Source organism: Phyllobates terribilis, unplaced genomic scaffold (assembly GCF_046119375.1).
Source record: "Phyllobates terribilis strain yellow unplaced genomic scaffold, ASM4611937v1 Scaffold_5__5_contigs__length_657084704, whole genome shotgun sequence".
Taxonomy (NCBI): domain Eukaryota; kingdom Metazoa; phylum Chordata; class Amphibia; order Anura; family Dendrobatidae; genus Phyllobates; species Phyllobates terribilis.
Window position 1 is genome coordinate 575024767 of NW_027362765.1, and position 72089 is coordinate 575096855.

A 72089-nucleotide genomic window follows, 5' to 3' on the forward strand; every position below is an offset into this window, starting at 1 on the left:
TCACACTATATAAATCCATGCTGTTTGCATGGATTTATATAGTGTGACCTAGTTGTCAAGCACTTTCAAAGTGATGCTAAAATCGCTTTGAAAGCGCTTGTCAATCCGCATGCGGAAACACATGTGAATCCGCATGTATTACGCAGGAAAAACGCATGTACAATCCGCATGTACAATCCGCATGCGTTTTTTCTGCCAGGGAGATGCAGAAATGCTGCAGAAATTTTCTGCTTCATTTCTGCATCGTGGGCACATAGCCTGAGAATACAAGGAGAGAACAACGGAAAGGACACCATTGTAGGCGTTTACTACAGGCCACCTGGGCAAGCTGAAAATATGGATGAACTCTTTATACATCAGATGGCCAAGTTATCAAAAAATATGGCGAAGTGATTTCAACAATCCAGACATTTGTTGGGAATTTCTCTCAGGCAAAAGTAACAGGTCCAGCTAATTCTTATCCTCTCTTGCTGACAACTTTATCTTACAAAAAGGGAGAAGAGAGAACAAGGGGATCTGCTATCTTGGATCTAAGGCTATGTGCCCACGATGCAGAAATGAAGCAGAAAATTTCTGCAGCATTTCTGCATCTCTCTGGCAGAAAAAAACGCATGCAGATTGTGCATGTATTTTTTCTGCCAAATACATGCGGATTTGAAGCGTTATTCACATGCGTTTCCGCATGTGGATTGACAAGCGCTTTCCAGGGGATTTTAGCATCACTTGGAAAGTGCTTGACAACTAGGTCACACTATATAAATCCATGCAAACAGCATGGATTTATATAGTGTGACCGTAAAAGAATGTTTAAAAATAAAAAAATAAACCTATACTTACCTTACGATGGCCCGGCGTGTGTTGCTGCGCTCGTTCCTGGCTGTCAGCTGATCGCGGGACACTGCACTGAAGGGCCTGCGGTCACATGACTGTGACGTCACCGCAGGTCCTTCAGTCCTGCCCGCAAGCACAGGGAAGGAGACCGGGGGCCGTCGGAAGGTGAATATAATCTTTATTTTTTATTTTATTCTTTTTTTTACAGGTACAATGGTACCCAGGTCTGGATGAGAGTCTCCTCTCCTCCAGACTTGGGTACCATCCGCACACTGAAACGCATATAATCCGTGAGTACAAATGTACTGACACGGATTATGTGCGTCTCAATGTAAGTCAATGGCGGCGATTACGCCGCGCTTCCGCAAAATTAATGGACATGCTGCGGATTTTTGAGCGCAGCATAAACGCTGCGGAAAAATCCGCAGCATGGGCATTGACAGTGCGGCTTGTCATTGAGGACCATGGGGGGCGGATTACCATGCGTTTTTGAAGCGTTTACGCTGCGGAAATTCCGCAGCATAAATGCTTGAAAAACGCATCGTGGGCACACAACCTAATACTTATAAACAGGGAGGAATGGTTGAGGACCCTAGGAGGCAGCGATCTTGCATTGAATTTTGGATAACTAGGTTGGATTTCAGAAAGGCAGATTTTAAGGGACTCAGAAAGAGGATAGGAGAGATCCAATGGCTGGATGTCCTTAAGGACAGAAATGTTCAGGAAGGATGGGAAATTTTGAAAAATGAGATTCACAAAGCACTATCTTTAATAATCCCTAAAAGAGGGAAGAATAGGAAGCATTTAAGGAAACCAAGGTGGCTGAATACAGAACTTAAACACGTGCTAAAAAGGAAGAAAGAAATACAGTATGTATCAAATGGAAAGAGGGCGGCATATCTAAAGAAGAATATAATGCTGTCTGCCAAACCTGACGGGCACGCATCAGATTAGCTAAAGCTGATAATGAATTAAGGCTTGCAAGAGATGTAAAAATCATTAAGAAAGGTTTTTTTGGGTTATGTCAAAAGTATAAGAAAAGTCAAAGATGCTATAGGATTTTTACAGGATGAAAATGGTGAAGTGGTAAAAAATGATGCTGATAAGACCGAACTTTTAAATTCCTATTTTGCATCTGTTTTCTCTCAGAAAGTAATTGTAACATCAACTGATCTTCACTGTACTGTTGAAGGAACAGAAGAATCCACACTATCTATAAACAGAGACATAGTGAGGGAATATAAATGAATTCAAGTCTCCAGGTCCAGATGAATTACATGCTAGGGTGCTGAAGGAGATAGCAGAGGAAATTATTGAACCACTATCGATAATCTTTGAAAATTCTTGGAGAACAGAAGTCCCAGAAGACTGGAGAAGAGCATATGTTGTCCGTATCTTCAAAAAGGGGAAGAAGGTGGACCCAGGGAACTATAGGCCTTGAGCCTTGCTTATATACCAGGAAAGATCTTTGAACAAATTATTAAACAACATGTATTCAAGTACCTTTATGAGAATGAAGTGATTACCCAGAGCCGGCATGGGTTTGTAACTAATAAGTCATGTCAGACTAACTTAATTTCCTTCTATGACAGAATCACTGACTGGGTGGATCAGAGAAATGCAGTAGATATATGGTATATCTTGACTTCAGCAAAGAATTTGACAAAGTATCTCATACCATCCTTATTGAAAAAATGGCCAACTATGGAATGGACAAGGCAACTGTTAGGTGGATTCATAACTGGCTTATTGATTGGACCCAAAGAGTGGTCATAAATGGTTGCACATCCAGTTGGAAGAATGTCTCAAGTGGGGTACCACAAGGCTCTGTCCTAGGCCCTGTGTTCAGGGCCGGCATCAGCACCCGGCGCACCTGGGCAAGTGCCGGGGCCCTGAGCAGGCGGGGGGGCCCACTCACCGCCGGGCACCCCACCGCGTTATGGGACCCTTGAGTGGAGGAGTCAGGTGTCAGCGCCCGCTTTCCCCCACTTGCTCAGGGCCCTGGCAGCCGGCGAAACAATACTTACCTTTCCCCGTGCCTCCGCAGCAGCTCCGGTCTCTTCCGCATCCTCTGACTGTGATGTCTCAGGTCAGAGGGCGCGGTGACGTCTGTACACCGCGCTCTCTCCTGAGCTGTCACAGCGCATAGCGGGAAGACGCTGGCGACACTGGAGTCCAGAGCTGAGCAGCGGCAGCAGGTGAGAAGTGAGGTGAGTATTTCATTTTTTTTTTAATGTATGGAGGCATGGGACATTATATGGGGGGGGAGTGACATCCTGCATGGGGCATTATAAGGGAGGGGGGTGTGTGACATTCTGCATGGGGCATTATATGGGGGTTGTGACATCCTGCATGGGGCATTATAAGGGAGGGGGGTGACATCCTGCATGGGGCCTTATAAGGGAGGGGGAGTGTGACATTCTGCATGGGGCATTATAAGGGAGGGGGGTGTGACATCCTGCATGGGGCCTTATAAGAGGGGGGGTGTGACATCCTGCATGGGGCCTTATAAGGGTGTGGGAGTGACATCCTGCATGGGGCATTATATGGGGGGTAAGTGACATCCTGCATGGGGCATTATGTGGGGGGAAGTGACATCCTGCATGGGGCATTATAAGGGGGGTGACATCCTGCATGGGGCATTATAAGGAGGGGTGACATCCTGCATGGGGCATTATAAGGGGGGGTGACATCCTGCATGGGGCATTATATGGGGGGAACAGCCTGCATGGGGCATTATAAGGGGGGAACAGCCTGCTTGGGGCATTATGTGGGTGGAACAACCTGCATGAGGCATTATGTAGGGGGAACAGCCTGCATGGAGCATTATGTGGGGTACAGCCTGCATGGAGCGTTATATGGGGGCCAGTATTCTGTATGGAGCATTATATTGGGGCCAGTACCCTGTATGGAGCATTTTATGGGGGCCAGTATTCTGTATGGAGCGATTTGCCGGTTTCTGAGCTATTGTGGAATTTACAATAGATATCGGTCATGTAATGTAAGAAGTGAAATCTTTGCATTGTACTATATATACAGTACAGACCAAAAGTTTGGACACATCTTCTCATTTCCTGGGGGGTCCTCATGTGAGCCAGTTTCTTTGTAGCGCTTGGTTTTTGCAACTGCACTTGGGGACACTTTCAAAGTTTGCCCAATTTTTTCGGACTGATAGACCTTCATTTCTTAAAGTAATGATGGCCACTCGTTTTTCTTTACTTAGCTGCTTTTTTCTTGCCATAATACAAATTCTAACAGTCTATTCAGTAAGACTATCAGCTGTGTATCCACCAGACTTCTGCACAACACAACTGATGGTCCCAACCCCATTTATAAGGCAAGAAATCCCACTTATTAAACCTGACAGGGCACACCTGTGAAGTGAAAACCATTTCCGGTGACTACCTCTTGAAGCTCATCAAGAGAATGCCAAGAGTGTGCAAAGCAGTCATCAAAGCAAAAGGTGGCTACTTTGAAGAACCTAGAATATAAGACATATTTTCAGTTGTTTCACACTTTTTTGTTAAGTATATAATTCCACATGTGTTAATTCATAGTTTTGATGCCTTCAGTGTGAATGTACAATTTTCATAGTCATGAAATTCAGAAAAATCTTTAGATAGATCATGTGATAGTTCACGTGAAATTAATTTGGCACAATATTAATATATTAATTATAATAATTTTTTTTAGGCTGTGTGCCCACTATGCGTTTTTTAATCGTTTCCGCAGCGGCAATTCTGCTGCAGAAACGCTTAAAAAACGCTTGGTAGAAGGTCTGCCATGTTCCCCAATGATAATCCGCATGTGCTGTGCACATGCTGCGGAAATTTCCGCTGCGGAGTATTATTGCGAAAAAATCCGCAGCACTACCAATTATTTTGCGGAAGCGCGGCGTTTTTGCCGCCATTGACTTGCATTGGAACGCATGTAATTCGCATCACTGGATCTGTACATGCGTATTCAATGCGTTTCAATGTGCGGATGGTACCCGGGTTTGGAGAAGAGGAGACTCTCCTCCGGACCCGGGTACCATAGAAACTGTAAAAAAAAGAATAAAATAAAAAATAAATATTATGCTTACCTTCTGATGGCCCCCGGTGTCTTTATCCGATGCGTCCTGGCTTGCAGGCAGCTCGCGGTAGACTAAAGGACCTGTGGTGACGTCATTTAGTCATGTGACGGGTCACACGACCGCTGATGTCGGCAGGCCATCAGAAGGTAAGTATATATTTATTTTTTATTTTTTACCATTCTTTTACGGTCACACTATATAGATCCATGTTGGTTGCATGGATTTATATAGTGTGACCAAGTTGTCAAGTACTTATCCAAGTGATGCTAAAATCGCTTGGAAAGCGCTTGACAACCCGCATGCGGAAATGCATGTGAAGAATGCTTCCCATCCGCTTGTCCCTAGCAGGAAAAACGCATGTACAATCCGCATGTATAATCCGCATGCGTTTTTTCTGCCAGGGAGAGCAGAAACGCTCAAAAAATGTCCGGAGCATTTCTGCATCGTGGGCACATAGCCTTACATTAATTGTATGACTTAATATTGAGCACATGTAGCCATCTGTGCACAGCAGGAGGCCGCACGTAGCCATCTGTGCACAGCAGGAGGCCGCACATAGCCATCTATACACAGCAGGAGGCTGCACGTAGCCATCTATACACAGCAGGAGGCCACACGTAGCCATCTATACACAGCAGGAGGCCGCACGTAGCCATCTATACACAGCAGGAGGCCTGCAAGTAGCCATCTATACACAGCAGGAGGCCGCACATAGCCATCTATACACAGGAGGCCGCACGTAGCCATCTATACACAGAGGTAGGCCACACGTACCCATCTATACACAGCGGGAGGCCGCACGTAGCCATCTATACACAGCGGGAGGCCTCAAGTAGCCATCTATACACAGTGGGAGGCCGCACGTAGCCATCTATACACAGCAGGAGGCCGCACGTAGCTATCTATACACAGCAGGAGGCCGCACATAGCCATCTATACCCAGCAGGAGGCCACACGTAGCCATCTGTGCACAGCAGGAGGCCGCACATAGCCATCTATACACAGGAGGCTGCACGTAGCCATCTATACACAGCAGGGGGCCGCACGGCGCCATCTATGCACAGCAGGAGGCCGCACGTAGCCATCTATACACAGCAGGAGGCCGCACGTAGCCATCAATACAGAGCAGGAGGCCGCACGTAGCCATCTATACACAGCAGGAGGCCACACGTAGCCATCTATACACAGCAGGAGGCCGCACGTAGCCATCTATACACAGCAGGAGGCCACACGTAGCCATCTTTACACAGCAGGAGGCCGCACGTAGCCATCTATACACAGCAGGAGGCCGCACGTAGCCATCTATACACAGAGGTAGGCCGCACGTACCCATCTATACACAGCGGGAGGCCGCACGTAGCCATCTATACACAGCGGGAGGCCGCACGTATCCATCTATACACAGCGGGAGGCCGCACGTAGCCATCTATACACAGCAGAAAGCCGCACATAGCCATCTATACACAGCAGAAGGCCGCACGTACCCATCTATACACAGCGGGAGGCCGCACATAGCCATCTATACACAGCGGGAGGCCACACGTAGCCATCTGTACACAGCAGGAGACCACACGTAGCCATCTATACACAACAGGAGGCCGCACGTAGCCTTCTATACACAGCAGGAGGCCGCACATAGCCATCTATACACAGCAGGAGGCCGCACGTAGCCATCTATACACAGCAGGAGGCCGCACGTAGCCATCTATACCCAGCAGGAGGCCACACGGTGGCATCTGTACACAGCAGGAGGCCGCACGTAGCCATCTATACACAGCAGGAGGCCGCACGTAGCCATCTATACACAGCAGGAGGCCGCACGGCGCCATCTATACACAGCAGGAGTCCGCACGGCGCCATCTATACACAGCAGGAGTCCGCACGGCGCCATCTATACACAGCAGGAGGCCGCACGTAGCCATCTATACACAGCAGGACGCCGCACGGCGCCATCTATACACAGCAGGAGGCCACACGGCGCCATCTATACACAGCAGGAGGTCGCACGGTGCCATCTATACACAGAAGGAGGCCGCATGTAGCCATCTATACACAGCAGGGGGCCACACGGCGCCATGTACACACAGCATGAGGCCGCACGTAGCCATCTATACACAGCGGGAGGCCACACGTAGCCATCTGTACACAGCAGGAGGCCACACGTAGCCATCTATACACAACAGGAGGCCACACGTAGCCTTCTATACACAGCAGGAGGCCGCACGTAGCCATCTATACACAGCAGGAGGCCGCACGTAGCCATCTATACACAGCAGGAGGCCGCACGTAGCCATCTATACCCAGCAGGAGGCCACACGGTGGCATCTATACACAGCAGGAGGCCGCACGTAGCCATCTATACACAGCAGGAGGCCGCACGTAGCCATCTATACACAGCAGGAGGCCGCACGGCGCCATCTATACACAGCAGGAGTCCGCACGGCGCCATCTATACACAGCAGGAGTCCGCACGGCGCCATCTATACACAGCAGGAGGCCGCACGTAGCCATCTATACACAGCAGGACGCCGCACGGCGCTATCTATACACAGCAGGAGGCCACACGGCGCCATCTATACACAGCAGGAGATCGCATGGTGCCATCTATACACAGAAGGAGGCCGCATGTAGCCATCTATACACAGCAGGGGGCCACACGGCGCCATGTACACACAGCATGAGGCCGCACGTAGCCATCTATACACAGCAGGGGGCCGCACGGCGCCATCTATACACAGCAGGAGGCCGCACGGCGCCATCTATACACAGCAGGAGGCCGCACGGTGCCATATATACACAGCAGGAGGCCACACGGTGGCATCTATACACAGCAGGAGGCCGCACGTAGCCATCTATACACAGCAGGAGGCCGCACGTAGCCATCTATACACAGCAGGAGGCCGCACGTAGCCATCTATACACAGCAGGAGTCCACACGGCGCCATCTATACACAGCAGGAGTCCGCACGGCGCCATCTATACACAGCAGGAGGCCGCACGTAGCCATCTATACACAGCAGGACGCCGCACGGCGCCATCTATACACAGCAGGGGGCCACACGGCGCCATGTACACACAGCATGAGGCCGCACGTAGCCATCTATACACAGCAGGGGGCCGCACGGCGCCATCTATACACAGCAGGAGGCCGCACGGTGCCATCTATACACAGCAGGAGGCCGCACGGCGCCATATATACACAGCAGGAGGCCGCACGGTGCCATATATACACAGCAGGAGGCCGCACGTAGCCATCTAAACACAGCAGGAGGCCGCACGGCGCCATCTATACACAGCAGGAGGCCGCACGTAGTCTTCTGTATACAGCGGGAGGCCGCACATAGCCATCTATACACAGCAGGAGGCTGCACGTAGCCATCTATACACAGCAGGAGGCCACACGTTGCCATCTATACACAGCAGGAGGCCACACGTAGCCAACTATACACAGCAGGAGGCCGCACGGCGCCATCTACATACAGCAGGAGGCCGCACGTAGTCTTCTATACACAGCAGGAGGCCGCACGGCGCCATCTATACACAGCAGGAGGCCGCATGGCACCATCTATACACAGCAGGAGGCCGCACGGCGCCATCTATACACAGCAGGAGGCCGCACGTAGTCATCTATGCACAGCAGGAGGCCACACATAGCCATCTATACACAGCAGGAGGCCACACGTAGCCATCTATACACAGCAGGAGGCCGCACGTAGTCATCTATACACAGCAGGAGGCCGCATGTTGCCATCTATATACAGCCAGAGGCCGCACGGCGCCATCTATACGCAGCCGGAGGCCGCACGTAGCCATCTATACACAGCGGGAGGCCGCACGTAGCCATCTATACACAGCGGGAGGCCGCACGCAGTCACGCACACACACAAACATATACAGACATATACATACATGCATAAACACATTTGAAACACAAAAATACATATAAACAGACATCACACATTGATATCTGCCTGCACACACACACACACTCAATCACTCACACACACACTCTCTCTCATACACACACAGACACTCACGCTCACACACTCATACACTCACCATCCCCCGGCTCGGCTCCAGTCCTCCTGCTCCTCTCCGGTGGTAAGTAGCAGTGCAGGGTGCGCACTGCGTGACGTCAGACTAGCAGACACGGCCGCGCCTAGCAGTGATGCGGCCGGGCCAGCACACAGGGAAGTTAACAGGTGCAGTGCGGGCCCGGCCAAAGAAGAAATATCGGCTGTGCGACGCTGCTGGGGGAGCGGTCCGGGGGCCTCCCCCCCGCAACTGTCTGCCGGTATGTGCAGCAGCGCCGCACATATTATAATGAGGGCAATCTGGCCATGGACCCCCGGAGCCCTGGGGCCCCGGGCAGTAGCCCAGATTACCCTCATTATAATCTGCCTATGGGATAAGCTACAGCACTTGTGAAAAAAACTTTCGGTATAATAATAGATCCTAGACTTTACATGAGTCAACAGTGTGATGCAGCAGCAAAAAAGGCAAACACAGTTCTGGGTTACATTAACAGAAGCATACAGTCTAGATCACATGAAGTAATTATCCCCCTTTACTCCTCTTTGGTCAGACCTCATCTGGAATGCTGTGTTCTATTCTGGGCACCACATTTTAAAAAACAGATGAAGAGACTGGAGCAAGTTCAGAGAAGAGCAACCAAAATGGTGACCAGTCTGCAAACAATGTCCTATGAGGAACAGTTAGAGGATTTGGGAATGTTCAGCTTGCAAATGAGAAGATGGAGAAGAGACTTAATAGCTGTCTACAAAAATATCTTAAGGGCTGTCAGCTTTAGTCTCATTTGCACAAAGAAAGACTAGAAGCAATGGGATGAAACTGAATGGGAGAAGATACAGATAAGGTTGTACGAAATTCTTCCAGAAGATCTTGGCTGTAAGATCTTTGACTGGCACTGCCACAGCAAATTTTGTATAGTGGTCGGTGATAGTCAGGGCGTAGGAGACTCCAGTTGCACTAGGCTGTAGTTTCACATGATCCAATTCAACCAACTCCAATGGCCTATGAGCGACTATTGGGTGCAGAAGTGCTTTCCGGTCGGAGCTTTCTCCACGTCTCAAGGTACAAGTGGTGCATTCACAGCACCATTTTTCTATGTCATTTCTCATCCCGATCCAATAGAATCTCTCGGATGTTGGCCTCAGTCTGTATTGGTCATTATAGGCTTCCAAAACAATATTGGCATCTTGCCTTGGTACGACGATCTGGATTACTCGCTCATGAGTAGTTGGCAATAGCCATTTCCACTGTCTTGAGTCTTTTCAACTCAGTGTTCCTAGTTGGCCTGGTCTCTATGGAGTGCGTTCTTTGTAGTGAGGATGTCCCTTAGAGTATTCAGCACTCTACTCTCTTCCTGAATTTGGATCTAATGGACTCTGTCAGTTTGCACCTTTTGCTCTTGCTGGTCAGATAAAGGCTGAAGATTTCACCTCAACACACAGGATCCTTGCTTTACAGACAATGAAAATCTGGCATTTCTTCTTCTTCCCAATCATCACCTTCAGGCTATATACAAGTGAGAAGCCAGGACAGCGTGTCAGCATTAGTGTTAGATTTCCATGCTCTGTATTTGATAGTGAATTGGTAATTTGCCAGTCGTGATGCCCATCTCTGTTCTAGGGCTCCCAGTCAGGCTGTGTTCAAGTGCGTCAACAGGTTGCTGTCCGTGAAGGCTATGAAAGGAGTAGCCGCTAAGTAGTCTCTGAACTTCTCTGTCACTGCCTATACCAATGCAAGGAACTCAAGCTTGAAGGAACTGTAGTTCTCTGGATTTCGCTCTGTTGGTCTGAGGGAACGACTCGCATTGGTGTGAAGACCTGGGGTCTTCCATGGACATAATACTACTCAGACAACACAGGGTGAGGGTAAAACAGTGTGGCAATACTTCATTGAACTTTATTGAACCACCAAACATACCATAAACATATAGAACAATCCCAGAAAATACCCAAGATGGTGCAAAATTACACAGTCTCACCCTTCCGCTGGAACTTTGGGATTTCCAGGGCCAACTACCTCAACTAGCGGCACCCAGCCTCTTGAAGACATCTGACAGATGCTCAAGGTGTTCCTCATATGTTCTGGAAAACATGATCACATCATCCAGATAAATCATAACCGTTTCAAATATTCCATTAGCCTTTGGAAAGTTCCTGGGGCATTGCACAGTCCAAATGGCATAAAATTGAATTCAAACAGGCCCATAGGTGTTGTGAAGGCTGTTTTCTCTCGGTCTTCTGGGGCTACAGATACTTGCCAAAACCCGCTGGTCAAGTCCAATGTTGAGAAGAATGCAGCTGACTTTACGGCTGCGAAGGATTCCTCAATATGTGAGATGGGGTAGGCATCTTTGCGGGTGACACCATTCAGTTGTCTATAGTCCGCACAGAAGTGGATGTTCCTGTTTCTTCCTCAAAAGGACAAGTGGTGCCGCAAACGGACTGTGGCTGCCTCTGATAACATATTTGATTTTCATATCCTGGATTACCTTTTTCACTGGCTGGTACAATGATGGAGTGATGGGCCAGTGTCTTTGCCTGATAGATGGGTGTGAAACAGTGGGGATGGTGTGTTGGATGACTTCAGCTTTCCCAAAGTCCATGGGATTCTTACTGGAGGCCTTGTGGTTTCTTTCATGACCTTCAGAACTCCTCTCCTCCACTCGTCTGGGGTGTTCTGATCTCCCACAAGAATCTCTTTCCATCAAGGATTTTCAGGGGTTTTCACAGGACTAACCTCTGTCTGGGCACCTTGTTGACAGTCCAGCGCCATTTGACTCAGGACATCCTGGAAGGACACACTCTTGACAGCTTGGCAACAGCCCGGTACTTTCCCAACTTCACCTGTTGATCACTAAGATTCAGAAAACGAATAGAGACTATCCCTCTGGTTACCGTAGCTAGACTCTGTGCGACCAGGACGGACATTTCACCATTCAGCAGTATCGGTTCCACCAGGACATCATAGTTTTGAACTCGCAGTCCTATTCGTGCTTTGCACCAGACCACCATCTCAGTACCTCTGGGTAAGAAGATAGGACATCTAACATCTACTCACCACCCGGGCCATACTGATGGTTCTATATGGGCCAGCAAACTTTTGGTGCCCGTGCAGAAGGCAGATGGTCCTCTGGATCACTTCTTTCTCTGGATGGAGTCAGAGTCAATTCATGTTGAAGAGAATCCAGTATCTCTTGCAGGCCGTTTTGCAAAACGTTCATACCCAGGATAACAGGGGGGAATCCATCATCCTGGATGTCAACAACAATTAGGCCTTGTTTTGGGAGCTCTGCTTGGCCGATTTTTACTGTAGGTTCCCAATAACCTTGCTGGCGAACAGCTTGTCCATTGCTGGCAATAACATTTATGGAGGCTTCTGGAAGGTGCAGTAACTGGTCAGGATTCCAGTAGCATTCATAGTAGGAGGTTTGAATGGTGGTGACTTGTGAGCCTGTATCGAATAAAGCTGAGAAAGGAATTCCATCAATTTCAATGGTGATTACTGGACACCTGCCAATGTATTGAGGGGTCCATTTTGGATTGGTTGGACCTAGGCATTCTTCTCCCAAAGGTTGATCCTCTACCTCGGAGCATTCCAGTTTAACTATTGGCACTCCCATTGGTTGTGGGCTCTTCTCCGGCACTTCCTACACATAGGCTTTCCTTGAGTGTCAAACTGATCTGTGGGCTGTCTTCCTGGGTTGTCATAGCCACTGTTTCTGGAGCCATAACGCCATCTGTCTCTGTGAAACAATGAGTCTTCAGGGTGCCGGTACTACTGCTTTAAATCCTTTAGCTCCTCACACACCGCTGTCAGTCTCTTGGTGACTTCCACAACTTGCTCACGCAGGTCACCTGCAGCATCATGGGCTTGAATTTGAGTACAGTTGGTAACAGTCTCTTTGAGGCCAGTAGGTGGCGCTATTTCAGGTCTCAGGAGAACACTCATTTGGTTCTTAGGCTGGTTACATGGGCTGCTGCAAGCGGGAATTGGCTAGAACCTGCTTCTATTCCCAAGAATCTAATGGCCATCTCCATGAAGTCTAAGAATGAGCTGTCTGCGTTAAGTAGGGGCAGTATTCTCAGTTGAGTTTTGATAGACTCTGTTCTGGCCCCCTCCACAAACTCGTTCTTTAGGGCGATATCTGCATTCATTGCTTCATGAGGGTCCACATGAAGTATAGCATGCAGTGCTTCTTGCAAGCTAAGAGCAAAATCTCTGAGTGACTCATCAAGCTGGTGTTTTCTGCCAATGAACCACATTTTTATTCTGGGACTGTTCTGGTATCAAAGGTGGCACTCAGTCTCTCAGAGATTTCTTCAACAGTTCTTCACTCAGTTTGGGGCCAGGACTTCACCACCCTTAGAGCTGCTCCACTCAATTGCCCAATTAATATGTCCACCTTCTGCTCTGTAGGCACTGGATAAGGTCTAAACACAGCTGCATCTTTTCTCTGAAGAAGTCTCTTAGTTCATGGGATCCCCTTTATAGGTGTTCATAAATAATATGACACTGTGTGGGTCACTCTGGAAGCTCCACTACTGCTGCACTCTCAATTCTCAGACATGTTTTACAGTCTATTATAATCAGATGCTTATAATGTTTGTTAACCCTCTTCCAGGGGTGCTGTCCCTTTAATTGTGGATAGGATCGGTTTCTCTTCTGCTGCAGGAATCACTGATGCTGTACTGCAATCCCGTAGCTTTGGATAATGGGGATACTTGCTTTGCACAGTTCTGTTTTGCGAGGGCCTGTATCGGAGGCAGGGCTTCCTCTTCTTTGATGTGCTGTGCTGCAATTGGCTGAGGCACGATGAAGAAGTCGGAACTTCTTTCTGGCGCTGTGCTTGTCCTCCCTGCGGCCATTAACACATTTACAGTTCAATAATCAAGCTCTGCAGTCACAATGGGCTGGGAACCTTTAATTTAGCAGGATCCTGTTCGTGGATGCCAGATAATTGTTATGCTGTAATGCACTACTATTTCATAGGTCATGCACCATGTGGTGTGTGGATGTTACCACTTCGCTATGGCAGGGACAAAAAGAAAAGAAAATAAAGTTTGTGACGCCAGGGTGTACTTAATTAACCTCTGTTTCCTGGTAGTGTGATGTAATGTCGTGCACTCCAAATAGTCTAGAAAACAGGGAGGCCAGCGAGGCTGTTGATAAACTTTACTTGTTGCAAGAATACACAGGTACAGTTCTGCTCATCGTTATTGGCACCCATGAAGTTTAAGTACATAATGAGGAATATCTTCTGAGAAAAATGAATCAAGTGAAACAGTTTTTTTGTATAGAGACTCGTATTAAATACAAAAGAGCAAATGATAAACAATAATTTAAAACCAAAAACAATGGGAGGGAAAAATAGAAAAACCTAAAGCTTGGTTTGTTACTGGTATTGGCACCCTTTATATTAATTTAGTATGGAAACACATTTTGACTCGCCTGTGGTAAATCACAAAAAAGATTCTCCTGTGATTAATTGTCAGTGCCCATGTGACATGAATTAGCCAATGAATGATGACTTCACTGTTTTAAAAAGCCACATAGTAGACCCTGTTCCTCTGTCACAATGATGAAGACAAATGAGCTGTCTGAGGACATCAGAACTGCTATTATTAGCAAACACCAGACTTCCAAAGGGTATAAGGCCATCTCCAAAGACCATGGTATCCCAGTTTCAATACTGCGCAATGTTATTAAGAAATCTGCAAGCATGGGACCATCAAGAACCTCCCTGGACGTGGGGGAAAGAAGAAAACTGTCAAGAGATGTCTTCAAAAGTTGGTGTGAATGGGTTAAAAAACAACACATCAAACATCCAAAGACCTGAAGGCTAACTGGGAACAGTCTTGGGTCATGGTTTCAACAGTTTCAACAAGTACCATACGCCGCACACTAAACCAAGCAGAGCTTTATGGGCAAAGGCCAAGGAAGGAACCATTGCTGAAGAAAAGACATAAAAAGGAATGACTGATCTTTGCCAAAGAGAACCTTGACAAACCACAATCCTTCTGGGAAAATGGCAATGCAAAGCAACAGTTTGTTTACAGATGGCACAATAAAAGCTTATAAGGAAAAGAACACCTTATCAACAGTTAAGCATGGTGGAGGAGCCATAATGCTGTGGGTTTGCTTTGCTGTGTCTGGTACTGGAGGCCTTGTATCACAGGAATCATGAAATCAGAGAATTATGAAGAGATTTTAGAGCGAAAAATCATACCCAGTGTAAGGAAACTTGGTTTGAGTCAAATATCATGGGTCCTCCAGCAAGACATTGACCCAAAGCACACATCCAAAAGCACACAGGAATGGTTGAAAAAGAAAAATGGACTATTTTAAATGACCAGCAATGAGGCCTGACCTCAATCCTACTGAAAATCTTTGGGGTGAGCTGAAATCTGCCATTGGGAAAAAGAACCCTGCAAACATTCAAGAGCTTGATCAAATTGCATAGGAAGAGTGGGAGAAAATTCCAGCTGAGAAGTGCAAGAAGCTTATAGTTGGCTACAAGAAATGTTTGGAGGCTGTCAGCAATGCCAAAGGTTGTGTAACCAAGTATTAATAAGGGGTGACTTTATTGCTGCACATGATGTTTATTCTGTTTCTTTTTTGAAATTGCAAAATGGAAGTTGAAAAACAATGTTTTATTGTTGTATTACTTTGGGCCGCTAATTAAAAAATCCTGAGGATATAACTTTGGTACATTTCCATTTTTTTGTGAAGATATTGTACAGTCTATGAAAAAAATGAAGGGGTGCCAATAATGGGGAGCAGCACTGTACATCCAGACAAATGATGATTTAACAGAGATTCAATTCCAGTGCAGCAATCACAGTTACTTCCCAGTATAGTAATGCAGATATATAAATGGTGCAGTGATTCCTGAGTTTCAACTTCTGCTTATATGCACAGTGTTTATCACACAGCTGGCTGCAGCTGAGGCTGTGGTTCCTCATATAGAGGAGCTCTGTATGTTTTTCTTACCTTCAGCTTCCCTAGACAACACACTCGTGCACACAATATGTCTTCTTCTCTTCTTGTGCTAAGCCCAGGACCTGGCCAGGTGGTCTAACCATGTTACCTTATGGCCATATATGGAAAGTAGGGCTGCTTTGTTAACGCTTTACAACCTCCTAATTTCAGAACACAATAAGTACATCACTTTATACATTGTAAGGTTTTACTCACTCAGCTGCTTTTGAAGTATGCACAGGAGTCAGTTTCTTTAAAATGTCCAAGGCAGGTTTATTCAGACTTCATAAACCGCACTTTCAAAGTAAACCAAAACACAGCCTTGTCTGGCACAAAGTAACAAAACAGAAAATAAACAGTCCATACAGTGCTGCGGGTTCGCCCGCTCACAGTCAGTGTCCTTTAGCACAGACACGCTGGAGATTTCCACACCTCCAGCCACAGACACTGAATAATATACTCAGTCTCCATTTTATTTACAAGAGGTACGCCCTGGGGTGGGGATATGTGAGCAGCCATTCCCTCCCATCTCTTATGACTGCTCGTAGAACTGGCATTGATACGTCCTATTAACCCTCTCAGCACTATGTGTGCTGGAGCATGCTTTTCCCGGGTTTACATCACCAAAGCTACCAACCTCAATGATACGTATCTCCCCTCAAAGCCTGTCCGTCGGTCATCTTACAACATATATAAACCACTTCTATGTACTGAATTCTCATGTACATTATCTGCAAGGGAAAATATGAGCATTAAGCAAACATAATGAGGTAGGTGCCAGCTCTGCTGCATCTTAAAGGCACATACACAACAACTTTGGGGCTACCTGGGAAACTCATCAAACATCTAGAAACACACCAAAAAATTTATATTTCTTAGTTTGGCTTTGCTAAGCCCTGCCACGTTTGTGACCCAGTTCGTGGGACAGTCACAGTCAAATTGGGACTGTTAGCAAGTAAGTATGTGTGTTGGGTGAAGAGGAGTTGTACCTCTTCCCTATTTACTAATTTACTATGATGGCTCAAGGTGTAACATGTATAACAACAGGTGATATTGCATTTCATACAGTAATGATATTTGTGCTAACTACTGAATATAACGAATTAAAGATTGTAATGTATCACTAAGGGGGTCGATTATTTACCAATTCTTTTTAGGTTTTCTCCAGTTTTCTAGTCAGTTTGCAAATAATTAAACTGCAGTTGGATACTTTGCCCCATGATGTGGGAATAAGACCAGCATGGGTCATTTCAAGCTTTTGTCTTCTTTCTGTAGCATCTTGGGAGATGAGAACATGTTTATAAGACTGTATAAAAATAAATACCACATGAAAGTGAACACAAGTGGGACCACAGTCATTGCAGACATCCCGGTCAGGGGGATTTCCTGGGAGAGAAAATCTGCTTTTAATCACTGCGTGATGTTGATTAGCCTAAGAATCATGTGAATAAAGTTACCTGTGAGTAATTATAATCAGACACTGAAAGAACTTCAAACGCTTCACTAATAAGAGCCCCCTAAAGGGTCCTTCTTGAAGCTCCAATTGCAATAAAGCCAACTTGAGTATTTGTTTTTTCACTCTGCGCTGATTATTTATTATTTCAATTCACTTCCAAACAGATGAAGAACATAATGAGAAAATTTAGGTTAGTTTTTAGCAAGATTGAAAGTTACTTATATTGTGCTCAGAGAAGCCTAGAGCTTATTATAATTTTCCTTATTTAACCCAAATAAATGTACAGTATCTTGAAAAAAATATTCATACTCTGTGAACTTTTTCACATTTTTTCACGTTACACCCACAAACCTAAATGTGTTTTATTAGGATTTTTATGTGATATACCAACACAAAATAGCAAGTATTTGTGAAGTGTAAAAGAAATGATACATAGTTTTCTAATCATTTTAAAAATATAAATCTGAAAATTGTGAAATGCATTTGTATTCAACCCCCTGCAGTCTGATAACCCTAAATAAAATCCTGAGTGACCAGTTGCCCCCAAAAGTCACATAATTAGTAAATTGATTCCACCTGTGTGTAACTTATTCTCAGTATAACTACAGCTGTTCTGTGAAGGCCTCAGAGGTTTGTTTGAGAACATTAGGGATCAAACAGTATCCGGAAAACCATTGAAAACACCAGATAGGTCAGGGGTGAAGTTATCAAAAAGGGGAAAGCTGTTAGGTTCTTTAAAAAAATAGCCCAACTCTAAATATCTCACAGAGCACTGTTCAATCCATCATCCAAAAATGGAAGGAGTATGGCACAACTGTAAACCTACTAAGACATGGCTATCCACCTAAACTGACATCCCAAGCAAGGAGAGCACTAATTAGAGAATCAGCCAAGAGGCCTGTGGTCACTCTGGAGGAGCTACTGTCACACAAGGTGTGCGTGTGGGAAAGATTAAGTGCAACACGAAGGGAAAAGGGGGAGGAAGCCCAAGCACTAGGGAAAGGGGAGTGGAGTCCCTATATTGTGAGCACTGGTCAGACCCCATAACAAACTAAAGACAACTCGGTAGACAAACAAAGGGGATTAACTTAGTTTGAGCAGACACCAGAGGAGTAACGCCAACTGTCCTCCAAGGGCACCAGAGAAGAAGCCAGCCAACAGCTAGTGCTCCAAGCATGCACAAAGGAACAAAGAAGTATCACCGGCAATTGCCTGGAGCAAACTGAGGGTTTTTAACTCCCATGCAAGGGTATGTCAATCAGCAGCAGGAGGGAGGTCGCCGCTGGGTCTTAAAGGAAGAAGGATTAAGAAGGTGTCTGCAATGCCAAGCGCAGTGACCTTCTACAGCCAGAACCAGAGCGACTGACTATTACACCTGACACACTCGTGACAGCTGCAGAGTCCACAGCTCAGGTTGGAGATTTTTTCTACAGTACAACTATTAGTCGTATACTCCACAAATCTGGTCTTTATGGAAGAGTGGCAAGAAGAAAGCCATTTTTGAAGACAAGCCCCAAAAAGTCCCATTTGCAGTTTGCAAAAAGCCATGTAGGGGACACAGCTAGCATGTGGAAAAAGGTGCTCTACTCAGATAAGACCAAAGTAGAACTTTTTAGGCTAAATGTAAAATGCTATGTGTGGCAGAAAACTAACACTGCCCATCACCATGAAAACACCGTACCCACCGTCAAACATGGTGGTGGCAGGATGATGCTGTGGGGATGCTTTTCTTCGTCAGGGACAGGGAAGCTGATCAGAATTGATTGGAAGATAGATGGAGTTAAATTCAGGGCAATTTTGGAGGAAAACCTGATGCAGGCTGCAAAAGACTTGAGACTGGTGTGTTGTTTCACCTTCCCACAGGACAATGACGCAAAACATACTGTCAGAGACACCATGGAATGGTTTAGATCAAAGCATATTCGTGTGTGAATGGTCCACTCAAAGTCCAGACCTAAATCTCATTGAGAATTTGTGGTAAGATGTTCCCAGATGCTTTCCTTCAGATTTTTATTTTTATATGATTAAATCAGCCATCATCTGCCTAACAGCCACGGGTGGAGCTGTGCTGCACCCGTGGCTGTTAACCTGTTAAATGCCGCTGTCAATCTCTGATAGCAGCATTTAACAAGCGCCGGCAGAGGGGCGCGTCATTCCATGCACCCATCGGCGCGCCCCTGACGTGATCGTGGGGAGCCGATAGGTTGCCATGACAGCTGGGGATCTGCTGAAGACTTCATTGCTTGTTATTACGATTCTCCTGTGAAAGCCAGAGTTTAGCTGGCGTTCATAGGAGATTGTGATTTTCGCTATATATAACAGTGCTGATGCACTGCTGTGTATAGTACAAGCGATCAGACGATCACAAGTTCAGGTACCCTAAGAGGACTTTTAAATACAATAAAAATGGAAAAAAATATTTTTAACAATACGAAAAAGTTTTAAAAAATACAGAAGTTCAAATCATCCCCCTTCTGCCCCATTAAAAATAAAACAATGAAAAAAAATACACATATTTGGTATCACTGCATTCGTAAGTCTGATCTATCAAAATATAAAATAATTAATCCAATAGGTAAGCAACATAATGACAAATTAAATCAAAATGCCAGAAATATGGTTTTTTGGATGCCACAACACGGCAATAAAATGCAATAAGAGTCTATCAAAACACTGTATCTACCCCCCACCTCCTCAACATGGTATCAGTAGAAAACGCCAGCTCAAAAAATTGTAAAAAAAAATAATTTTTGGTTGTTTTGCTAATTGCTAAATTTCTTTTCACCACTTAAATACAAAAAAAACTATACATGTTTGCCATCTGCATAAACATACGGACCTGGAGACTCATATAGCCAGGTCAGTTTTACTGTATAGTGAACATGATAAATAAAAAAAAAAACAATAACTTGTGGAATTTTTTGCAATTTCAACGCACTTGGAATTTTTTTCCTGGTTTCCAGTGCATCACATGATAAAATGAAAGATGTCATTCAAAAGTACAACTTGTCCAGAAAAAAATAAGCCCTCATATGGCTATGTGGACAGAAAAAATAAAACAGCTAAGGCTCTTGGAAGAAGGGGAGGAAAAAATGAAAACCAAAAAATTAAAATTCGCCCAATCATGAAGAGGCTAAAAATGCCTGAAATGCAATGTACAATATATAGCACTCAAAGGGTTAATAGCAAAATCGCAATGTGATTGTCATGCAAGGTGTGGAAAGACTAAGTGCAAAACAAATGGAAGAGGGGAAGGGAGCCCAGACACTAGGGAAAGGGAGAGTGGAGACCTCCTAGGCTGATCTGATATCACCCTGTCTCCCCTACCATCCCTATTTTGGTTCGTCACCAATCGCTGCAGAGAAACCTAAACTCTGTATTTCCCTAGAGCTTGGCCCTGGATAGGGAAGGTGGGGATGAGCACTAGTCAGTCCCCACTAACAACTAAAGACAACAAGGGAGACAAACAAGGGGGAAGTAACTTAGCTTGAGCCGACTTCAGAGAGATTACATGTCCTTTCAGCACCAGAGAGGAAGTAAACAGAGTGCAATAGCTCCAAGCCTTCACAAGGGAACATATGAATTTCACTGGCACCTCCCTGTAGCAAACAGAAAGTATTTAAACACCCAGGTCTGGATGTCAATTAGCAGGAGGGAGGTAGCTGCTGGGTCCTAGAGTGAGACAGATCTAAGAAGGTGTCTGTAATGCCAAACGAAGAGATCTTCTGCAACCAATTGCTGGGCGACTGTCTGTGACATCTGACACACCCGTGACAGTGGACTTATAATGGCTTACACAATATTCATTTGTGCCAATGTAATCCATTTTTAAATCTGCCCCATTTTGGCCATATTACACATCGAAGAATTAACCATCAGGCTCTATTTAGCTACATTTTTAGTTTCACAAATGTGACATGCAGAAGTAGTGCTGTTGCGTGCGTGTAACACAAAACTGGTATGGCAGAAGCAGGCAACAAACAGCTCTTCACTGCCATTGTCCACTACTAAGACAACCCCTTCTCAATCAGCGTGTTTACCCCCCTAAAATAACAACACTTATACTCGTCTCTGGTGCCGGGGTCCATTCCAGCAGTGTCGGTACTCGCTATCTTGGGGATTGCATGAGATTGTTATCTCCATGGCTTTCTTGGCCAAATAGTGAAGTAAAGGGAAGTGAGTAACTGGATTTATCTCTAATGTCTTGACTTGTATGGTCTGCAGAGAGCCTGTAAAGAACTGGTATCTACCATTATACGTATAGACACTATATAGTGATATTATTGGTGTCACATCCGCACTTTTCAGCATGTGATGAGTGTGCGCCTGCAAGGGATAATTTTTCTCCTCTCACTCAATCCAACACTCAATCTCTGTTACATGCTATAAAGTGAGAATAAATCACACCCCCCAACACTACATAACATGGATAGACAACACGCTGCCACCACTCATCAAACACATGGGGTGATGAGTCCCCAAAATATATGTTACTGTCAGGCAATCAAAAAAGGCCCCACATTCTCTGAAAGGATATGGAGCATACAAGGACCAGACTTGTTAAAGTTTTTAAGCTTTAACCCCTTTACCCGCCAAGCTTGCTTGCAGTTTCATGCCCTGGCCAAAATGTACAGTTCTGACCACTGTCATTTTATGACGAAAGAAACTTGGAACGCTTCAACGGATTCCCCTGATTCTAAGAATATTTTTTCGTGACATATTGTACTTCATGATAGTGGTAAAATTTGTTCGATATGACTTGCATTTATTTATTAAAAAAATGGAAATTTGGTGAAAATTTTGAAAATTTTGCAATTTTTTAAACTTTTAATTTTTATGCCCTTAAATCAGAGAGATAAGTCACACAAAATAGTTAATAAATAACATTTACCACATGTCTAATTTACATCAGTTCAATTTTTGAAACATAATTTTTTTTGTTAAGAAGGGTTAAGGGTTAATAGTTGACCAGCGATTTCTTATTTTTCCAAAAATATTTACAAAACCAATTTTTTTTAGGGACCACATCCCGTTTGAAGCGACTTTGAGGAGTCTATATGACAGAAAATACCCAAAAGGGACACCATTCTAAAACCTGCTCAAGGTGCTAAAAACCACATTCCATGACTTTATTAATCCTTCTTGTGCTCCACAAGAATTAATGGAATATGGAAGGAAAAAATAAACATTTAACTTTTTTTCACAAAAATGTTAATTTAGACCCAATTTTTTTTACTTTCTCAAGGGTAACAGGAGAAAATGAACCACAAAATTTGTTGTGCAATTTTTCCTGAGCACTCAGATACTCCATATGTGGAGGAAAAGCACTGTTTGGGTGCATGGCAGGGCACAGAAGGGAATGAGCGCCATTTGACTGTTTGAATGTAAAATTTGCTGGCATAATTAGAGGGTGTCATGTCACGTTTGGAGAGCCCCTGATGTGCCTAAACAGTGGAAACCCCCCACACGTGACACCATTATGGAAACTAGACCCCTCTGTGAACTTATATAGATGTGTGGTGAGCACCTTGAAACCCTAGGTGCTTCACAGAAGTTTATAATGTTGGTCCGTGAAAATAAAAAAAAAATCACATTTTTTCCACAAAAATGATTTTTAGCCCCAAATTTTACATTTTCATAAGGGTAAGAGGAGAAAATGGACCCCAAAATGTGTTGTGCAATTTCTCCTGAGTACGCAGATACCCCATATGTGAGGGCAAACTACTGTTTGGGCGCATGGCAGGCCTCAGAAAGGAAAGAGTGATGTTTTGGACCACAGACTTTGATGGAATAGTCTGCGGGTGTCATGTTGCATTTGGAGAGCCCCTGATGGGCCTAAACAATGGAAACCTCCCAAACATGACCCCATTTTGAAAACTAGACCCCTCAATGAATTTATCTATATGTGTGGTGAGCACCTTGAACCCACGGGTGCTATACAGAATTTTATAACGTTGATATGTGAAAATGAAAAAAAATGATTTTTCCCACAAAAAATGTTATTTTAGCCCCAATTTTTTTATTTTCGCAAGGGTAACAGGAGTAACAGGAGAAAATGGAACCCAAAATTTGTTGTAAAATATCTCCTGAGTACGCTGACACCCCATATGTGGTCAAAAATGACTTTTGAGGCACACTGCAAACCTCAGAAGAGAAGAAGCACCATATTGGAGTTCAGATTTTGGTGGACTGGTTTGAGGGTGCCATGTCACATTGGCTGAGTCTCTGAGGTGCAAAAACAGCAGAATTCCCTATAATAGACCACATTTTACAAACTACACCTCTCAATGAATTGGTCTAGGATGCAGTGATCATATTGACCCAATAGGTGGGTCACACAATGTTATACCATTGGGCAGTGAAGAAAAACATAATTACATTTTTAGCACCAAAATTTTCTTTTAGCCCCAGATTTTACATTTTCACATGGGGAAATGGGTAAAAATGGCACCAAAATTTGTCCCACAATTTCTGCTGAATGTAGAAATACCCAATATGTGGCTGTACAGTACTGCTTAGCCACATGGTGTGACTCGGGAGGGACGGAGCACTATTTGCATCCTGGAGCACATATTTTCCTAGAATAGTATGCGGACTACATATACAGAGCCCCTAAGTGCTAGAAGAGCAGAATCCCCCCCTCAAGTGACCCCATTTTGGAAATTATACCCCTTTGGGAATTTATCTACACGTGTAGTGATGATTTTGACTCCATGGGTGTTTTCCAGAGACAAGTAGCAGTAGATATTGCTGATTGAAAATGGCAAACTGCCATCGTAGTGACCAGAACGTTGTAGTGACCAGAACGTTGTGTCCAGCTCGTACTTCTGGAGACATGCACCTGTAAATTAGGCGAGCTCTCATCGCAACAGAAATGCCCAAAATGTGAACGCTAACTGCAGTTTAGGCACACTGTGGTGTTCAGAGCCATAGCGCTTTTCCAGAGCCTTTGTACTACCAGTAACGTGGAAGCCCCTATATTTTCATTGCAAAAAGAAGAGAAGAAAAAGCGCGCTGTGTGAAGGACCGAGTAGACCAGTTAAAATGAGGATGGCCAAAGGGCCACTCACCTAATGGAGTTGTGCACCCCTGCACAACCATGGTGACTGCCTGGAAGTTGGGAGATGGTGTTTCTCACTGCACGATGTGGACCGGTGTGCCCCCCACGTGCTGCAGACCGCTGTCTGTGACTGCTGCTTCTGGGTTCCTGGGCACGGCCACGTGACTCGAGACTGGGTGCGCGTCACCGCAGGTCCTTTGGAGTTAGGGTGGGCGGCTAACGGTGCCTGCAGGTCTTCAGTTAGATGGGGAGTTATAGGGAAAATTAACAGGTGATCAACCGCTGCTCCTGCCGCTAACCCTCTAGGAGGGACTGAAAATAGAAAAATATGAAAGGACAGAAGAGGTCTGTGGAGCACTGGATTGATCACTGGAAGACAGAAATGGAGCTAAAAACCATTTATAGAGCCCTCTCCACAACGCGTTTCGATAGCCAACAACATTTAGCTATCGAGACGCATTGTGGAGAGGGCTCAATAAATGGTTTTTAGCTCCATTTCTGTCTTCCAGTGATCAATCCAGCTCTCCACAGACCGCTTCTGTCCTTTTATATTTTCCTATATTTTCATTGACGGATGACGGAACTGAGTGGGGATTGCATTTTTTGTGGATTGATTTGAAGTTTTTGTTAGGAACATTTTACATAACGTTTGGGATCACATTTATCCTGCGCTCTACGCTGAGCACTAATATAGGGGTTTCCATCTAATTCTCCAAATAACGTGATTCAGATTAAACCCCCGAGGGATTCATTCGCTATAATGAGGCAGTAGAGTTACTCTGGACTCCATCTGGCCTCTGTTCAGCGTTGTCTTTTTTTTCATAGGTGGACAAAACTGTGGCTGACAGCACTTTTAAGCTCGCCTAAAAATACGGACACTGCTGGATCACAGGTCAGATGGCATCCACAGTGTCTCCATCTGCCTCGTTATAGGGAATCTTCCACCGGGGGTTCCATCTGAATCAAGTATTTCAGAGATTTACTCGAGAACCCCAGTGTAAGCGCTCAGCACAGAGTGCAGGATAAATGTGAGCCGAGCCTTACTGCGGTCTTTGGGAGGCAGAATGAAAAAATAAACAGCAAGTTAAGAATTGGTTTTATTTATTTTTTACGCCGTTCTTCATGCGGTATAAGTGATTAGACGACTTTATTCTCTGGGTTGGTCCGATTACAGCGATACCAGATTTATATCGGGTTTTTATGTTTGACTACTGTCACACACTAAAAGACGCTTTTCTTTTGCAAAAAAATAATTTGTGCATAGCCATATTTTGACAGCTATAATTTTTTCAGATTTCAACCGACAGAGTCATGTGAGGGTTTGTTTTTTGCAGAAGAGGTGATGTTTTTATTGGTACCGTTTTTGGGCACATGACATTTTTTGATCGCTTTCTATTCTGATTTTTGCGAGGCAGAATGAACAAAAAACAGCAATTCAGGATTTTTTTTTCTTTTTTTCATATGGCTTGCTGTGTAAAATTGATAAAGCAGCTTTATTCTTTGTGTCAGTACGATTATAGCGATTGCACATTGATATATTTTTTATGTTTTGCCGCTTTTATACAATAAAAGCTATATTATAGAAAAAATTATTATTTTTGCATCACTGAGAGCTATAACTTTTTTTTCCACTGATTGAGCAGTATGACGGCTTGTTTTATGTGGGACAAGATGAAGTTTTCAGTGGTACCATTTTTACTTACATTTGTCTTTTTGATAAAGAATTGTTTTTTCCTCTTTTTTTTTTAACTTTTTTTACGGTGTTCATTAAAGGGGTTAACTTGTGGGACAGTTTTATAGTTTGGGTTGTTCTGGACACGGCAATACCAAATATGTTTTTTTTTTTTTTTCATAAAAATATTTATTTATGGGTACAATATATATATATATATATATATATATATATATATATATATATATATATATATATATATATATATATATATATTACTATTTTGTAAAAAAATTTTACAATTTTTTTTCACTCTTTTTTACTTTGTCCCGCTATGTGACTTTCAGTTTTTGCAGGCTGATCTCTTGTAAAGCATAGCAATGCAAACTGTGAGCGCTGCACTGACAGACAAACTTGCTACACTATGCTCTGACCAGCGTGGGGTGTCATAATTGTCACCTCTGTACTCATAGGAAGAATACCCCTTTGTTCGGAGATCTTGCAATACCGGTAAATCCAGTTTGTTCATTTGGAGTAGGAGCAGTTTGCTGTTGACTGACTCAACTCCATACAAATACATTTCCCTTACAATTGACTGACAGTCAGGCTATGTGCCCACGTTGCATTTATGAAGCAGAAAATTTCTGCTGCATAAATGCAAGTCCTCTCCCGGAAAAACGCATGCGGAATTCCGCACGCGTTTATCGCGCATTTTTCGCGCGTTTATCACGCGTTTTCCACATGCGGAATTGCCTTGCGTTTTTTATGCATTGGACAAAGGCAATTCCGCTTGCGGAAACGCAAAATTAAATGACATGCTGCGGATTTTTGAACGCGGCATAAACGCTGCGGAAAAATCCGCAGCATGTGCATAGAACTTGCGGAATCCCATTGGGGACCATGGGGTGCGGATATACATGCGTTTTTCAAGCGTTTACGCTGCGGAAATTCCGCAGCATATACGCTTGAAAAATGCTACGTGGGCACACAGCCTAACTCAGTCTCTGCATGTGTCACAGCTGTCTAACAGTCCTGAAACTTGCAGCTGCGGCGACAATGAAAGAAATCCAGAGCACGCCGAAATACTAGGCGAGCTCACGAGCGTGCTCGCCGGAAAGGGTTAATGAAACATACTCGATCATCACTAGTTAATATCTGTTGACTTCTTAAGAGCTTCTCTGTGATGTGGGAGTGGGCTTCATGCATTCTGATCATAATGTCACATAACTAACTTTGAGTTCAGCTTTGTAAATTTTTGCTTTACTGCAACAGATCAATGTATGAGTTTAGGATGTGCGGTCCATGTCTTTTTTTTCTACTGTCATAGCATATGGCAGATTAAAGAGCAGCACAACCATCAGGCTGTATACTAATTCACCATAAAATTTTGTAGGGTCCACCGAACTTGCAGAGTTGAACACGGCTGATAAGTTAAAGCCACACTCCAGTCAATCCATAGCTCCTGTGGAGAATTGCTTACACTATATACTGTATATTCATAATATTTATAAAAAGATAGAAGCATTTAAAAAAGGAACATATTGTTTATAATTATTGTAGAAATGTACAAAGTTTGTAAGTTATTTCTCTTTTCAATGTGCCCCCCAAGCCAAGATCTGTACGACTGCTCTTCATGGGCATGTACAATATATATTTAAATTCCCAAAAGTCCTATAGACCAGGAGTAGGGCCAGACTAAATTATCAACTTTAAAGCTAGTCTTCTAAATTTGGTCAGATATTTAAATAACTCGGCTAATGTGATGACTGGAGCTGCTTCTCTTTGGTGAGACTGTCATGTTAGGTGGTATTGATGATGTTGCAACTCACAACTGCTTTTCCAGGTTTGCATTGGACTCTTTAAAATGATAATTTTTAAAATGAATCGCTTGCAGCAGTAAGTTGTTCCAAACATAGATGGATATTACACTGCTTGTCTCCTCACAATTGGAAATTCATCACTGCTCAACAAACATTTATAGAACTCAAGCAGTGGGAGGTTTATAGTATATATATCACATAGGATACTGCTGAGACTGCTGTATACATCACATAGGAGACACCAATACTGCTATGTATATCACATTGGATACACTGAGAATGCTGTATACATCACATAGGATACACTGAGACTGCTGTATACATCACATAGGAGACACCAATACTGCTATGTACATCACATAGGATACACTGAAACTGCTGTATACATCACATAGGATACACTGAGACTGCTGTATAAATCACATAGGATACACTGAAAGTGCTGTATACATCACATAAAATCCACCGAGACTGCTGTATACATCAGATAGGATAAACTGAGACTGCTATCTACATCGCATAAGAGGCACTGCAACTGCTGCAGTCATCACAGGAAAGAGCGAGACAGGAGTGCAGAGCACATTAACTCCAGCCAGAAAGAATGTCCTGGCCAGAGTGAGGATGTAATCTAGCGTTGCATGTGCTGCGGCTGCATTCAGTAGGGAATGCTGCATGCACTCTTTACAGAAAAATTAAAGGGCCGGTGGACAGAAAAAAAATGCGTCTGGCAGCCCAAGCATCATGACCCACCATGAATCTGCCCGAGCACTGGAGCAAATGATGCCTGGAGTCAACGCACCCCTGATTTAGACTATAAGACTATTAATATTTCCAGAAATATTTCTTTGCAGTGATGTCAATGGAATATTTCTTTGCAGTGATGTCAATGGTACCATGTCTATCTTGGATTATCTGAAAGAGAAAAATATATGAAAGTATGAGTCCACACACAGTCACCGTTATATACAGTATGAGCTCCTAACAGTCCCCTTATATGAGGTATGATGCCACACACAGTCCCCTGCATACAGTATTATCCAACACACAGCACCCCTATATAAAGTATGAGCCCCTACACAGTCCCCCTATACAGTATGATCTCACACACAGCCCCTTCTATATACAGTATGAGCCCACACATAGCACCCTATATACTGTATGAGCCCACACACAGTTTCCCTATGTACAGTATAAGCCCACACCTAACACCCCTATATACTGTATGAGACCACACACAGCACCCCCTATATACAGTATGAGCCAGTAGCTAGCCTCCCAATATACAGTATCATCAACCACATTACCCCTATATACAGTATTGGGACCCACATAGCTCCCCAATATACCGACACACATCCACAGATATATTAAAAAAACATACCTCGCTCCTGTTCCCCCGGCACTCTGCACCGGTATTTGCTGTGTACATTCACGCTTCGCAAAGCAGACACCAATGTAGTAACATCATCGTGTCTGCTGTCTCTGTCACACACGTTGAATGAAGGAAAAAGGAGCTGGCGGATCCCTCCTCCACTATTATATTCTCCGTTATTTGCATTCTGAAGATGCAGATAGCAGTGAAATTGGGATGCTAGGTGTGGAAGACCGAGTGTTTGAAATGCTTAGGGTGTCTCAGTCAGGACTGGAAAAGTCATAGGGCTGGATGTGGCCCACGGTCCGCACTTTTGCCAGGTCTGGGATAGCACATAGTTTAGGCCAGCAGCGCTATCATGCTGCTGGTCCATCATCTGGAGTGCACCAGTCCCCAGCCAGATGGAAACTGGATGCTGGTGTGCTCCTGAAGACATGTCGAGGTCAACCCTTTAAAAATAAACCTCATACAAGTAAGACTGAATACTGAACAGAAGAGGGAGACGAGCTACAGCATTAGCCTAGAAAGTTTCAGCCAATCAGAAAGCTTGGTTTGTAAAGCAATCTGGGGTCCATCTCTTTTCCCTTTCTGTGACAACGGTGGGTATGGACCAACTGCTTCACGGGCCGGGCTTTCCCTGGAGGAGCGTAACTAAGTGACTACCTGATTTTCACTAGAGCCTCTGATGGTGAGGATAGGCTTGGGCCGCAGGTAGTCACCAAGTGCCATTTCACGGCAGTCCCCTGACCTGTAGCAGCTGACCCATGGGTCAAAGCAGGAATGCAAAGTACTGGAGGGCGAAGACAGAAAAGTAGTCAGATGGTTCGAGGTCAGGGCAAGCAGTATGTGTTCACAGTACAAAGCCGGGGTCATGAGTGGAGAGATCAGACAGAACGGGTAAACAAGCTGGGTTGGTAACAGGAGTGACAAGACAAAATAGCTCTTAAACTGATTGCTGGAGACAGACAGGAACCAGGAACCTAAGTTCAGGCAGGGAATAGGAGGAGGAGCTGCATAATATATCTCCTGATAAGATATAGAAGCAGGGCACAGCAGGGTTAAATTCTTGCAGGATCTGGCCACACCTCTCTATAGCCAGGTGGAGACAGCAGGGAGATGCAGCAGAGCTGGGAGAACAGCATGGGGCAACTCAGTGTGGTGGCCTGACTAAATGAGGGGCAGAGAAAAGAGAGGCGAACGCAGTGAGTAGCATGGTGCAGAGAATGTGTGCGAGTTACCGCCGTGACAGTACCCCCTACCCATCTTACACCCCTCCATTTATTGGCCAGACTGACAGAGAATACTTTCCAAAATAATAGGGGTGCAGATGTTCTCCGCAGACATCCAGGATCTGTCCTCAAGACCAAAGCCATTCCCATCCACCAGATAGAACGTCCTCACCTGAACCTTCTTAGAATCCAGGATGTCCATAACCTCAAAGACATCCGAGGGACCCTCAGGCACAGCAGTAGTAGTAGAAGAATGGGATTTTGAGAAGCGATTCAGGACCACTGGCTTTAGGAGCATGACGTGAAAGGAATTTGGAATCCCTAGATTTGCCAGGAGGTCACCAGCTTGAGCTGCCTGAGGATTTTGTATGGTCTGAGGTAACAGGTGGCAAACTTGTAGGAAGACACCTTCAGGCAAATGTACTGGGAAGACAGCCAGTCTTTATTTCCAGGGTAATACTGAGGCAGCAACCCTTTCTTCTTATCTGCATGAGTCTTCATGTGAGACATGGCCCTAAGGAGGGGGGCTTAAGTTTGCTGCCAGATCTGGAAGAAGTCACCATAAGAGAAATCAACTGCTGGTATCCCAGAGGAATAGACAGAGGAGAGGGCACTTGAGGAGTATACAATGAAGAACGGAGATGCTCCGGAAGACTCCCCAACATCGTTGTTGTAGAAAAACACCGCCAAGGGAAGTAGTTGCACCCAGTCATCCTTACGAGCAGAGATAAAGTGGCGCAGATAGTTCTCGAGAATCTGATTAACCCGATCCACTTGCCCATTGGTCTGCGGATGGTACAAAGAGGAAAAATCCAGCTGGACATAAAGCAGCTTGCAAAGAGCTCTCCAAAATTTTGAAGTGTACTGGACTCCGCGATCAGATACAATGTGGAGAGGAAGACTGTGGAGACTAAACACATGTTGGAAGAACTGCGTGGCGAGCTTGGGGGTGGAGGGAAGATCAGCCAGAGGAATGAAGTGAGCAATTTTAGAGAATCAATCCAACATGACCCAGAAGGTATTGTAACCCTCGGAGAGGGGCAGGTCTGTGATGAAGTCCGAAGGAGACCAGCAGACTTGTTCCTGGGGGATTTGTTTCTGGCGCACTGTGAACAAGTGGTTACAAAGATAGCTTGGATTCGTGTCCCCAGGACAGAATTCTCCTCTTCCCAGCAGTAGGAAAAATGGTCTTACCCGGAGGAATGTCTTTCAGAAGGTCAGTTTCACAATATGACTGTGGGATAGCACATGTGCACCTATACTGACCCTCAGGCTATGTGGTCCCTAGTTATCCCTAAAACTCTAATAACCCATCAACTAGGACTGGAGGCGGTGGAAAAGGAAGAAAGGTTTCAGAAGTCACATATTCCTTTAGGCTAAGTGGCCACGATGCAGAAATGCTGCATATTTTTTCCGCTTCTCCCTGGCAGGAAAAACACATGCGGATTGTACATGCGTTTTTCCTGCCAGGTAGAAGCATTTGTCAAGCGTTTTTGCATGCATTTCTGCATGCAGGTTATCAAGTGCTTTTCCAAGCGATTTTAGCATTACTTGGAAAAGTGCTTGACAACTTGGTCACACTATATAAATCCATGCAACCAGCATGCATGAAATGATCTCGATGATCCAGATGGATGGAGTGGAGGATGGCTGGTTGATGGACACCCCATGCAAACACGGCTACGGCGCTAACAAGGAGGAGGTGGAGTAATGTTTTGGGCTGGAATCATGGGGAGAGAGATTGTCGGCCCTTTTAGGATCCCTGAAGGGGTAAAGATGAACTCCATAATGTATGTTGAGTTTCTCAAACAGCACTTCCTTCCAAGGTTCAAGAATAAGAACCGTGCATTCCGCAGCCAGATCATTTTCATGCATGATAATGCCCCGTCTCATGCTGCACATAACACATCTGCATCTCTGGCTGATATGGGCATAAAAGGGGACAAACTTATGGTGTGGCCCCCATGCTCCCCTGACCTCAACCCCATTGAGAACCTCTGGAGCATCATCAAAAGGAGTGTCTATGATGGCGGGAGGCAGTTCACATCTAAGCAACAGCTCTGGGAGGGTATTCTGTCCTCATGCAAAACAATTGGAAGCAGAAACCATCCAAAACCTGACAAATTCAATGGACGAGAGAGTTCAGAAGCTACTTTCGAACAAGCGGTCCTATGTGCAAATGTAACATCACCTAGAATAAAGTTTTGAGTTGAAAACTGTTTGATTTCAGTTTGTAATAACCTGCTAATGCTTATCATTTCAAAAATGACAATTTTTTTGTTCTTTATTAAAATGAAAAGGTTGAAAACTCTGCTGTGCATAATAATTTGGAACATGCATTTTGAGTGCAGTTTGAGTTCTTTATTTTTTTTAAAATATACTGTTATCATAGGCAGTTTGTACAAAAACCTTTCAATTGTACTCTAATAGTTATTTGGCTGGAAAATTACAATGACTGCAATTCATATAGGTAATTTCGGAAAATCTGAGAAAATATTATTTGCATAATAATTTGGAACACAGTGTAGTGTGACCAAGTAATAGTTAAAAGAAAAGAAAAAAAATGGTAAAAAATAAAAAATAAAGATTATACTTACCTTCCGATGGCCCCGGTATTTTCTCCGCTCCATCTGGTCTGTTGTATGGGTCGCGGTGGTGTGAAAGGACCTGCGATGACATCATTGAGTCATGTGACAGGTCATGCGACCGCTGACGTCGACGGTCGCGTGACCAGTCACATGACTGAATGACATCATGGCAGGTCCTCACACCACCGCGACCCATACAACAGACCGGACGCTTTGCTGAGGAGGCCGGGGGCGATCAGAAGGTAAGTATAATCTATATTTTTTATTTTAAATTCTTTTTTTAACAGGTTCTATGGTACCCGGGTCTGGATGAGAGTCTCCTGTTCTACAAACCCGGTTACCATCTGCACATAGAAACGCATATTATCCGTGTGTGCAATGTGCTGACATGGATAATATGCGTTTCAATGCAAGTCAATGGCGGCGATTACGCTGCGTGTCCGCAAAATTAATGGACATGTTGCGTATTTTTCTGCAATGATAATCCGCAGTGGAAATTTCCACAGCATGTGCACAGCATGGGACACGTATTACCAAGCGTTTTCGCGGCAAAAACGCTTGAAAAACGCATAGTGGGCACGCAGCCTTAAAAGAGATCTGTGAAAAACTTTACGGATTTTAAATAATGCAGGTAATGCCACACGGATAAATAACTGTAGTAACTTCATACGGACCAATAAACCGAGGTCCTAACTTCAACTAAGGTACCTTAAGTTTAATGTTCTTGGTAGACAACCACACTAGATCACCCACATAGAGTTCTGTACCCGGCACACGTTTACAATCAGCCGAACGTTTATATTTGTAACTCATGTCATACAAATGTCGCTGAACGCACTCCCATGTAGATGATAATGAGGAAACAAACTGATCCTCCCCAGGTACCCCCGAAGAATTCCCTTCCTGCAACTTACAGAACTGAGGATGCCGACCATAAACACAGAAAAAGGGTGATACCCCAGTATACTCATGATGGCTAATATTAATTTCAAATTCTGAAAGAAAAAGAAAAGAGGACCACTCTACCTGATTTTCAGAAACAAAACAATGTAAATACTGCTCCAGATTCTGATTTACACATTACGTTTGCCCATTAGACTGAGGATGAAAAGCCGATGAATGAGATAGATTAATCCCTAACCAAGAACAAAAAGCTCTCCAGAATTTCGCAATAAACTCAGTTCCTCTATCTGAGACAATATTAGAAGGAACACCGTGGAGTTTAACAATCTCCTGAACAAACACCTGATCTAAAGTCTTGGCATTCGGTAAGGACAGCAAGACGATAACATGTGTCATTTTAGAAAACCTATCAACAATCACCAATATTACCGTACTACCAGAAGAAGAGGGTAAATAAGTTATAAAATGGACAGAAATGCATGTCCATGGTTGCAAACACCCTGAAGGTTGAGAATGAGATGCCTTAGAACGGGCACAGGGGGCACAGGCGGAAACATTGGCTACCACACCCCCCCAAATTTTAGGCCACCAAGAGCAACGCAATATGAGATCAAGTGTTTCTTTAACCCCAGGATGACCAGCGAGTACCAAATCATGATGTTCCTCCAGGACCATAAGGCCCCCTTCACTGGTCAGTGTCTCTGGTGCGTGTAGTGACAGTTTTCACACGTTCCGGAGACACACGTAGACACATTATAATCTATGGGGCTGCGCACATGTATGTGTGTCACATGAACCGTGTGTCCGTGTGCAAAACATGTAGACATGTCAGTTTTTTCCGGCAGCGCGGTCCGCAATACATCCCGCACATGTGCACATGGATGACTTTTATTTGTGTCATCTGTGTGCTGTCCGTTTGCATTTTTTTAAACATTGTTTTTTTATTAGGCAGAATTTGATTAGAAATTCCAAACTCTGTTTGGCCTTTTCAGTGCTGAAGTGAAGTGATAGTTTGTGGAAGCACGTGTTTAGGGATTTTCTTGTGTTTGATTTATATAATGGCCGCCCCTTGTTGATACAGAGCGCCTAATATCTCTGGTGGAACAACACTCTAAACTATGGGACACTCGTGTGGAGGGATTCCACGACTGGCTGGCAATAGAGCATGGATGGCTTGCAGAAGCAGAAAAATTGTTTCCACAAAGTGGTTGGACTACATATTCACCATCGAAGTGAGTCAAATTTGGTATATGCACCCATGGATGTTCATTTGCCGTAACAAAATGTACTAACTTAACTCATATTAAAGAGTGTTAATAGTGCTGTCTGATCTGTTCTGGAATTTTTATGTACTACTGCAAAATGTCATTACATATTACTAATAATATTTGTAATGCACATTTCCATCTCTGCTTCAGAAACAAACAATTGTTAAATGTGATCTGTCTCTTTGATACTTTTTTGTTTAACAATTCAATCATTTCTCAAACTATCGTCCACCTAAATTGAGTCAACATAATTTATGTAGCTAGGCCAGGATGTATGTTATGTGACCTTAACATTTTATGATTTATACGTCTATAGAGCCATAAAAATATACATACCATATTTTTCGGGCAAAGACGCACTTTTTTCCTCCAAAAATTTTGGAGGAAAGTGGGGGGTGCATCTTATTGTCCGGATATACTATAGTGTTGCTGTGGATGGTGGGGGGCACAGGAGGCAGGAGCCAGCTGCTGCAGCCTGCAGTGTCCCCCCTGCTAAAGAAAATGAATATTCACTGCTCCCCACTTCCATGGGCGTGTGGAGCACTGAATATTCATTCTCCTTAATAGCACACACAGTGTCAGCAGCAGCCGCTGGCTCCTGCAGCCCATGGGAGTGGAGAGGAGTGAACATTCATGCTCCTTAATAGTGGGCACACGTGATTGTTGAGCCGCTGCAGGAGTCGGCGGCTGCGGCTACAGTGTGAAACAGCTTTTAAGGAGAATGCAGTCAATATATCAATATATATATATGAAGTGACTATGAAATCACTGCTCCCAACCATAGTCCCAGCGTGGGGAGCAGTGACTATTCCGGCAGCTCATCTCACCATGTGAGGGCGCATGGCAGTGACGTCATGCGCTGCTCTCATGGTGAGATCAGCTGCTGGCAGCAGAACAGGATGCAGCGCTGGAGTAGAGGGAAGGAAGGTGAGTAGAATAGTTTATTTTTTAGTGTGCAGCGTGACGGGGATGCCATGAATACCAGGATGGGGTGCCATGCATACCAGGATGGGGATTAGGGTGCCATGCATACTCGGATGGGGATGAGGGGTGCCATGCATGCCAGGATGGGGATGAGGGGGGCCATGCATACCAGGATGTGAATGGGGGCCACGTATAACAGGAATGGGGGGGCATAAATACCAGGATGGGTGATATTAGTACAGAATTGGGGAACATTAACCCTGTAACATTTTGTCAGCAACAGCCGTACACTATGGCAGCAAGACAACAGACACCTGTGCAAAATCGATATGTGCAGACCAAACCTTTGTCACAAACCCAACATACAACAGCTGGCCAAACATATCTCATTCAGATATTATGCCCACAAAGGCAACTGCAACCTGTTGTGTAGGTACAACAATATTTTGCCAGCTCCAACTACTTACAGCAACCAGCTCCTCAACAACAATCTTTTCATGCTACCTCCTTGGAGCAACACTCTTATCCCACAGCTACCTCTGGGTTCCCTCAAATTTATGTGCAAACCCCGGTAGAAAATCCGCCACTCCAGCACCAAAGCCCATACTCTCAATTGTCCACACAGTCAGAAAACCCCACCCAAGAGTCGTTGTCCAGTCATGATGAATTTAGAAATGTATAAATACTGTAGTTAGCCATCTGTTTTCCAATTTAGTGCATGTACCGTTGTCGTGAAGACAATCTGTTTTTTTTCATATGTTGTTTGAATAATAAAACACATGCGTTAATTTCAATGTTGCCTTGTTTTTTTCAATGTTTGCAGGCAAAAGAATATGTTATCCCTCGTGGTTTATGTTGCTCACCATGAACTAAGAGTTTTCTGCTAGCTTGCAGCATGTGATTCCATTAACGATATTAAATGGACACTAATACATAATGTGGTCAAAAAAGGGAACACATAAGTGTGCAGAAACCTGTTAAAAAAGGTATGTCACAACAAAAGAACACTACAAAGAGGAGACATATGTTAAACAAGCATAATATTTTTAGTGAAACAATACTTTATTAACAACATAAAACTCCAACAAATTACGTTATGGGGTAAAGTGATCCTAATGAGGTTTTTGTTTTCTATGCCGCCGAACCCCAAAGCGATCTGACAGAAATCAAGCCAACCACAACAATGCCTCATTGTTAAGAGACATATTTTGCTAACCAAAGGACAACCAACACTGAAGCGAAAGGCAAAATGGAATACTTCATTATGGAATACTGTTGGTGCGTTGGTAAGACCAAAAGGCATCACGAAATTTTCGAAGTGCCCCTCCGGTGTGTCAAAGGCCGCTTTTCACTCATCTCCCTGTTTAACCAGGATCAGATTGTAGGCCCCCCTAAGATCAAGTTTAGAGAACCATTTAACACCGGCAACCTTATTAAACAGGTCAGGAATGAGTGGAAGAAGATACGGATCCGGGACAGTTATTTGATTGAGCTCTAGGAAGTCCAGGCACGCTCATAACCCACCATCCTTCTTTTTGACAAAGAAGAGCCCTGCTGCAACTGGCAAGGAAGATGACCTAATGTGTCCTTTAGCTAGTCTCTCAGTAATAAACTCTTTGAGAGTTAATCTCTCAGGACCAGATAAATTGTAAAGTTTGCACTTGGGCAATTTTGCTCCCAGAATCAACCTTATGGTACAGTCATAGGGCCTATGGGGTGGAAACTCTTGACATCCTTTCTCCGAGAATACATCACTAAAATCAGAGAGAGGACCAGAAAGGCATGTGGTAACCTCAGAAATACAGGTTCCTAAACAGTGGACCTTACAATATTAGCTCCATTTGGTTATCTCCTGAGTTTGCCAATCAAGAATGGGATTTTGTAGGGCCAACCAAGGAAACCCCAACATTACTTGTACAGGAAGACCCCTGAGGACATAATATGATAGGCTCTCTGAATAAAGTACCCCTATACGGAGTACCCACAAAGAAACCCCCCCTGAGTAAGAGGTGATGAATCTATGACAAATATCTGTACTGGATTGGTTAATTTTTCCAAACTGCTTGTCAATCATATTTGCCCCTGAACCACTCTCAAGAAATATGGAAATAGAAATCTTCTGGTCCCCAATCTTAACTCTCGCAGGTATCAAACATTGAGACATGATAGTAGAGGATATACATAGACCCAGACGCAGACTGAAATACCCCTAGCGAGCTGGGTCTAGGAGTTTTCTGACTACTGTCTCTCTTTGGGCACAGAGTGACAGGTACTGACAAAGTGTCCTGTTTTACCCTCAAAAAATAAACTCCACCCCTCTTGAGTGGAATAGGGGTTCTCCTCCCATGGAACCTCCCGCCTAATAACATGGGCTTAGATGATGTCCCAGAGGGTAATACGGGTGTAGAAGTACCCTTTCAGGATGTTTTAGGGTCATTGGACCTCTGCCAAAATCACCTGTCAATACAAATTTCCAAAGACACAGCGCACTCCAAAGAAGGAGGGGTTTCGTACAATACCAAAGCCTCCTTCACCCTCTCAGATAAACCATGGAAAAACTGGCTTTTCAGCGCCGGGTCATTCCACTGTGTATCTGTGGACCAGCACCAAAACTAAGCACAGTAATCCTCTGCCCGATCGCCTTGTTGCAGAGAACGGATCTTAAACTCGGTCAATGATGTTCTATCAGGATCATTATAGATGAGCACAAGAGCCGAGAAAAATCCATCCACTGTCAAAAAAATAGGTGAATCAGAGGTTAAGGAAAAGTCCCATGCCTGCGGGTCCCCACTCAAGAGTGAAATGATTATTCCCACCCACTGTGCCACTTACACGCCTCTCTGAAAGCAACAAACTAACTGCTCTCCCCCAAAAATCTCTCCAGGAGAGGCATTTTGGGTTCCAAGCATATTGATCTGGACTAAGTTCGCTGCTGAACAGCACCCTTTAATTCAGCCACCTGTAGAGAAAAAGCCTGCATTTGGCTTGCAAGAGTCATAACCAGATCCATGCTGGAGTGTAGGGAACAGTATGGCCAGAAATAATGTCACAGTGTGACTGTGGAAGAGCAGATGTGCACCTATACTGACCCTCAGGCAATGGGATCCCTAGTGTCCCATGTCCCCAAGATTACCCCTGAAGGTGGAGATGTCCGGGCCTCGTTCCATCCTATGCTCCTAAGTCTAAGTAGCACTAACCTGTACAGTGCATAAGGGAAATACAAGACAAGATAGATATGGCAAAAAGGAAGCACAATCACACAACACTAGGAAAATACCCAAAGGAATATAAAGTGTAAAGCCCGAGAGGCAACAAAGTAAAATAAAGACTACTAGGGAAAAAGGAAAGGGTCAACCAAACACCACTGGCAACAACTTTGGAAATAATCACTAATAACCAGAACGTGTCCACCTCTTTAGACCATGATAGAGAAACTATTGCTGACATTACCTGTATAGCATAGCCAGCTTAAATAGGTAAAGAGCAGACATGACTGGTTCTCCTGCAGCATGTGACCAAAAGCAATCAACAACCTCAGACCAGCAAAGATTTAAATTAACTCCTGTAACCTGCCTAGGAACTGCAGCTCTAAGAGTTGACGCCCTAGTCACCTGCATTGATTATAGCTGTCAATGGATTTAGAAGGAGGAGTGTAGCAATCTGTGGAATCCACAGACCCGGACACCGCCATGACAGTTGGTGATGTTTGAGAAAACCTTCTTGTGGCAGACAGGATCGGCTTCAACAATCTTGGCCGTGTCCATGATGTGTTGTGACTTCTCCACGGAATCAGTCACGTCAAAGGATCGAGATTCTACGAAGAATGAAAATGTAACTCGTAGTCAAAACAAGCTAAAAAGAGTGCCCACCTGGCTTGATTAGGATTTAACCATAGGACAGACTGTAGAAAGGGCAAATTCTTATGGTCCATGTAAATAGTAGCCTTCTAGTAGCTGTCACCACTCCTCGAGCGCCATTTTAATAGCTAGAAGCTCACGATCCCCAATAGAATAGTTTTGCTCTGCCAGGAAAAACAGTTTAGAGAAGAAAGCATAAAAGACAGACTTCCCCCAAGAAGTTCTTTGTAGAAGAACTACCCAAGCACCGATTGAGGAGGCATCCACTTTTAGGAGAAACTGTTTGTTTGAAGCAGGGTGATGCAGCACCGGAGCTCTCGCAAAAACCTCTTCATACAGGACTTGGACATTTCATTTGGGATCGCTGGGTCCCGACTGGTCAGCGAGGTCCATGGCCTGAACTTACTGTGATGATGGTGGGTGTGGGCCCATTGTGCCAAGGGCTGAGTTTACCTTGGAGGGGCGTAACCAAGTGACTGTCTGGCTTTCATTAGAGCCTCTAATGGTGAGGATAGGCTTGGGCCGCAGGTAGTCACCAGGTGCCACTACAGGAGGGCGAAGACAGATGCGTAGTCAGACTATCCGAGGTGAGGGTAGGCTGCATGGGTTCACAATACAAAGCCAGGGTCAGAAGCGGAGAGATGAAACAGAACAGGTAAGCTAGCTGGGTCGGTAAGAGGAGTGAGGAGACAAAATAGCACTTAAATTGATTGTTGGAGACAGATAGGAACCAGGAACCTAAGTTTAGGCAGGGAATAGGGGAAAGACCTGCCGAATATATAAAGGTTAGGGAAGCCAAAACCTGCATTACACAGCAGGGTTAAATTCCTACAGGATCTGGCCGCGCTTCCCTACAGCCAAGTGGAGACAGCAGGGAGATGCAGCAGAGCTGGGAGAGCAGAAAGAGGCAACTCAGCGAGGCGGTCTGTCATGGAAAGGGGCAGATTGGCGAAAGCAGTGAGAAGCACGGCTCAGAGAACTTGTGCGACTTACCGCCGTGACACTGTCCTTTCATAGTGCTGGTAGTAGCACTAACCATTACAAGGTTATTTCACGTGTCTCAAGGTATACAGTTGATCAGAGGACAGACCTCTGGCTATATATCACTGGAACTGACTCCTAGTTAATAAATGACTGGTTTCTAACTACCTTTCCAAATAAGCAGACAGTCCAGCAATTCATTAATCATCCCACACTTCATAGAAATGGGACTTGCTATAGCTCATTGCAGTTAAAGTTCAGGTCTTAGTTATGTCAGATGCTAAAATATTTTTATTCAGCATCTTCCTGGTATCTCAGTGATACGCACTTAATATTTTACGTAACTTCACACTAACTCTTCCCCAACTTTATCAGTCAAGACAGCGCCCATTAACCAGAAGTGATCAGTATTATTTATCCACTTAGCATTCCAATATTGCATGAAATACAAGTCTGCTAATTATGACTGTTTTTGACAAGCAAATCTACTTAATATTCTAGACATTAACATGAAAAATAAAGTAGGCAGAATTTAATGGCTGTGCTGATTCAAACAATATTCTCTGCTGATAACGGATGACTAGAAGAATGTGCTGTAATTGTAAATACAGGATATCATTCCCCAGGAACTGCTGGGAATAAAGGCATTATTTGTTGAATTTTGTTGAATAATAGAAACCTAAAGTGTCACCTCATTTTTTATAAATTTGTCCCCTAAATATTATTAAGGAGCCTTTATACAATAGGTTTTGTGTAGAGATTAGCGAATCTTTTGAAATTCGAATTTGCCAAAATTGGACAGCTTGTAATTGTTGGGAAAATACATGTGGGGAGAGGAGAGAGAGAATCACACTGACCATGATAGCTTACACTTTACAGGAAAGAGAGAAGACTCTGCTGACCATAAGAGCTTACACTCTACAGGAGACTGAGGACCATGCTGACTATAAAAGCTTATGTAGCACCCTGAGGATTCGGCTGCTACAGGGGTATTGCACCTCACGCCAGAGGTGTGATATTCCACTCCCGGGTAAGGATGGAGTGTGGAACTGAGTTCAGTTAGCTGCATACACTACATACATCCCATTTCCGAGGGACAGACCGATGGTACTCCCACTAGGTATATGTGCAGGTACGACAGTGTCTGTCCCTGGCTGGAGTGGGAGGGGGGTGGAACATCCCAGTAGTGTAGGGGCAGATAGGGGGAGCAGTCTGGGTAATGCTAGGAGCTCATTGGGTGCTGGTCACCTGAGCTCACACATAGAGGGAGTATATAAGGTGGGAACCATCTTAGATCAGGGTCAGTCTTCTGTAGAGAGTCAGTCAGTCAGTCCTGAGAGAGGTCCAGGAGCGCCTGCAGAGAGAAGAGAGAGAGGAGAAGAGAAGGACCCAGAGGGGGAGAAGAAGGAACCCCAAGAACCCAGTATACAACCAGAAGGGTGAAGGGTTGGCACGCAAGGGAACCGGATCCCAAATTAGTGGAGGAGAGAAACAACCCTCAGCTAAGAACCGGAGGCTGCGACATTACATGTGGAGCAGCCCCTCACTAAGTCCACTAAGAAGGCACACCAGGTATAGGGTCAGGGAACCCCGAAGAGGTGCACCCACCAAGAGGCCCGAGGGAGCCGGATATAAGTGGACCCCTGGTGAGGAAGGCCAGTAGAAAGGACAGTCAGAAAGGGAGCTCAGGACCACGCTCCAGAATTGCTTGGGGGTTGGCCGAGTCCAGGACCTGGTGGACGCAGCACGGCTCGGGCGGTCACTCAAGGCCAGAGTGACCAACAGAACAGCAGTAAGTAAAAACCCTGAACTGCACAGCCCGACTCTGAGTCTTCTTACCATCCACACTGCACCACCACTACCACCATCCTCTACACCTGACCCCCTGAGGCTATACCCCTCCCGTTGGGGGTTATACTATCTCAGCTGCACACATACCACCAGCCTCAGCGGACCCTGCTGCAGCGGCGGCCTTTTGACCGCAAATCAACGGGTGGCGAAGTCGACACTAAGAACAACTAATAACATCTGTAAAGACTGCCACACACTGAGTTTGACACCCTGGGCACGGACCGGGTCGCCGCCACTCGGAGACTACAACCCTCATCAGATCCGGCTCCGGGTAATCCCCAAACAGCACTGGCCCAGGGGGCGCGTCAACTTTGGCGTAGTCGGCAGGATAACGTGCCCGCAACAACCGGGTACTGCGTGCCTGAAGAAAAGTTCACCGTTACCTCAAAAAGAAGTCTCCCGCCGGTTCCGGAGGGTCCCCGCCAACGGACCCCATCACAGGTCGTTTCCCGCCGGTTGTCCGCCATTTGCAGCTTTTTCCCGCCATCCATGGAGTTTCCCGCCACTGGGAGACGATTCCCGCCATTTTCAAAGATTTCCCGCCTTGGAAGAGCGGACGCCATTATGGGCGTGCCAGAGGGTGGCAAAAGGCCACCTCCCATCGTGGGCCAGGTCGAAGAATGGCGCCAAAAGCGGAAACCGCGCCCACCAACAGAGACTGTGATGCTGGAAGTGTCCATCAGCGTGAGAGAACTGCCCCTGGAACTGACAATCACGAAGTTGCCCCGGGACCACCCTCAATGTGGGCGGAGACAGAACAAAGGAGCGAAGATGGGTGCAGCCTGGAGGAGTCTGGAGAGAGCGCACCCGGAGACAAGAAGTCTGGAGGAGAGTCCAGAGAAAGCGTACCCGGAGATGGAGGGAGAGACAGGCAGCACCGACCCAGTGGTCAGGAGCCTGCTGCAAGCAACAACCCCACTAGGCTTAGTGGAGATCCTAGCACAGCTCCCCCGAGACCGGGAGTGTGCACAGACCGCGCTGGAGGGCCTCACACGGAGGATGGCCCAGGTGCAGCAAGACACGCTGACGGAGTGGAGCCGTGAGATGGCCCAGCAGACCGGAACCCGCCAGCAAAGCACGCCACCCGAGACGAGGAGACAGACTGCCTCTGAGGATGGCGCAGGAAGAATGAAGGCAGGAGACGGCGCCGAGAAGGGAGCTGAACGGACGGAGGCAGGTAAAGGGGACGTCTCTACCCCGAGCCGAGAAACCGTGTACCTGTCCCAGCTCCCCGTCGCAGAGCCCGAAATTCCCCCTGCCGTGCCCGTCGCTGCATCGTCACCGTGCCAGACTAGGCCTCAAGCAGAAGCCGCGGCCGCGACCCCTGTGACGTCACGCGCCTCAGCCCTGAGCGCGGCGAAGCAGGAAATACCATCGGCCTGGTCGCAAGGTCTAGTACCTCCGGGCGCCGCAATTCCAACAGCGCCCCCTACCTCCGCGGAGCCACCGGCCTGGTCGCAAGGCCGAGTGCCCCTGGGCGCCGCAGTACCAACAGCGCCCTCTACCTCTGCCGAGCCACCGGCCTGGTCGCAAGGCCAGGAACACCCGGGCGCCGCCGTCTTCACGGTGCCCTTCACCTTCAGGGTGCCCCAAGCCTGGTCGCAAGGCCTGGTAAACCTGGGCGCTGCTACCACCTCCGCGCCCTCAACATCCACAGCGCCACACCTGGGTGAAGACCTATTTGCCCAGCACACTTGCCCGGATGGGCAGCCCTTTGTATGGCCCCAGGAGTACTACCAACTGGAACTCCAAAGAGCAAGGCCCCTGTGCGAGCCCCTGATTCCGGCTCCGAAGCCCGTCAGGAGAACCCCGCTCCCGCTAGAAGAAGCACAATTCGAGTGGGACCCCACCGGAGGAGACCTCATGGGGTTCACTCAAGAAACGCGGGCAGCCGCAGCAGAGCGAGTGGAGTGCTGCCGCCAGCAGTTGGCAGCCTTCGAGCAAGAGCGGAAAGAGAGGCGGATCCGTGAGCAGCGGCTGCAGGAACAGAGCGCAGGGCAGAAGAGCCGGACCAGGAGGAACCCCCGTGCAGCTCATGGTCCCCGTACCATCGGGACTGTGATTAAATTCAACCTGCAGCATGGGTGGGGCTTCATAAGAGACCATCATACCCCCGGCGACGTCTTTGTAACCCGCAGAGACGTAGAAAGCCATCTGCCGGAGGGACACAGAGGTCGTGACCTGTACGTAGGGGACGAGGTCACGTTCACCCGGCACAAGTGTGCCAAAGGACCCTACGCCCTCCATGTACATCACCTGACGGAGGAGGAGCTGCGGTGTGAGGAGGAGCAAGAGGACCCGGACGGGTCTGAAGACAAAGAAGGAGCAGGAGGACGCCGTCGTTAAAGTACGGTAAAGAGACTGTAAATAGTTACCCGTCGGGGTACAGGAACTGTTACCATTATAGTCCCCGTTGGGACCAGCAAATTGAACTGAAACCCGTGTGTCCCTATTCCCACTGACCGAGGACTGAGAGCGGTCATTCCTTTCCTAATACCTGGCCGAGGACTGAGAGCGGCCATATTTCCCCTTGTATATAGTTGCGCTTTTTAGGGCGCCCCCTACCGGTTTTATAGGAAACTGTTGTTTTTCTACAAGAGACTGTTGCACTTTACCCGGTCACAAGTTGCACCGTGGCCGGAGGAACAAGAAAGTTTATTGCTGATGATATATATATAATGTTTTATATGTTTATGTTGTTATGAAAATTTGTATGTTTATGGATGTTTTATTCTCTTACAGCCCGAGGACGTGCTGTGATTTACCAGGGGGGGAATGTAGCACCCTGAGGATTCGGCTGCTACAGGGGTATTGCACCTCACGCCAGAGGTGTGATATTCCACTCCCGGGTAAGGATGGAGTGTGGAACTGAGCTCAGTTAGCTGCATACACTACATACATCCCATTTCCGAGGGACAGACCGATGGTACTCCCACTAGGTATATGTGCAGGTACGACAGTGTCTGTCCCTGGCTGGAGTGGGAGGGGGGTGGAACATCCCAGTAGTGTAGGGGCAGATAGGGGGAGCAGTCTGGGTAATGCTAGGAGCTCATTGGGTGCTGGTCACCTGAGCTCACACATAGAGGGAGTATATAAGGTGGGAACCATCTTAGATCAGGGTCAGTCTTCTGTAGAGAGTCAGTCAGTCAGTCCTGAGAGAGGTCCAGGAGCGCCTGCAGAGAGAAGAGAGAGAGGAGAAGAGAAGGACCCAGAGGGGGAGAAGAAGGAACCCCAAGAACCCAGTATACAACCAGAAGGGTGAAGGGTTGGCACGCAAGGGAACCGGATCCCAAATTAGTGGAGGAGAGAAACAACCCTCAGCTAAGAACCGGAGGCTGCGACATTACATGTGGAGCAGCCCCTCACTAAGTCCACTAAGAAGGCACACCAGGTATAGGGTCAGGGAACCCCGAAGAGGTGCACCCACCAAGAGGCCCGAGGGAGCCGGATATAAGTGGACCCCTGGTGAGGAAGGCCAGTAGAAAGGACAGTCAGAAAGGGAGCTCAGGACCACGCTCCAGAATTGCTTGGGGGTTGGCCGAGTCCAGGACCTGGTGGACGCAGCACGGCTCGGGCGGTCACTCAAGGCCAGAGTGACCAACAGAACAGCAGTAAGTAAAAACCCTGAACTGCACAGCCCGACTCTGAGTCTTCTTACCATCCACACTGCACCACCACTACCACCATCCTCTACACCTGACCCCCTGAGGCTATACCCCTCCCGTTGGGGGTTATACTATCTCAGCTGCACACATACCACCAGCCTCAGCGGACCCTGCTGCAGCGGCGGCCTTTTGACCGCAAATCAACGGGTGGCGTAGTCGACACTAAGAACAACTAATAACATCTGTAAAGACTGCCACACACTGAGTTTGACACCCTGGGCACGGACCGGGTCGCCGCCACTCGGAGACTACAACCCTCATCAGATCCGGCTCCGGGTAATCCCCAAACAGCACTGGCCCAGGGGGCGCGTCACTTACACTCTACAGGAGAGGGAGAGAGAGAGAGGACCCTGCTGACCATATAAGCTTACACTTTACAGGAGAGAGAGAGAGGACTCTGCTGACCATAAGAGCTGACACTCTACAGGAGACAGAGGACCCTGCTGTCTATAAAAGCTTACACTCTACAGGAGAGGGAGAGAGAGAGAGGACCCTGCTGACCATATAAGCTTACACTTTACAGTAAATAGAGAACCCCACAGGCCATAACAGCTTACACTCTACAGAAGAAAGAAGACCCCGCCAACCATTAGAGTTCACACTCTACAGGGGAGAGAGAGGACCCTGCTGACCATAAGAGCTCACACTCTACAGAAGAGAGAGATTTACCCAGTGACTCTGAAGATGGAAAACAACTCTGCCATACAAACTGTGCTTCACTGGGAACTTCTGATCTGTGATGGCCCAGGAACTGACCACCTATTCTACAAGGTATAATAATCTGAAAGATGTCATAGCTGCAGGACATTATAGGGAAGGCCATGCAGCAGTACTAAATGACGTTAGCCTGCTCTCTGATGCTTCAGCAGTGTGGGAAATGGTGCAGGGCAAGCTTATTTTGCGAACCATGATCGAATCCCAAAATGTTCGAATTCACGGGAAACCCCTAATTTCAGGAAATTCTACTCAAACTTGATCCTTTATGAACCTATCTGTTCATCTCCAGTTTTGTGAAATGAAATATGTTGGTGATGTATATTGCTATTACCAGCCATGCTTTCCAATACATAGAAATCTATATTTTTTACAATTCTAAAACTGAACCAAAGGGAAGCAATATTAGCTTCAGGGGCCGTTGGGGCTGCCAGTGCAACTGCATTGGGGCCCGGAGGTCTAGGGGGACCTTTGTATGGTGGCTAACACTGAGGGCAATCTGGCCAGTTTCTCGGAGCCTGAGGTTCCGGGGGATCCATGGCCAGATTGCCCTCATTATACATGGCGGTCAGGGAGCGATCCCTGCAGCTCTCCTGCCTATAGGAGAAAATGGCAGCGGAGCTGCAGGGATCCATCCTCTGCTTCCTGCCCGGCGCTTTCTGTCTGACACAGATGTGCTCAGCTTGATGATGTCATCATGCAGCTCGGGCCTGTATCAGAGAGAATTTTTTTTTTAGTATCCAATACACTGGGGAGAGGACACTGAGGTGTGGTGGGAGATAATGGGGGGAGCAATGAAGAGGCAGCTGTAGGAGAACAATGATGGGGGTGGTGTAAGAGAGCAACGATGAGGGTGGTGTAAGAGAGCAACGATGAGGGTGGTGTAAGAGAGCAACGATGAGGGTGGGAGAGAGCAATCATGAGGGTGATGGAGGGTGGGGGAGAGCATTGATGAGACAGATGTGGGAGAGCAATGATGAGGGTGGTGTGGGAGAGCAATGATGAGGGTTGGGGAGAGCAATGATGAGGGTGTTGTGGGAGAGCAATAATGATGGTGATGGAGGTGGTGGGCGAGAGCAATGATGGGGGTGGTGGGAGAGAGCAATGATGAGGGTGTGGGAGAGCGATGATGAGGGGTGCGTGGGAGAGCAATGATGAGGGTGATGGGGGTGGTGGGAGAGAGCAATGATGAGGGTGGTGTGGGAGAGCAATGATGAGGGGTTGGTGGGAGAGAGCAATGATGAGGTAGGTGTAGGAGAACAATGATGGAGGTGGTGAGGGAAAACAAAGATGAGGGTGGTGTGGAAGAGCAATGATGGGGCAGGTGTAGGAGAACAAAGATGGAGGTGGTGTGGGAGAGCAATGATGAGGGTGATGGGGAGAGCAATGATGAGTTAGGTGTAGGAGAACAATGATGGGGGTGGTGGGGGAGAAGAACGATGAGGGTGGTGTGGGAGAGCAATGATGAGGGTGGTGTAGGAGAACAATGATGAGGCTGATGGAAGAGAGCAATGATGAGAGTGGTCGGAGAGCAATGATGAGGGTGGTGTGGGAGAGCAATGATGAGGCAAGTGTAGGAGAACAATGATGGGGTGATGTGGGAGAGCAATGATGAGGGTGGGGGAGAGCAATGATGAGGGTGGTGTCGGAGAACAATGACGGGGTGGTGGAGGAGAGCAATCATGGGGGTGGGGGAGAGGACACTGAGGTGTGGTATGGGAGAATAATGGTGAGGGTGGTGGGGGAGAGCAATCATGGGATGGGGGAGAGGACACTGAGGTGTGGTGGGGGAGAACAATGATGGGGTGGTGTGGGAGAGCAATGATGGGGGTGGGAGATGGGCAATGATGAAGGTGGTGAGGGAGAACAATGATGAAGGTGGGGGAGAGGACACTGAGGTGAGGTGGGGGGAGAGCAATGATGGGGTAAGGTGCATAGGACACTTTATAATAACTTGAAAGGTGGCAGAAGATGCTATCAGGAAATTGTAATGAATTAGGAAGTGGCGGAGTATGCTTAATACCTGATCATGTCTTCTCCAACCCCCAAATTCATTATGATGCCATCAAGGACTTATAATAAATGGGTGGGGGGCACAGGACAGGGACTAAGGCTGTGTGCACACATTCAGGATTTGCAGGAGAAAATTCTGCTGCATGTCCTAATGTGTTGGCAGGAAGAACGCTGCGTAAAATTATTTATTTGCCACCTTTTTGACATGCTTTTGTTGTGTATTTTCCCCCACTCAGTAGTATGGGTGAAATACGCTGCAAGAATTTACATTATGTAGATTTTAATCTGCTGCAAATCTGCAAGGAAAAAATAAGCAATGTGTGCATGAGACTTCTGGAATCTCATTCACTTTGCTTTTACTGTAAAATCTTGCATATTTTCCGTGTGCACATAGCATTATAGTTAATTGGGGAGAGTCACAAAGATTGAATAATTTATATTATTGGGTAGCTGAGATTATAGTTAATGGGGGCACAGTGCTGCTTATCACATTATATTTTGATTGATGTGTGACTAATAGTATATTAATGGTGAGGTATATATCTGTATTCAGGGGCGCAGAGCGGGGGAGACACATGTATGTATACAATATATGTGACCATGTTATTTTTAGGGCTGCGGTGATCATTGTGACAATATGGACAAGTCGTGGCAGGGAGATGTCGACATGAAGGTCTTACCAGATAGAGAAGAAACAGCAGAAAACGACTCTAATCAGATGAGACATTAGTGGTAAGTGTAGCGCCCCGCAGAGACGCTGACCCCCTTACCGCTGCGGCTCTGCTCCGGCGTCCTCCGCTCCTCCGGCTGTGCGGGCCCAGGGTGCGCGCACCGCGCGCAGATCCCCGGGCACTGTGCTTAGGGCTTGCATGCGCTCCATGATTCTCAAAGGGGCCGCGCGCGCCGTCCTAATATGTCCCTGGCCAATGGCCAGAGGACACCTGATATTTTAGGCATCTCCTCCAAAATGGAGGTACCTGTGCAATGTTGTAGTTTGTGTGCTAACACTCTCTCCAACCCTCAGGTGCCAGTGCTGTCTTCCAGCCTGTCTATCAGCCGTGCCCGCCAGCCTGTCAAACAGCCATGCCCGCCAGCCTGCCTATCTGCCCTGCCCGCCAGCCTGCCTACCTGCCGTGCCCACCAACCTGCCTATCTGCCGTGTCCGACAGCCTGTCTATCAGCCGTGCCCGCCAGCCTGTCAAACAGCCATGCCCGCCAGCCTGCCTATCTGCCCTGCCCGCCAGCCTGCCTACCTGCCGTGCCCACCAACCTGCCTATCTGCCGTGTCCGACAGCCTGTCTATCAGCCGTGCCCGCCAGCCTGTCAAACAGCCATGCCCGCCAGCCTGCCTATCTGCCCTGCCCGCCAGCCTGCCTACCTGCCGTGCCCACCAACCTGCCTATCTGCCGTGTCCGACAGCCTGTCTATCAGCCGTGCCCGCCAGCCTGTCAAACAGCCATGCCCGCCAGCCTGCCTATCTGCCCTGCCCGCCAGCCTGTCTACCTGCCGTGCCCACCAACCTGCCTATCTGCCGTGTCCGACAGCCTGTCTATCAGCCGTGCCCGCCAGCCTGTCAAACAGCCATGCCCGCCAGCCTGCCTATCTGCCCTGCCCGCCAGCCTGCCTACCTGCCGTGCCCACCAACCTGCCTATCTGCCGTGTCCGACAGCCTGTCTATCAGCCGTGCCCGCCAATCACCGTGCCAGCCGAGCCTGTCCGTCAGTCAGCTCCATCCACCTGCCTACCAGCCGTGCACATCTGTCCGGTTCCAGGAGCTTTCAAAGGAGATGATCCATGAGAGAAAGCCTCTGCGCCTTGCACCAACCTTCAAAAGGCCAGTATCTCAACCAGCATCAGCCTCGGCCTCCTCCCCAAATAGACCAAGTAAAGATGGTTAAGTCTGACCAGGAGGTCCGCCGCGCTGAGGGAAGTTGCTTTTACTGTGACAGTACTGAGCATCTAATCCGTTCTTGTCCAGTGAGACCGAGAAACTCCAGTGTCTAGGATCGCTTGGAGAGGTCATCCTAGGCAAAAATTCTTCCTCTCCACCCCTGACTCTATCTGTATCAATCACCTGCAGTAAGACACACTTCTTCGAGACTGCCTACCTGGATTCCAGTGCTGCTGGGAATCTCATCCAACAGGTCATTGTGGTGCAGTATCAGATCCCTATCCAACGTCTTGCAGATCCGTTAGTGGTCTCCTCCGTGGATGGGAAGCTTCTTTCTGAATCCATCTTGCTCGTCACCGAGCCTGTAGTTCTTCAGGCAGGAATGCTACACTCGGAGAAAATCTCCTTCTACATACTGTCTGGCCTCTCCCACTCATTACTGCTTGGTCTAACCTGGCTTCAAACACATGAGCCGGTCTTGAATTGGAGTTCAGGAGAGGTGCTCTGTTGGGGTCAGGAGTGTCACAGGACCTGCTCGGTTCCTGTCCGTACTGCTCGACCTCCGTCCTCTCCAGCTAATTTGCCCAGCTTGCCGGCACCGTACTGGTCATACACTGACGTCTTTGACAAGAAGGAGGCTGAGACACTACCACCACATAGGCCGTATGACTGTCCTATTGACCTCATCCCAGGTGCTTCACGTCCCCGAGGTCGAATTTACCCACTGTCGGTGGCCGAGACCAGAGCCATGTCCGAATACATCGAGGAGAATCTTGCTAGGGAATTTATCCAGAAATCCACCTCTCCGTCTGGAGCAGGATTCTTCTTCGTCGGGAAGAAGGATGGCTCTCTTTGCCCATGTATCAACTATAAGGGCCTAAATCAAATCACTATCAAAAATAAGTATCCTCCGCCTCTCATCTCCAAGTTGTTTGACCTCCTCAAGGGCGCCAAGGTCTTTACTAAGCTCGACCTCCGTGGCGCATACAATCTTATCCGGATTCGCCAAGGTGACAAGTGGAAGACAGCAATCAACACCCAGGATGGCCACTACGAGTACCGCATGATGCCCTTCGGACTCTGCAATGCACCAGAAGTCTTCCAAGAACTGGTGAATGATATCTTCCTAGATCTTCTGTACTCATGCGTGGTAATGTATCTGGAGGACATCCTGGTGTTCTCTTCTGATCTGCCCTCGCATCGAAGACATGTTCAACAGGTACTGCAGAGGCTCAGGAAGAATCGTCTGTATGTAAAATTCGAGAAACGCGTCTTTGAACAGACATCTCTTCCCTTCCTGGGATACATAATCTCGGAGAGAGGGCTTAAGATGGATCCTGAAAAGGTGTCTGCCGTTCTAAAATGGCCCCGACCGGAGGGGTTGAAGGCTATTCAGCGGTTTTTGGGGTTCGCTAATTATTACCCTCTGGGGCCGGAGCAGTTCTCACCCAGAAGTCCTCGTCCGGGTGATTGGTAACCTGCGGCTTCTTTTCCAAACTCTTCTCTTCCTTGGAGCGCAATTACTCCATTGGTGATCGAGAACTGCTTGCTATTAAACTGGTATTGGAGGAATGGCGGTTCTTGCTAGAGGGGGCCCTGTACCATGTGGTCATGGATCACAAGAATCTCTCCTACTTGCAATCCGCTCTGCGACTCAATCCTCATCAGGCCAGACGGTACCTGTTCTTTGCTCGCTTCAACTTCACTCTTCATTTCCGTCAAGCAGACTAGAATATTAAGGCAGACGCACACTCTGTTTACCGATCAAGAGTAGGAGACATCTGCACATCATTGATCCTTCCAGAATAATGACTGCCGCCCTGTTTGATCTGTCTCATCTTCCTCCTGGTAAGACCTTTGTGGCAGCTCCAGATAGGAGGAGTGTCTTACTCTGGGGTCATTCTTCCAAACTGGCTCGACATGCCGGTCAGAGGAAGACGCCTCTGTTAATTTCCCGACATTACTGGTGGCCGACCCTGTGCAGAGACATTGAGGATTTTGTTTTTGCTTGCTCTTCCGATATCCGTAACAAGATGCCTAGGCAACTTCCGACTGATCGACTTCTTCCTCTTCCCGTGTCTTCTGCACCGTGGCAACACATCGCGATGGATTTCATCACGGATCTTTCTGTATCAGCCGGTTGTACTGTCATTTGGGTGGTCGCTGACCACTTCTCCAAGATGACTCACTTCATTCCCTTGCCAAGTCTTCCTTCTGTGCCAGTGCTAGCCAAAGACTTCATCCTTCACATTGTAGCATTGGCGTCTCTGCCCCCTGCAAGGCAGAGACGCCGTCCCTCTCACCTTCCTGTTCCGGGCGCGGCGTACTCCAGCGCTCCTTCCCTCGCTGCTGCCGGCGCGCGCTCCTTCCCGGGCACTGTGCTTAGGGCGCGCGCGCACTCCCCCTCTCTTAAAGGGACCACGTGCCCCGTTCTAAGGAGTCCCCGGCCAATAGCCGGAGGACCTCCCATATATAAGGCACCTCCTCCAAAATGGAGGTGCCCGAGCAAAGTTGTTGCAAAGCATACTCACCTCTGCTTCAGCCCTCAGGTCCCGTTGCCAGCCTGACTACCAGTCCAGTCTGCCTGCTTGTCTGCTCTTCAGCCCGACAGTCGGTCTCAAGCATCCTCCAGTCTGTCTATGGGCAAGTCCTCCTACGGACCAGGAAGCACCTGCCAGTTACCTGCCTGCTACCTGCCGTACTTACTAGCCCGCTCACCTGGGAGCGCTCACCTGCTACCCGCCTGCTAGCCTACCTGGAGGCTCTGCTGTCACTTGCTGTGACCACCTGCCTGCCTGCCAAGAGACTCTTACCTGCTCTGCCGTCACTTGCCGTGACCACCTGCCTGCCTGCCAAGAGACTCTTACCCGTTCTGCCGTCACTTGCCGTGACCACCCGCCTGCTCACCCAGAGACTGCTACCCTCCTGTTGTGTCCACCCGCTACACCGGTCAGTCCCCGCTATCTGACCCGTGGGAGCCACCTGCTCAATTACAAGGTCGTCCCCAGACTAACACCTGCCCCTCGGGGTCCCTCATTGTTCCAAGGCACAGAGGTTCCACCACCCGGCCCCGTTACACACATCTTCCGTCTCCACGGCCTACCTCTCCATATTGTCTCGGATAGAGGAGTTCAGTTTACTTCACGCTTCTGGAGAGCCACATGTAAGCTGCTGGATATCGCTTTGGACTTCTCTTCGGCCTATCATCCTCAGTCCAATGGTCAGGTTGAGCGTATGAATCAGATCCTCACTAGTTTTCATCGGCATTTCGTCAACGCTCACCATAGTGACTGGGTGGAGCTCAGACCTTGGGCCGAATTTTCCTACAATAACCATGTGAGTGAATCCTCAGGCAAATCTCCATTCTTTGTGGTGTATGGTCAGCATCCCAATATTCCGTTTCCTGTTTCTACTTCGGTGGACAATCCTGCTGCGGAGTCTCTCGTCAGAAACTTTTCGGTGATTTGGGAGGACACTAAAATGGCATTGCTACAATCCTCTAAGTGGATGAAGAAACATGCCGATAAGAGATGTCTGGACCTGCTTCTATTCCGTCCAGGGGACAAGGTATGGCTTTCCTCCAAGTATGTCCATCTCAAGATGCCTTCTTACAAGTTGGGTCCACGGGTCATTGGTCCGTTCGAGATTCTGAGCCAAATTAATCCAGTGGCATACAAGTTGAAACTTCCTGCCTCGTTATGGATCCCCAATTCTTTCCATGTGTCTCTCCTTAAGCCTGTTGTCCTCAATTTTTTCTCTGATGATCCAGGTACCGTTCCAGCTCCAGTCAGCACTGAGGAAGTTTTTGAGGTAGAGAGCATTTTGGCCTCCAAGAGGGTAAGAGCAAAATCTTTTTTTCTTGTGGATTGGAAGGAGTTTGGTCCTGAGGAGAGGTCATGGGAGTCCAGTGAGAACATTAGTGCTCCTCTTCTTTTGGAAAGATTTCTTGCAGGCTTGAAGAAGAGGGGGAGTAAAGGGGGGGGGGTACTGTAGTGCCGGCGTCTCTGCCTCCTGCCTGGCAAAGACGCCGGAACCCTTACCGCCGCGGCTCTGCTCCGGCATCCTCCGCTCCTCTGTCTGTGTGTGACAAGGCCTGCTAGGAATAGGTAGCAGAAGAAGAGTATCAGATTGACGGGTATGTGATACTTTAGAATACGTGCAAATACTACAAGCAGATACGTGTTCAACTACATCCCGATGCAACCCCGGCCACCAAAAACTACGAAAAAGGAGGTCCGTAGTTGCCTTACCACCTGGATGACAAGCAAGCACATGGTTGTGATGTTCCTTAATTACTTTGCGGCGCAGATTAGATGGTACAAATAACCTTCCTGAGCCTCCAACACCTCACCCTCCAGTTCTGGGTACAATGGCAAAATGTCTACCCCCTTCTGTAAAATCGGGACAGGGTTCTCATGGTCACCACCACCAGGGAAGCTCCGGGACAAAGCATCAGCCTTGACATTTTTGACCCCTGAACGGAAAGTGACAACAAAATTGAACCTAGTAAAAAACAGGGACCATCTAGCTTCCCTAGGGTTAATACGTTTAGCCGATTGAAGATATGACAGGTTCTTATGGTTAGTGATAACAGTAATAGGATGGACAGTCCTCTCCAACCAATGTCGCCATTCTTCGAACGCCAATTTAATCGGCAAAAGCTCCCAATTACCCACGTTATAATTTCTCTCAGCCGAAGATAATTTCTTAGAAAAGAAAGCGCATGGAGGCCATTTACCAGGCATGGACCGTGAGACAACACAGCCCCAGCCCCCACCTCCGACGCATCAACTTCCACAATAAAGGATTGGGAAACATCGGGTTGATTGAGTACAGGTGCCATGGCGAAACAGCTTTTTAGGGAAGAAAAAGCCTGCTGGGCGGCATCCGACCATTTGGAAAAATCAGACCCCTTCCTTGTCATGTCAGTGAGTGGTTTCACAATTACTGAATAATTTTGGATGAATTTCCAGTAAAAATTAGTAAAGCCCAAAACACATTGTAGAGCCTTCAGGTCCCAATCAAGGACAGCACGGATTTTCTCCGGATCCATCCGAAAACCCGAAGATGACAACAGGTACCCCAAAAACTGCACTTCCTGGATAGCGAAAACACCCTTTTCTAGTTTGGCATATAGTTTGTTATCCCTTAATATCTGAAGCACCTGTCTAACATGCCCCCGATGTGTCTCAAAATCAGGTGAGTAAACCAAAATATCATCCAGATAGACCACCACAAACCTGCCCACCAAATGGAGGAAAATATCATTAAAGAAATGCTGGAACACCACAGGTGCATTGGTCAGACCGAAAGGCATAACCAGACTCTCAAAATGCCCTCCAGGGTTATTGAACTCTGTTTTCCATTCATTCCCCTCTCTTATTCTAACCAGATTGTAGGCTCCCCTTAAATCCAATTTGGAAAATACCTTATCTCCCACAACCTGGCTGAATAAATCTGGAATCAGAGGAAGAGGGTATGGATCTCGGATGGTAATTTGATTTAATTCCCGGAAATCTAAACAGGGACGTAGTCCGCCATCTTTTTTCTTTACAAAGAAGAAGCCTGCCGCCACAGGCGCAGATGAGGGTCTGATATGTCCCTTCTCCATACTTTCTGCAATGAAATCCTTCATGGCTTGTCTCTCAGGGCCAGAAAGATTATACAGTCTGTACTTTGGTAGCTTAGCTCTGGAGGTCAGGTTAATATGACAGTCATATGCATGATGAGGAGGCAAATCCTGACACCGCCTCTCAGAAAAAATGTCCTAAAAACCAGACAAAAATGCAGGTAAGGTCTCTGTAGAGACTGTAAAAAGGGAAACATTGCAGTAATCTCCCCACTCAATGATCTCCAATCCAGCAACGGATTATGTTTCACCAACCAGGGTAGACCCAAAACAATTGGGGTGGGAAGACTGTCCAGGACATAGCATGGAATTATCTCCCAAGGGACCGACCACACCCTCAGTTTTACCCCATGTGCAATCTGAGTCAGAGCTCTCTGTACAAGTGGCGCTGAGTCGATGGCGAAGATGGGAATGGGCTTATCTAAATTACAGCAAGCAAGACCATGAGTTCTCACAAACTCAGCATCAACCATGCTGACTCCAGCTCCACTGTCAACAAACAGAAATTTTCTCTGTTTTGCTCTCTAGCACCACCTCTGCTTCAGGACAAACCGGGAACTGTAGGTTGACAGTAAATGCACCCCTTGCTTATCCAACTCCAGACTACCAAGGGTTAATCGAGTTTCCTTTTGCTTATTGCTTATGAATCGAAGGACAGGCCCCAATAAAATGTCCCTTTTTTCCGCAAAAAAACCACACGCCCTTCTTTTTGTGGATCTCCAGGGAAATGTACGATGCAGAGGCACCCCCTAACTGCATGAGTTCCTCCACCTCCCCCCATACTGGTTCACCGCCAGACCGCCTCCCCCGGCAAAGGAGCACCACCTCAAAAAGAAGGCTCCGGAGAAGGTGGCCTCACCCACCTATCGCAAAGGCGTCTATCAACACGTATAGCCAACGACATGGCAGCCTCCAAGGACTCTGGGGTTTCATACACTGCAAAAACATCTTTCAACTTTTCAGCAAGGTCATGCCAAAATTGGCTTCTAAGAGCTGGGTCATTCCATTTTGTATCAGTTGCTCATCTACGAAATTCGGAGCTGTACATCTCCACTGACTGATTCCCCTCATGAAGTCAACGTAACCTGGACTTATCCAAGGAGATTCAGTCAGGGTCATCATAAATGAGGGCTAGAGCCCCGACAAACACCTCCACAGACTGGAGACAAACCGAACCCTGCGGCAAAGAGAAAGCCCAGGATTGACGATCTCCTTGCAACAGTGAGATCACAATGCCCACTCGTTGCTCCTCACCTCCGGAGGAGTAAGCACAAAGTTTAAAATAAAGTTTGCAAGGTTCCTTGAACACCAAAAACTTGTCCTTACCTCCGGAAAACCTGTCCGGGAGGGCAACCTTGGATTCAAGCTGGGCCGGCGTACCTGCAGAGATCCCAACATTAGGGACCTGCAGCCGCTGCTGCTGAACCTCATAGCGGAGGTCAGTCACCTCCAGAGACAGCCTGTGTAGCTGTTCTGACAGCTCAGCAATGGAATCCATGAACCCAAAAAAAAATTAACAACCACACCCGAAAAAAAAAAAACCCACATACAAAAAAATCCCACGTGTCAGTTTTTTTTTTGCACGGCTGGTGATAATGTCACGCACAGTGTGGAAAAGACTAAGTGCAACACGAAGGGATGAGGGGAAGGAAGCTGAAATACTAGGGAAAGGGGGAGTGGAGACCCCTGGGCAGATTTAATGAAACCCTGCCGACCCTACCGTCCCTATATTGGTTCCACACCAATCGCCGAGCAGGAAACCTAAGCCCTGTATATCTCTAGAGCTAGGCCCTAAATAGGGAGGGTGGGGGTGAGCACTAGTCAGTCCCCACTATAAGCTAAAGACAACAAGGGAGACAAACAAAGGGGGAAAACTTAGTTTGAGCAGACACCAGAGAGATAGCACCAAACGTCCTTCAAGGGCACCAGAAAGGAAGCTAGCCGACTGCTGTAGCTCCAAGCCTTCACAAGGGGAAATGTGAATATCACCGGCGACTCCCTGCAGCAGACTGAGAGTTTATAAACATCCAGACCAGGTGTGTCAATCAGAGCAGGAGGGAGGTTGCCGCTGGATCCAAACGTGAGAAGGATTTAGGAAGACGTCAGCAATGCCAAACGCAGTAAATTCTTCAGCCAGATGCAGAGCAACTGTCTGTCACATGTGACACACCCGTGACAATATGGTGATTCGCAAAAAAGGGCATTTCTTAGTGTGTGACAGCAGCCAAACATAAAAAAAACAATATAAATCTGGTATTACTGTAATTGCAGCGACCAGAAGAATAAAGTCGTCTAATCACTTGTACCGCATGAGGAATGGTGTAAAAAATAAACAAAAAACAATTCTTCATCTGCTGTTGATTTTTTCATTCTGTCTCCCAAAGATCGCAGAAAGGCTCGGTCCACATTTATTCTGCGCTCTGCGCTGAGCGCTTGCACCGGGGTTTCTGTGCAAATCTCTGAAATATGTGATTCAGATGGAACACCCTGTGGAATATACCCTATAATGAGGAAGATGGAGGCACTGTGGACGTGTCTGTCCTATGATTTTGCGGTGTCTGTTTTCTTAAGCGTGCATAAAAGTGCGGTGGGCCACTGTTCACCTCTGAACAGGAGGATTTCAGTGAACAGAGGCCAGATAGAGTCCATAATTGTTATGTTCTGCTACCAGAGCTAAGGAAAGAGAGGAGATCTGTCCCTACGATAGAACTCAGCTGAATCCCTACGATGTAACAGGGAACCTGATCCTGCGATCAGACCTGCTAAAGTCCTAAGCTAGTCTGTACGAAGACCTATAGATGTGGGGGAGGAATCCCTACAAGTACTAAGGACTGGGAGGAATATGGGACACCTCCTAACAGAAATAGTAGCAGACAGACGAACAAACAAAATATATAGAACATAGAGGTCAGTAAACCAAGCAAACTAACAGAGCAAGACACAGAGCACAGGCTAGCTAGAAAGTAGATATACAATGAAGTCCAGCAAAGCCAGAAGGGCGGAGCAGGATTAAATAGGCCAACAAGGTCATGTGACCAGCAAAGGAAAAAAAACCTAACAGCAAGGTTCTAACAGTACCCCCCCTTCTAAGAGGATCCTCCGGATCCCCTAGGACCAGGCTTATCAGGAAATCTCCTGTGAAACGCTCTGATAAGTCTGGACGCGGAAACATCATCTGACCTCACCCAAGAGTTATCCTCGGGTCCGAAACCTTTCCAGGCCACAAGATACTGCAAACTACCTCTATACCGTCTAGAGTCAAGGATGCGAGAAATTTCATATTCCCCGTCCTCCACCACCGGAGGAACAGAGGCAGAGGCGTCACCATCCGACACAACAGCTTTTTTTAACAGAGAGACATGAAAGACCGGATTAATTCTCCAGGAGGTAGGAACCTCCAACCTAACAGCAGATTGGTTGACAACCTGAAGCACCTTAAAGGGCCCTACAAACTTGGGACCCAATTTCTTAGAAGGAATCCTCAACCGCAGATTCCTAGAGGACAACCAAACCATGTCACCAACAGCGAACAAAACCTCCTGTCGTTTCCTATCAAAGTAGTCTTTAGATTTTCTGTTGGCCTCCTGAAGATTACCACGCACATCCGTCCAAACTCTTTCCAAATCACCGGAAAAATTCTCCTCCTCAGGCACGGCAGATCCCAACTTGGAGAACGACCCAAACGACGGATGTCTCCCAGAACAACAAAAAAAAGGCGAACAACCAACAGAAGAAGATGTATGATTGTTCAGAGCAAATTCGGCAAGTGGCAGAAACTCAGACCACCCCTCTTGATTGTCTGCCACAAAACAACGCAAGAACTGCTCAACATCCTGGTTTTTCCTTTCTGTCTGGCCATTAGATTCAGGATGATATCCGGACGAAAACGACAAATGAATTCCCAACCTGTCACAAAAGGCACGCCAAAAACGAGCCACGAACTGAGGACCCCTATCAGAAACAATGTCAGTAGGAACGCCATGAAGTCTGACAATTTCCTTGACAAAGGCCTTAGCGAGAGTTTTAGCGCAGGGCAGTTTGATGAAGGGAACCAAGTGACACATCTTGCTAAAACGGTCCACGACCACCCAGATGACAGTAAAACCCTCAGAGGGGGGAAGGTCAGTTATAAAGTCCATAGCCAAATGTGTCCAAGGAGCACTGGGGACCTCCAAAGGACAAAGCAACCCCGCAGCAGGAGTATGTGAGGACTTAGATCTAGCACATACAGTACATTGGCGTACCCACTTAATGACTTCCTTCTGCCATCCAGGCCACCAAAAACTGCGACCCACCAGTCTCTTGGTCTCAGAGATTCCGGGATGACCTGCCAACCGAGATTCGTGACACTCAACAAACAAATCTCTCCTAAAGGTCCCAGGCACAAACAACCTCCCATGAGGAGTGTTAGATGGGGCATTCTCCTGAGCTTTAAGAATCTCATCTTCCAAAACGGAGTCTAAAGCAGCTATCACAACACCTTCTTGTAAAATGTTTTCCTCTTTCTCAGCACCGACTATGGGAGAAAAACTGCGAGACAAGGCATCCGCCTTAACATTCTTAGTACCAGGGATGTAAGTAACGGAGAAATTAAACCGCGAGAAAAACAGTGCCCACCTAGCCTGACGGGCATTCAGGCGCTTGGCAGCGTCAAGATATATCAGATTTTTATGATCCGTAAGAACCTGAACGGGAAATTCCGCACCTTCCAAGAAGTGGCGCCAGTGTTCAAATGCGAGTTTAATAGCCAATAATTCCCGATTACCAATATCGTAATTCAATTCAGTCTCCGAAAATTTTTTTGAAAAAAAGGCACAGGGATGTAATCCATCCCCGTTATCCTGAGACAATACTGCGCCAACCCCCACAGAGGAAGCATCAACCTCAACCAAAAACGGCCTAGTAACATCAGGCTGCATAAGGATGGGAGCAGAGGTGAACCTCTCCTTGAGATACACAAAAGCTTCAATGGCCTCAGAAGACCACTGAACCGCATCAGCACCTTTCCTGGTGAGATCAGTCAGAGGTTTGACAATACTAGAAAAATTTTTTATGAATTTTCTATAGTAATTGGCGAAACCCAAAAACCTCTGTATCGATTTCAAACCAATAGGCCTAGGCCATTCCTGCACAGCCTGAACCTTAACCGGATCCATCTCAAAACCTTTGCTGGAGATAATGTAGCCCAAAAAACTAATTCTCTGTACAGCGAACTCACATTTCTCCAGCTTAGCAAAAAGCGAATTGTCCATTAATAACTGTAATACCTCACGCACGCTCCGCCAATGAGACTCCAGATCTGGCGAATAAATCAAAATGTCATCCAAATACACAACCACATTTTTACCGATCAAAGGTCTAAGGATGTCATTAATCAGATTCTGAAAAAATGCAGGAGCATTAGTAAGACCAAAAGGCATAACCAGATTCTCAAAATGACCCACAGGAGTGTTAAAAGCAGTCTTCCATTCATCACCCTCCTTCATGCGCAACAGATTGTATGCCCCCTTAAGGTCAATTTTAGAGAACCACTTGGCCCCCAATAACTGGTTAAACAGATCAGGAATCAATGGCAGTGGGTAAGGATTGCGTACCGTAATTTTGTTAATCTCACGAAAATCCAGACAAGGACGTAAACCGCTGTCCTTTTTTTTTACAAAAAAAAATCCAACCGCCACAGGAGACTTAGAGGGCCTAATGTGACCGGCGGCCAAACTTGTCTGTATGTATTCCTCCAAAGCCTTCCTCTCAGGAATAGTAAGGTTAAATAAACGACTTTTAGGAAGAGTCGCTCCAGGGACAAATTCAATAGAACAATCATAGTCTCTATGGGGAGGCAAAACCTGCGATTCTTTCTCAGAAAAAACTCTCCAAAAATCCTGAATAGGAACAGGCAATTCTCCCCTATCCAAAGCTGCAATACGCCCGTTACAACACTTGTCATAACATTTATGGCTCCAGGATTTAATTTCACTGGTAGACCAATCCAGTACAGGATTGTGACATTTTAACCAGGGCAAACCCAATATTACTGGAGAAGGCAAGTTATTCAACACTACCAAATCCAATTTCTCATGGTGAACACCATTAATAGTGAGAGGAAATTCACAGACCTTGAGAGTAATATTCTTCAAAGGGGAACCATCCACAGAAACCACAGCAATGGGGGATGATAAAGGTTCAGGTTTTAAATTGAGTTTTTCCACGAATCCCCCATCAATTACATTCAGTGTAGACCCGCAATCAACAAACACCCGAAATTCCATTAATTTTTCCTGAGCAATCGTGGAAGCAGCTAAAAATATACCCTTGGAATTTAAACAGGCAATACGGGCGTGACTGACCATTTTTTTTTCTTTCTTCATACGAAGCTCACAGCCTTTAATCAAATGACCAGATTTTCCGCAATAGAAACACAAGCCTTTCGAAAAACGACGGTCTTTTTCTTGAGAGCGAGGTGCCACCGATCCAATCTCCATCGGTTCACCACTGTTAGTACACACATTATCATAACCAGAAACTGACATAGCAGAGGATTTGCTCTCATTAACCCTAGCACGCAGTCTTCTATCCACCCGTATAGCTAATTGCATAGCCTGTTGCAAATCCTCAGGTGTAGGATAAGCAATTAGCAGGTCTTTAACCCTTTCACTGAGCCCAGCAAGAAATAGACTTTTCAGAGCAGAATCGTTCCACCCTGTTTGAGTGGACCAACGACGAAAATGAGTACAATATTTTTCGACATTACCTGATCCTTGTTTTAGACGTCTCAACTCAGTCTCAGCTGATGCGACACGGTCAGGATCATCATATAATAGTCCTAAAGCAGAAAAAAAACTATCCACTGATCTGAAGCATGTATCACTAGGTTGCAAAGAAAAGGCCCACTCCTGAGGCTCTTTGCGCAAAAGTGACATTATGAACCCTACGCGCTGGGATTCATCCCCAGACGACTTGGGTCTCAAACGAAAATACAATAAGCAAGCATTTTTAAATGAAAAAAATTCTCGATGTTCACCAAAAAATAAATCCGGCAAACATACCTTAGGCTCCAAGAAATGTGCTCCAGAACAGTTACTCACGTGCTGACGGAGCTCGGCCACTTCCAGAGAGAGTCCCTGCAGGTGTTTAGCCAAATCCTGAACCGACACCATGATGGAACAAAAAAAATCTTTCCTTAGAGAATTTGCTGGCTGGACTTACTGTTATGTTCTGCTACCAGAGCTAAGGAAAGAGAGGAGATCTGTCCCTACGATAGAACTCAGCTGAATCCCTACGATGTAACAGGGAACCTGATCCTGCGATCAGACCTGCTAAAGTCCTAAGCTAGTCTGTACGAAGACCTATAGATGTGGGGGAGGAATCCCTACAAGTACTAAGGACTGGGAGGAAAATGGGACACCTCCTAACAGAAATAGTAGCAGACAGACGAACAAACAAAATATATAGAACATAGAGGTCAGTAAACCAAGCAAACTAACAGAGCAAGACACAGAGCACAGGCTAGCTAGAAAGTAGATATACAATGAAGTCCAGCAAAGCCAGAAGGGCGGAGCAGGATTAAATAGGCCAACAAGGTCATGTGACCAGCAAAGGAAAAAAAACCTAACAGCAAGGTTCTAACAATAATAACTCAGCTGCCTCATTATAGAGAATGGATACCTCGAGGGTTTCATCTGAATCACATCATTCGCAGATTTAGATGGAAACCCCGATGTAAGTGCTCAGCGTAGAGTGCAGGATAAATGTGATCCAAAATGTTCCCAACAAAAGCTTTAGCTCAATCTACAAAAAAGTTCCCCACTCAGGTCCGTCATCTGTCAATAGAAATATAGGGGCTTCCACTTTAATGGTAGCACAAAGGTTCTGGAAAAGTGCTATGGCTCCTTGCCCCCAAAAACAAATCCAGCGAATTCTGCACTCCCAAATCCAAATGACCCCTTCCCTTCTGAGGCCCAATGTGTCTAAACCACATTTAGAGTCCACATGTATGACATTTCTGTAGCAATGAGAGCCCGCTTAATGTATGGGGTCCATGTCTCCAGAAGCACGAGATGGGCACAATGTATGGGCACTACTGGTCACTACAACAGCAGTTTGCAATTTTCACTCAGCAACATCCACTGCTGCTAGTTTCTGGAAAACACCCATGTAGTTAAAATCCTCACCACACCTGTAGATAAATTCCCAGAGGCGTATAATTTCCAAAATGGGGTCACTTGAGGGGGAATTCTTCTCTTCTGGCACTTATGGGTTCTATATATGGAGTCCGCAAACTATTCTATTTGTTCTCCTACAGTCAAATACAGTACTTCTCTACTGAGTGTTGCCATGTGGCTAAGCAGTACTGTACAGCCACATATGGGGCATTGCCATGTGAGCAGAAATTGTGTGACAAATTTTGTTGCCAGTTTACTTATTTCCCATGTGAAATATGTTAAATCTGTAGCTAAAACAAAATAAATGTAATCATTTATCCTTCACTGCACAATGGTATAAAATTCTGTGACACACTCATAGTGTCAATATAATCACTGTACCCTTAGATGAATTCATTGAGAGGTTCTGCTTTTCTGGCACCTCAGTGGCTTTTCCAGTGGGTTACGGCACCCGCAAACCATAACAGTAAAATCTGCAATATATAATGGCGGTCCTTCCATTCTGAGCTTTACACTATGCCTGGCAAGTATTTCCCGATTATATGTAGGGTATTGCCGCACTCAGAAGAAATTGCACAACAAACTGTGAGATCCATTTTATTCTATTAGCCCTTATGAAAATCAAAAACTTGGGGCTAAAACAACTTGAGTTGTAAAAATGTAATTATTCTTTCTTCACTGCCCAATTGTATAAAATTCTGTGAGGCACATGTGGTGTCAACATGCTCACTGCACCACTAGATGAATTTATTGGGGTGTGTAGTTTGTAAAATGACTTATGTGGGCTTTCTGCTGTTTTGGCACCTCTGCCATTGTGACATGGCACCCTCAAACCATTCCAGCAAAATCTCAACTCCGGTATGGCATTCCTTCCCTTTTGAGCTTTTCACTGTGCCTCAAAAGTAGTTTTTGACCACATATAGGGTATTGGCACACTCAGGAGAAATTGCATAGCAAATTGTATGGTTCGTTTTCACCTATTAGCTTTTTTGACAGTTAAAAACTTGGGGCTAAAGCAACATTTTAGTGGAAAAAATTATAATTTTCCATTGACTCAGCCAAATATTATACAATTCTGTGAATTGCCTGAGGGTTCAAAATGCTTACTATACCCCTAGATGAATTCCTCAAGAGGTGTAGGTCACTTGTGGGGGTTTCTGCTGTTTAGGGACATCAGAGGCTCTGCAAACGCAACATGGCATTCACTATCTATTCCAGCCATTTTTGAGCTCCAAAAGTCAAATCACGCTCCTTTTCACTACATATGGGGTATCGGCGTACTCAGGAGAAATTGCACAACAAATTATATGGTCCATTTTCTCCTGTTACCCTTGTGAAATTGAAAAATTTGGGGATAAACCAACATTTTTGTGGGAAAAATGTATTTTTTCATTTTCACGGCTCAACGTTATAAACTTCTGTGTAGCACCTATGGGTTCAAGGTGCTCACCACATTTCTAGATAAGTTCCTTGAGGGGTGGTTGTGGATCGTTTCTCCAAGATGGCCCACTTCACCCTGCTCTCCGGTCTTCCATCTGTGCCAGTGCTTGCAGAGAAGTTTATTCTGCATATTTTTCGCCTCCATGGTCTACCGCTCCACATTGTCTCATATAGAGACGTCCAGTTTACTTCTCGGTTCTGGAGGGCCACCTGCAGGCTATTGAATGTTTCCTTGAATTTGTCATCGGCTTACCATCCGCAGTCCAATGGTTAGGTGGAGTGGGTCAATCAGATCCTGACTAATTTCCTTCAGCACTTCGTCAATGCGCACCACAGTGACTGGGCCAAACTCCTAACTTGAGCCAAATTCTCATATAATACCCATGTGAGCAAATCTTCGGCCAAATCTCCGTTCTTTGTAGTCTATGGTCAACATCCTCATATCCCGTTCCCTGTGTCGACCACCTCCGATATTCCTGCTGCTGATTCCCTCATCAGGAGCTTTTCTGAAATCTGTAGGGACGCCAAGTCTTCCTCATTAAAGTTCTCCTAGCAGATAAAAAGACACACAGACAAGAGACGTCTGGATTTGCCTCTGTTCCATCCTGAGAATAAGGTCTGGCTGTCATCCAAGTATGTCCGTCTCAAGGTACCGTTGTATAAATTGGGTCCTCCCCTCATCAGTCCCTTCAAGGTGTTGAAACAAATTAATCTGGTAGTCTACAAGCTCAAATTCCCGGCCTCCTTACGAATCCCCAATTCCTTTCATGTGTCTCTTCTCAAACCTGTCGTCCTCAGTTTTTTCTTCAAAGACCCTGGTACCACTCCTGCTCCAGTCAGCACTGAAGATGTTTTTGAGGTGGAGAACATTCTGGCCACCAATAGGGTAAGAGGAAAAACCTTTTTTCTTGTGGATTGGAAGTGGTTCAGTCCTGAGGAGAGGTCCTGGGAGCCCAGGGAGAACATCCATGCCCCTCTCCTCTTGGAGAGATTTCTTGCGGGCTTGAAAAAGAGGGGGCATAAAGGGGGGGTACTGTAACTCCGGTGTTTCTGCCTTCGGTCTTCCTTCCTCGGCAGAGATGCAGACTCTCTCAGCGCTGCGGCCCTGGGCTGGAGTATCCCGCTCTTCTTTCCTCTTCCTGCTCTGATGCTTCCCGGGGTACTGTGCTTAGGGTGCACGTGCTTCCCGTCTCTTAAAGGAACCATGCGTGCCGTCCTAAAGTGTCTTCAGCCAATTGTTGGAGGACACTTACTATTTAAGGCACCTCTCCAATATGGAGGTGCCTGTGTAACGTTGTGAGTTTGTTCATAACACTCTTGTTAGTTCTCAGGTCCCAGGGCTTGTATTCCTGTATACCTGCCTATCAGCTGTGCCCGCCTGCCTGTCCACCAGCCATGCCCGCCTGCCTGTCTATCAGCCATGTCTACCTGCACGTCCATCAGCCATGCCCGCCTGCCTGTCCATCAGCCGTGCTCGCCCGCCTATCAGCCGTGCCTGCCCGCCTGCCTGTCCATCAGCTGTGTCCGCCTGTGCTTGCCAACTCTACCACCCCTGCCTCCTGTCCCTTGGGGGTCAGCTGCCTTTCACTCGAGGTTAGTCTCAAAGTAGCTCCTGATTCCGCCTCCCTCATCTCTCCTCAGATCACGGAGGTGACAAGCCGCCGTACATCCGAGATTGGACATGGTGAGGTCCCTAGTTACGCCCCTCCTAGCTCTCCTTGGACCATGGCACAGTGGTTCCACCACCCAGCCTGTTACACCTCTTTCATGACACAATATGTACAGTGACAGTGCGCTCACTCGCCGGCTCTAATGATAAGTGACGAGCCAGGAAAATAGAGTGCTGACAGTGCGTGTTGTAAGAATACCTGGCGTGCAGGAAAATCAAAGACCAGCTCCCCCCAGCAAGTGATATCATCTGCGGGGGTGGTGCTGGTCTCTGCTCGCTCACTCTCTCCTTACAATGCACACTGTCTAAGCGCTCTCGTCATTTCTCATCAGAGTTGGCGAGACAGCACGAGAGTAGTGCACAGTGACAATATCCAACTGAGCAAACATCAGAATTGACAACCGGCACATGCTTAGTAGAGCAGGGACTAGCCCATCCCCTGAAATGGACGGATGACTCTTTGTTTCAGGGTGGGGCAGAGCGAAGTAGTAAAAAAAATAATACTGCAGTTAGTGTAGAGAGTGAACGATAGGGACTTTTTTTTTATTAAAGTGTATTAGAAAAAAGATCAGATTATTACCTTAAATAGAGATTTTGGAATAAAATAAATTTTAGTTTCGGACCATCCCTTCAAGTTCTCATTAAATCTGTTTACATTTCACATCCAATACTTGTAAATGGAGTAACTTATACTCCAGTCATGTAGCAGAAAGAAAACTCATGGGATAATGTGGGATAATGGCCACGCCGCAGATCTCCAGCATGTTTATTATATGAATGATGGTAAGGTTAATCCATGTGCAGATCCACTGTCACGACCGCAGAAATCAAAGTGTCAGTCTCCACTGATTGTTTCAAAAATACCCAAAGAATGAATAAGGTTTCTGCCAAATATAAAGGCGAGCGTGTGGTTGATGAGTTGTTGACTTGATGCCTGCACTTGCAGATCTGATGTGCTTGTTTATACACCATCACCCATGAAATAGACAGTTGTTTTAATTTTTATGCAAATTGCTCATTTTATGTATTCCCTCTAGAAGCTAACACCAAATGTCAGTGGGTCTGCACACTTGCTCAATAAGTAGGACAAAATTTGCACTTCAAATATAGAATGTTATATACAGCATAAGCGGATCCTTCCATCAAACCAATCCCTCATTGCATCTACTGCTCACGCTCTCACCCTCACACACTCACACGCTCACCCTCACACGCTCACCCTCACACGCACACTTCCACACGCTCACGCTCACCCTCACACGCACACCCTCACCCTCACACGCTCACCCTCACACGCACACCCTCAGACGCTCACCCTCAGACGCTCACCCTCAAACTCTCAGACGCTCACCCTCACGCTCATTCTCACACGCTCACCCTCACATGCTGACCCTCACACGCTCACACCCTCACACGCTCACCCTCACACGCTCACCCTCACACGCTCACCCTCACACGCACACCCTCAGACGCTCACCCTCAGACGCTCACCCTCACACGCTCACCCTCACACCCTCAGACGCTCACCCTCAGATGCTCCCACCCTCACACGCTCCTACGCTCACCCTCACAGGCTCACCCTCACACGCTCACCCTCAGACGCTCCCACGCTCACCCTCACACACTCCCACGCTCACCCTCACACACTCCCACACTCACCCTCACACCCTCATCCTCACCCGCTCACCCTTCCACCCTCTCACCCTCACACGCTCACCTTCACATGCTCACCCTCACACGCTCACCTTCACATGCTCACCCTCACACGCTCACCCTCACCCGCTCACCCTCAAACTCTCAGACGCTCACCCTCACGCTCATTCTCACACGCTCACCCTCACATGCTGACCCTCACACGCTCACACCCTCACACGCTCACCCTCACACGCTCACCCTCACACGCTCACCCTCACACGCACACCCTCAGACGCTCACACGCTCACCCTCACACGCTCACCCTCACACGCCCACCCTCACACGCTCACTCTCACTCTCACACGATCACCCTCACACGCTCACCCTCACACGCTCACCCTCACACGCTCACCCTCACACGCTCAGACGCTCACCCTCAGATGCTCCCACCCTCACACGCTCCTACGCTCACCCTCACAGGCTCACCCTCACACGCTCACCCTCAGACGCTCCCACGCTCACCCTCACACACTCCCACGCTCACCCTCACACACTCCCACACTCACCCTCACACCCTCATCCTCACCCGCTCACCCTTCCACCCTCTCACCCTCACACGCTCACCTTCACATGCTCACCCTCACACGCTCACCTTCACATGCTCACCCTCACACGCTCACCCTCACCCGCTCACCCTCATGCGCTCATCCTCACACGCTCACCCTCACATGCTCACCCTCACACGCTCACCCTCACTCTCACACGATCACCCTCACACGCTCACCCTCACACGCTCACCCTCACCCTCACACGCTCACACGTTCACCCTCACATGCTCACCCTCAGACGCTCACCCTCAAACTCAGACGCTCACCCTCACACGCTCATTCTCACATGCTCACCCTCACACGCACACCCTCAGACGCTCACCCTCAAATTCTCAGACGCTCACCCCGACGCTCACCCTCAGACTGCTCACCCACACACGCTCACCCTCATACGCTCACCCTCACACGCTCCCACGCTCACCCTCACACGATCCCATGCTCACCCTCACACGCTCATCCTCACCCGCTCACCCTCTCACCCTCACATGCTCACCCTCACACGCTCATCCTCACACGCTCACCCTCACACGCTCATCCTCACACGCTCACCCTCACATGCTCACCCTCACCATCACACGCTCACCCTCACACGCTCACCCTCACTCTCACATGATCACCCTCACACGCTCACCCTCACACGCATACCCTCACACACACACCCTCACACGCACACCCTCACACGCTCACCCTCTCCCACTCACCCTCACCAGTTCACCCGCTCACACGCACACCCTCAGACGCTCGCACCCTCACACGCTCACCCTCACATGCACACCCTCACACGCTCTCACCCTCACCCACTCACACGCACACCCACAGACGCTCACACTCTCACCCTCACACCCTCACCCTTACCCGCTCACCCTCACACGCACACACTCACACACACACCCTCACGCGCACACCCTCACACGCTCACCCTCACACGATCACCCTCACATGCTCACCCTCACACGCTCACCCACACACGCTCACCTTCACACGCTCACCTTCACACGCTCACCCTCACACGCTTAACCTCACACTCTCACCCTCACCAGCTCACCCTCACCCGCTCACACGCACACCCTCAGACGCTCACACCCTCACACTCTCACCCTCAACCTCAGACGCTCTCACCCTCACACGCTCACCCTCACCCGCTCACACGCACACCCACAGACGCTCACACTCTCACCCTCATGCGCACACCCTCAGACGCTCACACAGTCACCCTCACACGCTCATCCTCACATGCTCACCCTCATGCGCTCACCCTCACTCTTTCACGCTCACACGCTCACCCTCACACGCTCACCCCCACACACTCATCCTCTCACGCTCACCCTTATCCTCACACGCTCACCCTCACACTCACCCTCACATGCTCACCCTCATAATCTCACCTCACACGCTCACCCGCTCACCCTCACCCTCACACGCTCTCCCTCACACGCTCACCCTCACACGCTCACAACCACACACTCACGACCACACGCTCACCCTCACATGCTCACACTCTCACCCTCACACGCTCACCCTCACACTCTCCCACACTCACCCTCACACGCACACCCGCTCACACTCACGCCCTCACATGGTCACCCTCACACGCTCACCCTCACACGGTCACGCTCACACGCACACCCACAGATGCTCACACGCTCACCCTCACCCGCACACCCTCACACGCTCACCCTCACACACACACCCTCACACGCACACCCTCACACGCTCACCCTCACACGCTCACCCTCACACGCTCACCCTCACCAGCTCACCCTCACCCG